The 54682-nt window shown below is 39.7% G+C and overlaps 2 protein-coding genes across 3 annotated transcripts; one reads left to right on the forward strand and one right to left on the reverse strand.

Moving 5' to 3' along the window:
• Positions 1-2680: 2680 nt before the first annotated feature.
• Positions 2681-15909, reverse strand: srd5a1 (steroid-5-alpha-reductase, alpha polypeptide 1 (3-oxo-5 alpha-steroid delta 4-dehydrogenase alpha 1)). Of its 2 annotated transcripts, XM_088090075.1 has the most exons (6): positions 15838-15909; positions 15451-15741; positions 13894-14060; positions 9869-9970; positions 5762-5912; positions 2681-5590 (listed from the first exon to the last, which is right to left on the reverse strand). In XM_088090075.1, the coding sequence occupies exons 2-6, from the start codon at positions 15696-15698 to the stop codon at positions 5524-5526; spliced, it is 735 nt and encodes a 244-aa protein (XP_087946201.1). In that variant the 5' UTR covers positions 15699-15741; positions 15838-15909; the 3' UTR covers positions 2681-5523. The 2 variants fall into 2 exon arrangements, with proteins under 2 accessions (XP_087946201.1, XP_042362445.1); XM_042506511.2 differs by lacking the exon at positions 15838-15909 and having other exon boundaries at positions 15451-15831.
• Positions 15910-16869: 960 nt separating this feature from the next.
• On the forward strand, positions 16870-41552 carry nsun2 (NOP2/Sun RNA methyltransferase 2). Its single transcript, XM_042506293.2, has 19 exons — positions 16870-17136; positions 18643-18800; positions 20407-20511; positions 20618-20723; positions 21751-21822; positions 22032-22116; positions 23620-23812; positions 24406-24480; positions 24703-24833; positions 28866-28939; positions 29128-29258; positions 31017-31113; positions 31323-31537; positions 32566-32658; positions 32746-32881; positions 36533-36613; positions 39045-39183; positions 40735-40774; positions 40894-41552. The coding sequence occupies exons 1-19, from the start codon at positions 17071-17073 to the stop codon at positions 41204-41206; spliced, it is 2310 nt and encodes a 769-aa protein (XP_042362227.1). The 5' UTR covers positions 16870-17070; the 3' UTR covers positions 41207-41552.
• The last annotated feature ends 13130 nt before the right edge of the window (positions 41553-54682 follow it).

The raw sequence follows: 54682 nt of genomic DNA on the forward strand, positions 1-54682 counted from the left end.
AGCCCATAAGGGGTCACCATTACAGAAATGCATTTTGAGACAAGACCTGTATGCGCAGAACATCCTTAAATCACTGAAATGTATAAAAATCTTATGTCCTAACATCCTGGAACATCCTAAAATCCTAGAACATCCTATAATCCTAGAACATCCTAAAATCCTTGAAATGCCCTAAAATCCTATAGAAATGCACTAAGATCAGTACTGGGAACACTTTAACAAAATAAAGCTCATTGGGGAATAAAAAAGAAAACTAACTTTCTGTAGGTTCACAAAATTCGGATCCCATTCCTTGTCTGTGGAGGACCTTCATATGTTGTAGCCTAGTTGATGACATCACAAGTTTGAGACTTCTCTCTCCGGTGCCTGGCCTTGTAGTAGCTCATTGAATATATTATATGATTGATTAAAACATTATTAGACCATGGAAATAACATTGGGATTCTGAATTTAGGCAGTGTTCTCCACTAATAATTTGGGAATGAAAGGGAATATGTCTGTCCTGTTGAGGCTGACAGAGATCCACCACTTCATGCACCTTGCTTCAGGAAAGCTCTAAATGCAAAAAATACCTATTTTAAATCCTTGAAAAATAACTCTTCAACCACATAAAATTAACATAAACATTATGTAGAGAAGGAGACCACATTGTGCTGTCAGCTAGCATCCTTAATACTGCTGGGGCCCATAATGACAACCTATGGCCCTTGAAATGCTGCTCACATCCATACAAACAGCAGAAAGCTCTGCATTCCACAGGGTAACACAATGAGCTCCTTCTTTTTCTGTTTATTATTTCAGATGTACTCTGCAGCCTGTGAATCCAACTGCTCATTTTCAAGGGGCAACACTCAGCAGGTCGTGTTGATCATCCCAGACTGTGCACTACCCAGCCCCAGGAACAGCCATCTCCCAGCCCATTAGGCTCCATGATGGAGTGGAGGCAGCCTGGATAAGGCAGAACCAGCACCTTCTGGGGATGCGTATGCATGTTAAAGAGAGCGAAGGAGAGCGCGTCTTGCATAATGCCCGCCCCCAACCCCTGCTGCTCACGTGCAGCATGTGACAGAGTCAAGGAAAACCCCCCAGAGCAAAATATGTGCCAGCTAGGATATGTAGCCCTCTGTATAACACACTGAGACACACACACACACAGCTGCTCACTCCCACTGTACGCCGGGAGAGATCTATGCTCTTCTGTCTATCTCCCTCTATCTTACACTGCGTGAAACACAGGCATTTGAGTGAAACACCAGATTGAATAGGTTATTCCTCTCATCTCTCATGTCACAGTCTCGACTCAAGCCAAACGCCAACACCGACTGTGTGCCAGTGTGCGTGTGTGTGTGTGTGTGTGTGTGTGTGTGATTTCAAGGCTGGTTTGCCTCATTGTCAGCTTTTATGGGATTACCACATTGGTGACGACTGGACCATAGCTGACAGATGCCTAACACATACACCGACACACACAGAGACTGGAGAAGTCAACAGTATGCTTTCAGGCATAGCAGTAATAGCAGATATTATTGAGGAAGCAGGCGGTAGCCTGAGCCTGCATGTGGCTTGAATGATAATGAGGCCGCAGCACGTTCCAGATATTTAACCTACATTAATGGAAAGCTGCATTTACACTGTAATTCAACAGCTATTTCACATTTCCACACATGAACATATTGCCTGAGGTGTGTCAGCCACACCGGGGGTTTTTATAGAGCAGAACAAGGACAGAGTTACAATGGGCTCAGTAAATATCATCCAACTGCAGAGCAGCAGCTCCTGCAGGTTCAGAACCACAAATATTAGATATTATATATATAATATTAATATAAGAAAATTATCTAAAAAAGGAAAAACATCCAGAAACTACATTTATAATTATTTTAATAATATATTCAAAATAAGTTACTATTTATAAAAGTCTTAGCACTTTTTTCAGGTAATTTCCTTTTTAAAAAAAAAACAAACTTTCTGTTATTTGCTCAATTTTAGGTCATCTTCATGGAAATGTTTAGTTTTTGATAATTTTTTCCCCAAGTTGCTTATTGCCCTTCTCCCATGTTTAAGAAAAAACAGCCGATTTGCTAAGGTTTCAAAGGGTTAAAGGTCTAGTGTGTAGGATTTAAGGGGATATATCAGGAGAAATAGAATACAATCATCATAACTACGTTTTTTTAGTGTATAATCACCTGAAAATAAGAATCACTGTTTCCGTTGCCTTAGAATGAGCCATTTATATCCACATAGGAACCAGGTTCTCGTTCACAGAGTTCCCAAAATTGTTTCTACAGCAGCTCAGAACAGGAGAAGTTTCAGCTGGCTGCAATCTGCAACTTCACCACTAGATGCCAATCCCACATACTCCACCTTTAAAAGCCAGCTCATTGATTTCCATATAAAAAAGAAATCCATTGGTGTCTGCCTTAAGATGAATTGCAGTACAGTCAGATGGCAGGCTCAGTAAATACTGGCTGTGTAATATAGAGATGCAATTATAGGGAGCATGGATGACGAGGATACACTGAGGAAACAGCCTGAAAGACAGACACACAGGCACAGACAGACAGACAGACAGACAGAGAGAGAGAGAGAGAGAGAGAGAGAGAGAGAGAGAGAGAGACAGTGGGGACCTGGGACATGAAGGATGTCACTCTGTATAAGCTTCTGCAACATGCAGCCGTCATTTTTCATCACTCTCAGGCACACAGGTCCTATTATTTATTGATGAAACCATGTGTTAAAAAGATTGTATTTTTTCAAATACAACACATTAATAAAATTCATAATGACCTGACCTTTGCTGTAATTAGTGTTGGAAAATATCCGCTGCTTGTAACGAGGGCACTGATCAGGATGAAACTGCAGCTGGCATTGTGTAGTTTTTGAGTACAATGTGGAACATGTTTCAATGCAAAATCAATGTCATTTTCTTTTGCATACAAATTTAACCTGTGAAAAAATGATGACATAATCTAAACTGATTTTGAGATATGCTGAACATAAAACAGATCACACTATTAATGTCTACAAAATAAGACATGATTCCAGAGAGGTCCTGACTCACACAGCTGGTTCATGGTAAACATGATTATTAAACTATAGGCTTGGGCGATATCATGATATTACAGTATACCAGGGTATTTAAAAAAAAGGTTTGTTTTTCAATACCGTCATGGAGACAGGCGCTCCTATTCCTATTAAACTCACTGTATGTGCACAGCGTGCACCATCAGAGCTCAGCCTCCAGTCTCTATTGGTGAAACAGGCAGCTGAGATGAAAGACACAGTGACACCTAGTGATGGAGGGAGAATTTACAGGACTGTAAACAGCCGGTGGCCAGCAGACATAGAGAGACTGTGGGGAATAACGGCGTGTTTTTTTATATATAACTTTAACTTTGAATTTAGGTTTTGGGGGGGGGTAATGTAGGTAGGTAATGTAAATATTACATACTGCCCAAGCCTATATTAAACATTCCACACACCCCCACCCCTGCCCCCCCTCCTGTGATAAATAAAGTACAGTCTCACAACTTCGGCATGGAAACTAAGCATCGTACTGCTGTGGACAGGGCTGCAGAAAAACATATTTTAGCCACATTAAAAAAAATAAAATAAAAGTAAATCAAAACCAGTTTAAGTGTACACTATATTTGAATATTGTCTCCTCTTTACCTGCAACAACAGCTGATGGAGGCAGCAATAGAGCAGCAGCTCCGCCATTCAGTGGAGTAAAATGACTGATTTTCTCAGTTGAGTCTGGTGTTTTTGATTGAATGGCTTTAAATTTCTATCAGTAAGGGCTGTTTCACAGCAAGGTAAAGCAGTGAAAATATTCCATAAATAGCGTAGGCTACAGTTGAGCTGATATTGATTTTTTTTAGGTGGCTTAAAACTAATCAATGAGGGCAGCGTTTGCCCAGCGCAGTTTGATTATGTGGACCTGTCAGTTTCCTTTCCTGAAGTTAAATAGTTATGACTGTGATATGGTCCATATCACAGACTGTAGAAATAATAAGGGTCTATAGCAACTAGCTGAAAGGGGGCATATCTCCACCTGCCGTGGAGGCCGTACTTCCGTCAATAAATTGATTATTCCCTGGTGTATGTAAACTGGGACAAGGACAGTAGTCCAATTAAAGGGCCAAATCGAGCTATAACCGTAGCTTCACTAAACTGTGCATGTAAACGTACTAAGTATTTATGCTTTCACATATACATTCATTTCTTCACTGGTTCTTCTTTTCTGTCTTTCTCAAAAGCCCTGGCAGGAGTGATGTATTAAGGCGATGCTCTCTTCTTCTCATTTCAGGCATGGGTGAGTTATTGAGGGCCATGTCTGACCTCCATTTTGATGTCCCTGCAACCGAGTAGCTGCAGCCAGTCTATACAGGACAGAGATGCAGCTCCCTGTTGTTCCAAAGTGGCTTTTCCTCCAGGAGTTTGAGATGATGAAGTAGGTTGAAAAGTCTTTCTGATGACACCCTGAGCAAAACGAGGCAGGAAAATGTGTTCAAAGCTCCTCCGTCTTTCATATTTTTTTAACTGGAAAGGATGGTAAAAAGATGCATTTGCAACAGATGACTCTTGAGAATGAATGAAAACTTTAAGTGTCTGCTCTGCATTTGCAAGTTTATGTTCCATCTGGGAGGATATGCAGATCAGTGGAGAGTCTTAAAAGTGTTTATTGCTGCTGCAGAGTGTTATAAATCCAGCGTATTGCTGTTGAGGTATGCTCCATTCGCTGTCTTCTTTCCTCTGGAGGAGTCCTGAATGTTGCCTCTCCAGCAAACACAGCACTTCCATTCCAGTACATTCAGTTCATGGTTGTTGAGGTTATTTGGCTTTATGGATATTATTAACAATATATTGAGCAAAGGTAATGACAAACATCCATTTAAGATAATGGTTTTTAACTGTTGCTTGCTTGCAGCTCAAGTGCGATCATTTACAAGAATGCAGACTTATTTTTAATCCTTGTGCATCCATCAAATAAGTGCGACACCTGTGTTCCTCAGGGCAAAAAATAATTCCCAATAAAGACTGCCATAGAAATATTATGTATTAATGTATCATTAATTTTTTTCTTATGAATACTTTGAGTAACTGCTGTTCTCGCCATACATAAAAAAATCATTCTGTTTCAAAATTTTAACCCCTTAAATGCCAGTTTTTGTGATAAGAACTTGATTTTTTATTTAAAACAAAAATCAGAGTAAAAAATGCTGCAAGGAACACAGGTGTGACTATTTGATTTACACAGTGCATTAAAGACTTCTTTTTTTTCCTGAAATACCAAAATTCACCCCATGGTTATAATGTATGCAATATGCATGACCACAACCAAAGTTATCCACAAGAAACAGTCCAAAAGGTTAAAAAATAACCCGAAGAAGACAGAAGGGTTAATAAAATGAACAAACTGTATGTTTAAGGTTTGTTCTGACAATAGAGCTTTTCCTAGATTTAAAAAAGTATATCTTTGGGTGTTCTTCTGATCCACTGTAAGAACGAGTACCTGTTTTTTTAGAACACAAAGGGAATCAGTGCCTTCCTACTTTTAGGGTAGTCTTCGAACTTAGCGATGTACCATCTGTAGAGAAAAAGCAAAAAGCAGCATTTTCTTCTGTTAATACAAGTATTTGCTTCAAAATGTGCAACACACTCCATGAAAACCTGCTTTCTGTGTGTGTGTGTGTGTGTGTGTGTGTGTGTGTGTGTGTGTGTGTGTGTGTGTGTGTGTGTGTGTGTGTATTATTCATACTTGTGGTGGGCCACAGCCCTGCTGGTGAGAACCACTGTGGTGAAGATGGCAAAGGCTGAACTGTGAACAGAGTGGCCAGCCAGAGCGAAGCCTGCCCACTCTGTTATCTCTCCTAAGAAGTTGGCTCCAGACACGTATTCAAACATTCCGCCTGTGGGTGGAAGACACAGGAATGAGGACAGGTATGCTTCTCCCTTTATACATTCACTGAGGCAAAACAATCCAAATATTCTACTCTGGAGAGAAAGACATAAAATATGATGGATCTTCATTTACTTCAATTCAATACTTAACTGAATGAGCAGTGGTATTTTAAAGAGACAGTTCACCCCAAAGTCAAAAAGACTGTCTTACCTGTACTGCTATTTATCAGTCTACATAGTTTTGGTGTGAGCTGCTGAGTGTTGGAGATATCGCCTTAGAGATGTCTGCCTTCTCTTCAGTATAATGGAACAGGAAGGCACTCGGCTTGTGGTGCTCAAAGAGCCACAAAATTAATTTGAAAAACTCAACAGCAATTCGTCTTTCCAGAAATCAGGACCCGGTTACTCAAGATAATCCTCAGACCTTGTGGTGAGTAGGGCTGTGACGGTAAGATATTACTGTGGTTTTGTGTTTTTTTTTCAAATGTATTTTTTGGCGCTTTGACCACTACAAGCCAAGTGCCATCTAGTTCCATTATATTAGAGAGAAGGCAGACTTCTCTACAGCCGATATCTCCAACATCCGGCAACTCACTCCAAAACTATCTAGACTGATAAATAGCACTACAGCTTAGTGAAAAAATGTTATTCGATTTTGGGGTGACTGTCCCTTTAATGATATCTATATATAAATTTTAGTCTGCACCCTGCCAAAAACTCAAAGGGCATCCACAACCAGCTCCACACTGACCATAGATGGCTTAGCGCTTGCTCTTTGACTCCAGCCATGTGTGGTGTTGCAACCCTCTGTGTGAAAATGGCATTCTTGACTGAGGGAATTCCAAATGTGCCTGGAAGTTCATTTGGAGCAGCACGGCTCACAACTTCCTCCCGCCTCGCCTTCTCTGCTATATTTTTCTTGAGGGTTCGGGCTGGATTGTTTCAACAGGTTCACTGCAAGTTCAGGCTCAAGGTGCTATTGTTGTGACTATGGTTGTAGCCAGGGGAGCCACTCTCGCTGTGAACCTGTTATGACTACTGATTCAGTTAGCAGAGGGAAAAAAATCCAATTCACTGTCTGAATTTGCCAATGATGTGATCTAAAAAGCAGCAATGTGGATTTTGTTTTGCTTTCCCCCATACATAGGGCCCTCGAGTCTGTTTGTCAAAAGGAATTTGGAGATGGGCCAAAATCTTGTTTACCCACCCCTCCCCTGTACTTGTCACTTCAAACAGAGTGTGCATCCATTTTCACACAGTAAAGGTCAAACACTCTGAAAATTATCCAACATCAAAACATCCATTCATCTGTTTTGTCAGTGAATTGTTTCCATTTTCTTGAGACACATAAAATGTATATGGCCTATCAACCCTTGTTTTAAAGGAACGGTTCCAATTTTTTGCTCGTTTTCTTGCTGAGAGCTAGATGAGAAGGTGCATTTCACTCATATCTGTCCATTCAATATGATGCTGGAGCCAGCAGCCACTTAGCTTAGCTTAGCATAAAACTGAGGTACACAGCTACCCTGGCTCTGTTGATTTTACCTTTTGTTTTGTATGGATTAACCCTTTAAAACCTCAGTGAATTGGTTTAATATCTTTCAAAAATGTGGGGAAAAGGCAACAAGCAGCTTGACTTTTGCCCAAAGACTTTGCCCAAAAATTAGCAAAAGAACTGTTAAAAAGTTACAATTAAAAAGTTACAGAAAATTACCTGGAAATAAGTGAGAAAAAAAAGAGTAAAAACAACTAAATTACCTAAAAACGTTCTGATAATGAAAAAATAGACATTTTTAGTATTTTATTATATTTTGTGGCATAACTTTAAATATCAAATTGTTGTATTTATAAATATATATTTTTGAACATTTTTGGAATTATTTTAAAAAATCCTCCCTTCTTCTTAAAAACAATTTTTTTTGGTAATTATAAGTGAAATACCTTTCACTTATTTCTGATTAATTATTTCTGTATTTAATGAGACATTTCTTACCACCTTTATCGTTGCCTTTTGCACCATGTTTTTGATACTAATCTGCTCCAGTTTCAAAGAGTCAAATAGCTTGTGAAAGGTGTCTGGACCGAGCACAGGACAACTGATGCCGATCGCGGTTTTAAAGGGTTAAAAAAAACTACGATACAACACATTAAATTTAACCGGTGTCTTTCAACATTTAACATTTTTTGAAACAATGTCCAAAACAGTAGAAGCAAATTGTGACCAGGATTCAAACATTAAAAAAAAAACATAATAAAAGCACAAAATGTCTCCATACTGCTTGTCTGAAGTAATCCAGGTGTCCTGAAGCCCCGACGTGCCAAGTTGTTTTGAATAACATCACTGGCGTCATGTTTTAAGCCTTGTTGTAGCCTGTAGTCCCTAGTGTGGGAGCCACATTCACTTTCGCACAATCACACAATACCAATGAGAGCTAGAGAGCACAGTAGTTTTAAAACCGACAAAGCTACTTGATGCTTGCTGCTAACTCTATAAGTTTCTCTCTGTGTGTGGGGGAGGCTCCCAGGTAGCATGAGATACCGCAAACGTTTGAACTCTGGTCACAAGTTGCTTCAATTGTTTGGGAGATGAGTGCAACACTTTTTCCCTGTGAACCTCCAGCAGTGATTTGTGGACTATAAAACTTCACCTGACTCTCCACAGGAATGAGGGTGAGTAAATAATGAATGACTTTTCATGTTTTGGGTGAACTATCCCTTTAACAGTGAAGTCCATCTCTGTATTGATCCCTTTCATAATGCTGTCAGATGCTTAAAGTTGTGAGCTGCTCTTTGGTGAAAACTATCACCTTTAGTGGAAGTAAGAGGACAGTGCACAAATGCCCTAAGCGGTTACATTGCAGCCTGTTTTGTCGCTGCCAACTGCAGCCCTCTTGCTCGATACTGGACCAGTTTCAAAAATTGTTGTTCCCATTAGTCACTCAAACACAAAGACATGAGAACATAAGGTTGAAAAACACACAAGTTACGCTTTAAAATAGTGAGCTTTAGCTGGAAGGCAGATTTTGTTACCTTGGTTACTGGACAGAACCAGGCTAGCTGTTTATGCTAAGCTAAGATAACCAGCTGCCAGCTGTAGCTTATATTTACTGTACAAACATGAGCATGGTACTAAGTAAACAAGCAACACTTTATTTAGCATGAATCTGGGATCAGCCTGGTTCAGACATACAGTATAATATCCATGTTCCAGTATGGGGCTGGCCTGCTGTCTGACATGATTACTATCAACACTGTGCGGTTTACAACATTTCTCTTTCTGTGTCAACTAAAGCAAAACTACACACACAAACACTCCGTGTACTGTGAGTCACTGACACACAGCTGAGGCGGACCAGTCACAGCAGCAAGAACCTTTTTAAACACTAATGTGAGGGTTCACAGAGGGCAAGGCTGAGAGGGAAAGATAACTATTGACAACCTGTGATTCTGCTTACACTGTGATCCCGTATAATCATGCGACCACACTGGAAAATTAGCATCTAGCGCTGTGTACGAGGACCGCAGAGCTCTGCGCCATCATGTGATTACTGCTTTCTTGACTTTCTTGTCACCCCACAGCGGCAGTGGAAAAAGGATTCAAACTCTAAACCTAAACAGAAGTATCGTCACAGTGTAAAATGTGCCTATAACAGTAAATGTCCTGTATTGAAAATTAAAAGTACGCCTTCTGAAGAATGGTCCCATTCACTCAGTTAAATATAAGTATTTTTAACTGTATATTGTCAAGGTTGGCTCCTGTAACTACTAACTACAGCTTTCATATACAGCACATAAAACAAAGCTAAAGTACAAAGTATATATAAAAGCAGCTCTTAAATACATGCATGCTCTCATGAAGTCTTCCTCTTTGAAAGTTAAATGTGCTGTAACTGTAGAGGAAGACTTGTTTGCTGTGGTGACAGAAATAATTCGGGCCCGGTGTTTTCTTAACTAAAGACCTTACCTTTGGGAATCTTGTAACCAGTCTCTCCAGGCTTCCTCAGGTTCCTCAGGATGTGGTCAGAGTGCAAATTCACCAGACAGCCGAGCAACCACAGCACAGAGCCTGGACATGAACCAACCAAAAGCTGTTTTAGCACGAAATCACCAAAAAGCCCCTTCAGCCAATTTAGGTTTACAAATCTGATATGTCTTACTTTTATTTCATACCATACAAAGTTATTCATGTTAATATTATTATATTGTAGTAGACCATATTTTATTATATTATATACATACCATACTGTACCATAATATACCATATTACATTTTTTAACATAGTTTATTGTAGTAATTAACATAAATTTACATTGGCTTTTATGATTTCCAAATTTTTCTTTGACATCCCCACATTTTCTTTGTAGTTGGCAAACAGGTGAAAAGTAAACTAAATATCAATAACAGTAATAATAATAATAATAGCTTACATCCTGAAGAAGAAAAAAGAATAAAATTAAGGAAAAAAATAAAGAAAATTAGCAAAGCTGATAAAAAGCTGTGGACTTTTCAATTCTTATTATTGTATTTACTCCATTTTACTCCATGTTTTATGTACTCCTCCTGATTTATAATTCTGTTAGTTTTTCCATCTCTGAGATGCTTTTTATATTTGATTTGCAGCTTTAAATAATGGGGAGGTGTGATTTAACCAGTTCCTTGTTTTCTGTTTCATTTTCCTGATTCTGAATATCCTGTATAAATATTTATTGGTTTCTTGTTCATTTGGTGATATGCCGAGAATTGTACATTTTGGATCATGTAACATTTGATATTCTATTATACTACTGCTTTACTATATTATGTTACACTAGATAATATTATGTCATTATTATTACAACTACAGAAAATGAGTTTTTTATGTGGAATCAAGCAATTTTTTGTTTAGTACCACAACAACTGATATTGTACATATAAATGATGCACTGAGATTGAGGTGGTTGTTTACATAGTATGAAACATTTAAGGCAAGCTTTTTATCAAGATAAACTGTGGATTTATAAAATTCATTTTTAACCGTACAATTCATTTTTCACTGCACCATTCATTTTTGAAGAATATTGGTAACACACTTACATTGTAACTTTGTCTTTAATTGATTTTGTATATATATATTTCTTTATTTCCACTCCTATACCAGCTGTATATACCACTTATTTATTTATTCTTCTAATTATTGTTATTTTATTTTGAATTTGCACATACATTGAGATGAGCAGATCAATACCACTCTCATATCTGTCGAATAGTAAGCTGTTTCCTTCTGGATTCAATCTTTGCGTTAAGCTCAGCTAATCGCCTCCCTGCTTCAGCTCCACACTTGATGCGCAGACATGAGCTCAGACTGAGCTCACTTTTCTCCCCTGACTCTCAGAAAGAGGGCAAATGTGCATAATGGCTCAATGTTGACAGTTCTATAAAAGTTACAGCATGTACAGGCGCCCAGTGGCTCAGTTGGTAGGGTGGGCGCCCCAGGTAGAGAGGCTGAGTTCTCGCTGCAGCAGCTGCAGGTTCAATTCCAGCCTTAGACCATTGCTGCATGTCATCCCCTCTCTCTCTCTCCCTTTTACACTATGGCTGTCCTATCTCAAATAAAGGCAAAAAGCCAAAAAAATCTTTAAAAAAAAAAAGTTACAGCATGTATACACAATACTCATCAATATCGTTACTGCATCAGCGCTTAAAATAACACTGCATAATTACAGTTACATAATGTTTTTGTGAACACATTATTTGTTCAGTAGCTCATATTTGGGCTGTTTCTGAGTTAAAATCTAAATAATAAGAAATGCTCTAATTCACTTTGACAAAGACAAATGTAACTTAACAGTGTAGTTACTGTATATGAACCTGGCTCAGTCCTCTGAATTGCCACCCACACTTCAGATTTTCTCCTGGATTCAAAGCAGCACCCCCGTCAGATTATAAGCCTCATTACATTTATTTAACACGATGTTTTAACTGAAAATTGGGAAATAAAATTGGTGGATAAGAGAGTCATAATAAATACTGAACATACTGTAAATTTAAATGTGATGCAATTTTTTTTTCACAAGTTTTAATAAAAGATGTAAGACTTTTTCAGTCAGTCAGTGTGCTGTGCAGTGTGCCTCTGGGGACGTTTCTTTGCTGGGGAGTGGGTGCTCTTGCCTAGTGTCTGCAAAAAATGTTGTTGCGTATTTACGATCTGTTGTCCGATTCTGTTAGCTTGTTTATTATATCACATGAATGCTGCTGTCACGCTGAACATCGTGCTGAGCCCCATTCAAACTTTAAAACTTTATATGGAAAAACAAAATAAATCGCAGAATATTTGTATTTAACGGCTGAATGTGCCTACACTGACATAATTCTGAGTTGGGTGCAGCCTTCAGGTTCAGGTGACTTTATTTCATACTGTTTAATCACCATCTTGATATGCCACACCTGTGAGGTGGATGGATCATATTGGAAAAGTTGAAGTACTCACTAATTTTATCAAATTTGTGATTAAAATTTGTAAGGAATATATTTATTGAGCGCATAAAAAGTCTTAGATCTTTAACTTAAACCTGTGAAAAGTGGGAGAGAAAACAGGAAAAAGTATTGCATTTACATTTTTGTTCAGTGTATAATACTTGTGCGCTTGTGTAACAGTCTGTTCTACTCTATTTGTCCTGCTTTAATATCCTTGTTCCCAGCTGTAATGTCGAACTTTATCAGAGCAAAGCATAAAAGCAGAGTGGAATTCCTTGTATGTGTACAATAAAACAGATTTTGACTCTGAAAGCTTTAATTCCACCCCAGTATTTTTATATTTTGCGACACTTGTCTGCTGAAAATGCAGGACTGTAAGAGGAAAGGGGGAACAATTACAGAGAAAAAAAACATAGATTTTAAATGGACAGTTTCCTGCATTAGCATGAACAGCACAAGGAGCCAAGAAAAACTGCTGAGCACTCTGAGGTTTTGGAAAGTGTGAGGAGCACCTGCAGGGGAGCAAAAGCCAAAAGAGGAAGATGGACAAAAGAGTTTGAATGACAGCTGAGTTGTGTGTTTAAGCAAAGGCTGCACATTTCATAGAAGTTAAAATGGAAAAGGAGAAGAATCAGACAACAAAGAGGGGTAGAAGGGATGAGATGTGAGAGGGGTAGGGATCCTGTTGTTATCCTGACTGTGCATTTTACTCGGTTCCTATATATTTAATTAAAACGTGCTATTTCTAACACTATTATTTTATGCTAATCTGCACACAAAAAACAATATCAGCCATTTACTTTTTTTAAACTTAGTCTCACCACTGCATCCTACACTGTTTTAATTATTTTAATGTCTGCCAAAGGCATTGATTATAAGCAATTCTTTATTTCTCTTTATTATTATATTTATTTATTTATTTTTCTCTATATTATATTTCTAGGGTTGCAGTGGTATAACATGCACTGTTAAAAAAATACTATTTGTTTGAACTTTTAACCTTCATTTTTCTTAAGTTGACTAAGTTTGAAAAGAAAAGCTGAATAAATAAATAAATAAAAAGAATTGTCTCAACTTGTCTTCTCAAATTCAGTCAACCTTTTTTTTTAGGCAGCATTGCATTGACACTAGCTTAAAATTGACAGGTATCCTACCAGGTACATTTACCTATCTGTGGTACTGGAAAAAAACACAACTTAATGGAGAATCTCAACTTTGTTTTAGCTATTTTTCAAAAGGACACTCTCTTCATTTCCATTTAAAAATATTTTTTTCAACTTTCATTTATAGTCATAAAAGACCCCCCCCCCCCAAAAAAAAACCCTATTTAAATTAATGTAAGGGTCATTGTAACTAATAATAATAATATTGTAATACCATGATATTGCAATATTTTCTGCACCATGAAAATCGCATACCCTTCCGCCCTATATATGAATTTGATTTTTAATTAGTGCTGTTAATCTATTTACATAGTAAAACGTGTGTCATGTTGTGTTACTATTGAAAGAGAAGTAGCAGAGCCAGAACACCAACCTGCGATGAAGCATGGATGTGTAACCCAATCTGCAGGGTACTCAGCATAATGGCTCAGGTACCTGATCTGCATGTAGCCATTATAGATGCAGAAAACAATGGCCAGGACAAATGAGACGAATGGCGTAGGTTTACCTCCTCGGATTAAAAACGGATAAATAAGGGATCTGCAACAAGACACAAATATTATTAACACAGATAAGTCATTTCAAATACTTGCTTTGGCATATTAATGTCACAGACTGTTCTATATTGCTTGTCCCTCTGAGTTGCTGTGGGACAGAGAAAGGTTTTGGGGAACTTCCTCTGGTGGAGGCTTGTGTGGAAATTTTGGTAGAGAAAATAAAATGGTGTCACACCATCTTTTGTGCTGCTTATTGTTTTATTACTTATTCAGTTAGGCAAACACAGGTTTTTGGTGACATTAACACCGATAAGTTAGGGACTGTACTCGATTTATCTTAGTAAGGGAGTGGCTCGGGTGTGACTAAGGTTGTTTTTTTTATTTTATCATTTATTTATTTTTTTTATAAAATCATGTCCCTTCCCAAAACTTGCCCTACTTGAGCCTTCCTGAGTGACTGGGGGAAAATCCTGGATGTATCAAGAAAACGAGATCTGAGAGTTCATTATAAACTATACAGAGTCTATTGTATAGTTTAGTTTAGTTGAGTCTATTAAGTTTATTTGAATCAGGGACAATGTACAAAATAACTTTAGTCTCAGAAGAGAAAAGATGCTTTCTACCAGATTTAGCTTACTAGCTAATTTCCATCTGTAGTCCCTGGGCAGGTAAGGGCAGCAGTAAAATACAGATCCTACCATGTGCAAAACACACACACACACACACACAGGCCACATTTCATTAATAATGTGAGCACATAAAAATATACGGATATTAAAATATTATAACCAATTTTCCCAGAGTTATTTAAAACTAGTACTTTAATTATTTTGAAGCAGAAAGTAAAAGAAGCATTAAGGATTAAGCAGCACAACTTGTCGTCAGTAGTCTCAGTGTGATTTGAGGATTCTTGAAATAACGTCTGTACACATGTGAAGCCCTGACCACTGGCTGTCTGACTGATCTGCTCTTTCTGTTATGAGGGTTTTTAATTTTGTTAATATAGTTGTTTAGGGTGACAGGTGAACTCAGCGGATACAGCGTCCCCGTGACTTCCTGTACAGACTGAAGGCTGCTGGGAGCATGAGTGTATTATAAAGAAGGCTGGAGGAGTCAGAAGACTGTCCCGCCTGGATCGCAGCTTTTGTCACTGTACACCGTGCTTTCGGTCACCCTGCTGCGGCCGCCTGATCTCGTAGTAGTATTTAATATTATCAGACTCTATATATTACATATTTAGTATTTAAAACCGCATTTTCACTTCACGGCCACATTGTTGAACTACATAATTATTAATATATTCATCATGTTATTTGAGGGGAGGAGCCTGGGCCCTCCGTTTAGCCACTCATGACAGTATTCATGCAAGCTGAACATTAGCCAACAGTGCCTCCAGGTTTAAAATCATCATGTAACAGGCTGCAATAACTCACCTCTGAGCATAGTGGCAGACGAACATGGCGATGAGTAGCTGGTTGGGCAGCAGTGATGTTTTTGCAGAGGATGTCCAAACGACCAGACACAAAGGTATCAGGAAGGCAGGGATCTCCTGGACGAACCAAGCAAACCTGGCGTTCACTGGAAACCCATATTTGCTGCTAGCATACCGCCCATATGGGACATTTTCAAAAAGCAAAGAGACGAAAGTGCCGAATGCCATAATAATCATTAGGTAAGCCATGCAGTCCAGAATGTACAGCTCCTCTTCCTCCGAGGAGAAGAGCCTGGAGAGCAGAGCGTCCATGTCGTCAACCAACCAGAAACAAACAATACCTGTTAGACAATGAATTGTATCATAATTACTGAAAAATGCTACGTACTACACGCGTGCGACTGCAATGGCAAACCAGGACCAATCACAGCTCCTGAACAGATGTGACAGTTGAACTTATCAGCCAATCAAAACGCTGGTTTTTGCACGTTCTTCAACGGCATGTAGGCGGTGTCTGATGTCATGAATAAATATTAATGAGGAATTCATTGGCAAAAAAACAAGTATTTTACCTAATAAAGTTTGTATTCCTAGCAAAAGATAAATTCATTTCGAGTATACTGAGTATAATCGAGAGACCTTTAAGGGATGACGTTTATTCTAGTGCACTAGTATAATCTATCCAGTAAATTACATAATTTTCAGATATGCAGATGCTTAAAACGCTCTCTGTGGGCAGGCAGATGAAACTCAAATCCATGTAATTTTTAAGTGCAAAATAACAATGAATTTTTGGTCTAATTTAAGTTCTCGTGTTTTCAGTAATTGTAATATCACTCATTATTTTATCCTTAAAGATACAATGTTATGATGACGATACAAGTAATAAATATCTGAAATATGTTGTTAATTTTTTTTTTTTATGGGGGATGTGTTTACCCATGAACAAAATGTTAAGGTTAGTAATCCACTTGCCATTTTGATGGCAAGTGGTTTAACGATTTTTATTGATTGATGTTTTGGTAGTATTATTATTTATTACAGTTTAAAATGATCTGTGCTCTCGTGTATTTTTATGTTCTTGATTATGTGACGTATTGTTAACATGTTTTTGTTAGATAAAGCAGTGGGAAAAAAAATCTAGGAATAAATAAAATAAAAATAATCTGCAGAAACCTCCTGCTGCAAACAATGGTGGCGCACAACACTATGTTATATTAGAAAAATGTACATTTGAGTGTTGTCATAATTTGAATGTTTGTTAGTTTTGTTTATATTGTAAACACACACACACACACACACACACACACACACACACACACACACACACACACAGATATATCACACTAATTCAATTAAACTAGAAATCAAAAACTAGTATCAAAAATCGCACGAATGCCCGAATGTTATTTATTTATATTCAGGCAGAGTTGGTGGCCACCCTGAGAGGTCCTGATTCACGTGCGTCAGAGGCAACACGTTTCGAGGATACACAGCATAGCAGTTCATCCTAAAACTCTCTACAGACTTACATTTTACTCGAGTAGCAGGTGACATTTTTCTGCTTCCAGCAACCACATCGTCCCGCAGGCTTTTCTCCCGAGTTGTGTGTTTTTCCAACATGGGGAAAAGAAGCAGACAGCGGCAGAAAAACCAGACTGCTGGCAGGGACGACAGAGACAACGCTGTAAGAGTCCCTCTCCTGCTGCAGTAACTCTTGCTAATGTTTGGTGTAAAGTGCTCAGGCGGGCTACATATTACCTTTAATAACTAAATGCTAAGACAGCTAGGACGGACGGGGTTATAATAAAACGTTTGCGAGTCATGCTGCTATAAAACTGCTAACAGCTTTAGCACCAGAGAGCTTTACAGCTGTTAGCTACCATTAACTGAGCTAGTTTCAGAGTGTGTACTCATCATTTGTCACGTTAGTCTGGACATGTGTCTTTTTATTTTTGCTTGAAGGGATTATACAGCTTCAAACTTCCCTCAGAAATGTGTTATTTTTTTGTGGTTATGTGTACATGCACAGTCGAATAGTCTTTGGGGAAAATACCTTGAAGGGAGGAAGCATGCAGAGTTGAAAACGAATTGAAATAAGCACGTAGCAAGCAGTTTGTGAATTGACTATTAAAGTATACTAAAGTGTAACAGGTTTTATGAAAAGTTTTACAAGTGATTTAACCTTTGACCAAAAGCATGAAAACACTATATGGACATGTTTTGAGTGATGGCTAAAGGGATAGTTCAGTTTTTTTTAAAATGGGGTTGTATGTGGTACTTAGACTGGTATCCATAGACTTTGTATTACAAACTGTAGATGTCAGTCAGCACGTCCCCAGTTTAAAGACACAGGCTGGAGTCAGACGTAGAAGTTAAGCAATGTACTGCTGTGGATTGGGGCCAGCAATAAAACGTATTTTAACTAACTTAAAAAAAAAAGAAAAACACTTCCGAATCTCAATTAGTTGAAGTGTGTGCTATCTTGAGAGTATTTTCACCACTTTACTGTGCTGTCAAACTGTGAGTTCCATCAGGAAAGTAAAAACCGTTATATTGCTCGCTTAAAAGCCTAACTCCATTTGAAAAACAGAGATTTAGCATTGTTTACCAGAGGAGCTATTGGGTTACTGCTGCCCCAATCAGTTAGTTTGTGTTATTGTGTGACTTTTGCATTTAAAAGCGTTAGTTTGGATTCACCAAAGTCACACAAGAACACAAACTAACTAACTGATTCAGGCAACAGCAGACCTACAGCTCCTGTGTTCAGTGAGCTAAAATTACTGTCTGTCAATGGAGTCTGGTGGCTTTCTTTAAAGCTAAGCAAAAGCAGTGGAAAATTCTCACAATGCACTCAAAATGATGCTGATTTATTTTTAGCTATGACTTTTTTTATGTAGCTAAAATGCATTTTGTTGCTGCCCCTCCACAGCAGTACATTGCTTAGTTTCAGTGATTTTCAGCTCTCCAGACTGGGGACGGACTAACTGAATTCTACTGTATGTCATACACCGACAATGAATTAGTACCACATATAACCCCCACTTCAAAAAAATCCTTACTGTACCTTTAATATCACCTTTTTTCTCCTACAAAGATCAATGTAGTAGGTGCTTTTATCTGTACACAAAAGCAGTTATGAATTATTCAGTGCAAATGACCCATACTAATAACCACACATCCATGTGTTCAGGGCTGGGGAGCTGGCTATGCTGACATTGTCAAGGAGAATAAGCTGTTTGAGCACTACTACAAAGAGCAAGGCCTGGTGCCCGGGGGAGAGTTCGAACAGTTTATGGATGCAATGAGGGAACCGCTGCCAGCAACCATCCGCATCACTGGATACAAGAGGTGAGCTGGACATGCTTACAATCTCAGACTCTTTGTCTTATTTGTAGAAGGTGTCAAAGCCATATAAGGTGCTGTAACATTAAAACACCTTTTCTTTGTGGCAAGCTAAAGATATACATTTGTCACCATGGAGGTCACATTTTTCAGGGAAGATACTGTCAACTTCTTCCTCAAACAAGCATGGATAAAGTCCAGCTGCAGGATACCTCATTATTTAGCTGTTTTTGATAAAAGTGCCTCAAAACTAAATTTGTATGATGACATATGTCAAAGAGTAACTCCTAAATTCCACTGGGTCCGTCAGTGTCGTGTTACGGCTGCGGCCTCCGGAGCTGACTGTGAACATTCTAGACAATGCTCGTGATTTCACCGGTTTCTTGGAGCGTCTCAGCAGTGTCCAAGATGCAGCTCCCTGCTTTGCTCCTTGTAAAGTAGGTGCTGGGTCTATTATTGCCAGAGGTGGACAGTAGCCGCATCAAGCCAAACCAATCAGATTGTACCAGGCAGGAAGTCAAGCAGTGGTGCATCCAGTCATTTTTGCATGGGTTCGGGATCATGTTTCACTTAACTAAAATATCACATCAACAGTATCTGCTCCTTCTTCTTCATCCAGCCCTCTGTATTCTGTCCAGCTGGAGAATTACTGCTCCTGCTAACAGCCACTGTACATGAAATAGATGGGAAGAATGTAATAATTAAGGATGGAACTGTATTTTTAACAGAAACATAGTTAAAATGTCTTGCATGTCTGTTTTGTTCATAATTATATTATTAATTTTTATCTGTATAATTATTAAGATGGATATTTTTTAACTAAAACACAGCCACAAATCTTCAGTTTATTCCATATTTTACTGGATTTATCTTCATACTGATCTGTATAATTATCCATATGAGCATGTTTTTTGACTGAAATATGGCCAAAATTCTTAGATGGATATACGTCATTCATCTTTTTTTAAAAGATCTTTTCGGGGGCTTTTGCCCTTAATGGACAGGACAGTTTAAGTGTGAAAGGGCGAGAGAGAGAGGGGCTGACATGCAGCAAAGGATCGAAGCCAGAAATGAACCCGCGGCCGCTGCGGCGAGAGTAAAACCTCTGCATATGAGGTACCGCTCTATCCACTGAGCCACCAGGCACCCCAGATACCAGATTGAGATACCTCATTCATGGCTGGACTGTTTGCTGCAGCACAAAAAAGTGGGTAAAAACATCAAGACACAGAGTATACATAAAAGGAAAGCATTTATATGTAGCCTGCTCAGCCATGGTAAAATCACAAAAATCAAGAGACGATGACGAAAAAAGCACAATCAAGTCTACAGTATCACCTGGTGGGACGCTCCACTTCTAGGATGCTCCCGGTGGAATATAGAGTCGATATGGAGGGCAGAGCAAAACGGCACTGCAGACGTAATCTCATTGACACGCTGCTGGTGTAATCGAGGCGTGAGGCATGAATGTAAACCCACAACTTTGTGCACATGTGCATCATCTTCATCTAAGCTGCAGTGTTTGGGAGGACAGTGGTTTGAACAAATTGCATTCATAATGTTGGACGACTGCTTCCTGATGCATTTTTGCTGTTACTTATTGTTGTTCCAGCCATGCCAAGGAAATCCTCCACTGCCTCAAGGACAAATATTTTAAGGATATTCAGGATGTGGAGATTGATGGTCAGAAGATTGAGGCTCCACAGCCTCTGAGCTGGTAAGATTAGTTTAAGAAGAACACTTTACCCAAAACTAAAACAACTAACTACTAACACACAGATTCAGACCACAAACTCAGCGCACACCGTGTCTGTCCTCTCCAGGTATCCCGACGAGCAGGCCTGGCACACCAACATGAGCAGGAAGATCATCAGGAAGTCTCCCCTTCTGGAGAAGTTCCACCAGTTTCTGGTCAGCGAGACCGAGTCGGTGAGTCAGCACAAACCAGACAAAAGATTTACTTCAAACACCATGTTGGGGTGTCCAGTGGCTCAGTGGATAGAGCAGGCAATGTCCTGCCGCAGTGGCTGTGGGTTTGACTCTGACTCACGGCCCCCTTTTACACTGCGACTTGTTTCTATCCAATGAAGGTAAAAATGTCAGATCCCCGACCCCCAAAAAAACCCCACCCTGTTAAAGAAGTAAACTTTTATATTGGCCATGTTCATAAAATGCACCTGTGGACAGATTGTGAGACCACAGGCCCCTGGGCACAGACATGTAGAAGCCCCCCCGCCTCTCCTGCAGGACAGGAAACACAAAGAATTTGTGGTGATTTTGCCTCCTATTGTGTCTTAGTCATTTTTTTTGTCTCTTCAGTCACTAGTGTCTTTTTTTGTCCATTTTGTGTTTCTTTGTGTTTGTTTTATCCATTTTGTAGTGTTTTTTTGTATGTCATCATAGTTCAGTTGCATCTATTACTTGTCTTTTAGTGCCTGTTTGAGGTATTTTTGTCTTCTTTTGGCCATTTTGTAGTTATTTTGTCTCTTTTTAATTCATATGCATCTCTTGGATGTCTTTTTGTGTCTGAGGTTGTTCTGTATCTTTTTGGCCACGTAGTGTCTGTTTGAGGTAATTTTGTGTCTATTAAGTGAATTTGCATCTCTTAGATGTCTTTTTGTGACTTTTTTAGGTCATTTTGTGTCTTTTTTTTCTCCCTCTGTTTTTGTTTCCCATTTAGTAGTCATTTTGTGTCTCTGTAGTTCTTTTGCATTTCACAGTTGTCTTTCTGTGCCTTTTTCTAAACATTATGTGTTAATTTGAATGGCATTTGGCAGGTAAAGGCCAGTGGTGCCCCTGACACTTTGGGCCCTGAGCCTGTGCCTGATAGGCCCCTTTAGTAATCCATCCATGAATTTAGCCTCGATTAGGAGTTGGAAAAAATAAAGAAAAGGAAATGTCAGAAGTTGTCAGAGGAATGAAAAGGTGAGCATCAGTCTTGTGTTTGTCCTTGCAGGGTAACATCAGCAGACAGGAGGCTGTCAGTATGATCCCTCCTCTCCTCCTCAAGATTGAGCCACACCACAAGGTAAGAGCACCGCTCTCTGTGAGGGTTTGATAGTAGGTCTGTCACTGCTTAATGCATTTTCTTTTTCCCCGTTTCTCACAAGTGCACCTTTGTAAAATGCCTTCCATGATGCTTGAAAACAGCTGTCTTTAAGAAAAGAGATGTTTTTGAAATGTTGACCTGTGTGTGTGTGTGTGTGTGCGTGCGTGTGCGTGTGCGTGTGCGTGCAGATCCTGGACATGTGTGCAGCTCCAGGCTCCAAGACAGCCCAGCTGATTGAGATGCTCCATTCTGACATGGATGTGCCATTTCCAGGTAGGACACAAATATCCAAAACCTGAGAGGATAATTCAGTGACTGATACCTTTATGCTGGACTAAAGAAAAGAAAACCAATTAGCCCATCCTTAGTCCCGCCCCTTTTCACTCTGTGCTCCAATAACAGTTGAGCAAGCTTGTAACCCAGCAGAACATTGGTCAACTTTACGCTTTTCCTTTTATTCTGAGATATTTGCTGGTTCAAAATGCTTAAAAGGAAACCAAATTTAGGAGATGGTCCCAAGATGTGGTTGAGGGACTGTCATAATCTTCACAGACAAATTACATTAAATATGTCTTTAGTGGAATGATAACAATTAGTCGCTGATTGATGACTCGGTCTTTAAGAATTTAATTGAAAGTGAAATTTAATTGAATTATCAATAGGTTATGAAATGCCGTCAAATATCTACAATATGTTGATGTAAGCTTTGATTGAGGAAAAAACACACTTGATCATTAATCATAAAAGATCGGGATTCCTTTATTTATATTATGCAATGGATAATTTTATCTTATGAGCTAACCTTTTGAACTCTGCGTCTTAGACATGGCCTCAGCACTCTGTACACTTCGTCTTGACAGCAGCATGTCATGCAGAGATGTGATCTGCGATTAAGAACTTGTAAATGTTGCGGTGTGACAGCAGGATGACTCATAAGTAAGACGGGAAGCACCCTTTGTTTCACCCCCTCAGCCCTTGTTTAACCTTTCTCCAACCACATGTTGTACAGAAAACTATTTTCTTTTCTTTCTTTGCTTATGATCAGACCTCTGATTGTGTGTATCGTAAAAAAAAAAAAATCACTGTGTCCCCTCTGTAAAAGGTCTGTGAACGCAGCACAGGCAGAACTCCTTAAGAGTTATTTTTTCCTCAGCAGCAGTTTTAGTTGTGGGGTGGATAATTGATCTGTCGATCTGATCAGAGCTGATCAGATTGATGGATGAGGAAGGAGAGTGAATGCAAACTTTGAGACCGAGCAGAATGAAAAGTTAAGTTTCGCTTTCACTGCGCCTGACATCCTTCTTCTCCGTTTGTGCCCAGAGCTCACTCTGTGTGCCCAGTGCAATATCGAGCTGAATATTTTAGGCTTGGGCGGTATGCAATATTCCCACCACTACCACCATCTCGCCCCCCTATGTAAATAAGTAGATAAATAAAAATAAATGAATAAATAAACTTGTTCGCGATGCTAACCGTATATGACAACTGCAGGGTATTTTGAATTTGGCAAACAATGTTTTTTGTACATTGGTATCAGAAATGATATTTTTCCCCTCCCTATGCCATTCTAAGTTGTATGTTAACTTAAAAACCCAAATAAAAAAAAGAGTTGGAAAAAAAAATGCAATGATATGAAATGAAGGAGGAGAGCCCATATTTATGACTTTATTGAAAACATATTTTCCCACTATGCAATATGAATTAACCAAGGGAGTCATTGAGCAGTCGCCGCCTCTTTAACAGCAGTTTACTGTTATCCACTCTTCTACCCTCCAGAGGGCTTTGTCATCGCCAACGACGTGGACAACAAGCGCTGCTACCTGCTCGTGCACCAAGCCAAGCGTCTCAACAGCCCCTGCATCATGGTGGTCAACCACGACGCCTCCTGCATCCCCACGCTCCAGATCGAAGTAGACGGCAAGAGGGACATCCTCTTCTACGACCGCATCCTGTGTGATGTGCCCTGCAGGTCAGCACAGGGCTGCAGGACTTATGTTACAGTCCTGACACACGTTACAGTCCTGCAGGACAGTTAGGCTTTGGAAGTGCATAAAGAAAGAAATATAGCTGATAATCTGCTTTGTGTGTGGGAGATTTTGTGTGACAGATAGATGTGAGGCTTCACCCTGTCTGTCAAATGCAGGGTATGTACATGTCCTTATAAATGGCTGCTAATAATGTTTTGTCTGTAATGTTTCAGTATGGGATTAGTGGTAAAACATCCTCCTTCTCCTGAAGTTTAGCGTCATTTTACGGCCAAAACAGAACTGCATTTGTTTGCAAATGCTGCCTGAGTTTGGCCAGCTGTGGTGCTGAAGCCAGGAGTGTGTGCCAAACACAACAGAGGGAGAGGGAGGGGAGGAAAAGAGCTAATGAAGACAGAGAGAGGCGGGCAGGCAGCAGTGATGTGAACAGTCAGCTAAAGCCCGCCGTTTAGACAGTTTGTGCTTGGCAGACATTTTTGCCCTATGAGAAGCGCCGGGGATCTCCGGTGGTTTCTGCGCCTCGGGCCAAACTGGGAATGTGTCTGACTGGTGCTGCTGTGTGCTCTGTGTTGTGCAGCGGCGACGGCACCATGAGGAAGAACATAGACGTGTGGAAGAAATGGACGACCAGCAACAGCCTGCACCTCCACGGGTGAGTGGGGGAGAGTGTGTTTGTGCTTTGGTGACAACGCAGGAATTCACGCACTTGTGTGGTAGGCCAAATTGACTAAAGGACAGGGGAATGGAGTGTGTTCTCTTCTTGCTAATTAAATTGTTGGCAGCTTTACAGTGTGTGTGTGTGTGTGTGTGTGTGTGTGTGTGTGTGTGTGTGTCTGTGTGTCTGTGTGTGTCTGTGTGTTTGTGTGTGCTCCAGGCTCCAGCTGCGTATCGCAGTGCGCGGGGTGGAACAGCTGGCTGTGGGAGGGAGGATGGTCTACTCCACCTGTTCACTCAACCCTATAGAGGACGAAGCTGTCATCGCAGCCCTGCTGGAGAAGAGCGAAGGTAACACACGCAGCTATAAATATGTGTTCAACTTTTTATTTAAATCAAAGTTCCACTATAGTTTTCTGTCTTGCACTTTAGTTTTTACTGTAGTCCCTGTTACTGAATGTTTCTTCATGAGTTTTTTGTTGAGCTCTTGAGGTATTTGCTCCATTTCTGGTTTGTCTCTTAACTTCCAGTTGTTGTTGCTGGCTACAGTTAACTCAAGTCAAAAGTCTGGGTCCTGAATGGCTCACACCACCCCTTATATAACCTAGATTCCAAAAAAGTTTGCATGATGTGTATAAAGTAAATAAAAACAGAATGCAATTATTTGCAAATTGTTTTTTTTAACATTAATCAAATGAATACAGTCCAAAGACAAGATATTCAGTGTTCAAACTGATAAACCTTGTTTTTTTAAATGTAAATATACACTCATTCTGAATTTGATGCCTGCAACATATTTCAAAAAAGTTGGGACAGGGGCATGTAAAGCACTGTGTGACATCATCTTGTCTTTTAACACACAGTAAGTGTTTGGGAACTGAGGACACTAACTATTGAAGTTTTGAAAATGAAATTCTTTCCCTTTCTTGCTTGATAGATGACTTCAGTTCAACCCAACAGTCCGAGGTCTCTATTGTTGTGTTTTGCACTTCACAATGTGCTAAAAATGTTCAAAGGGAGCCAGGTCTGGACTGCAGTGCAGAATGTGTCTCATAGTCTTGCTGGAATAAGCAGGGACGTCCCTGTAAAAGATGTCATCTGGATGACAACATATGTTGCTCCAAAACTTGTGCACACCTTTCAGCACTAATGGTGCCTTCAGATGTGAAGTTACCCATGATGCCATAGGTAACTTACCCACTCTCATAGCATCAGCACTGCTGGCTTTGAGCTTTGAGCTGCTAACAATCTGGATGGTCCTTTTCCTCTTTAGCCTGGAGGACACCATGTCCATGATTACCAAGAAAACATTTAGAATGTGGACTTGTCAGACCACAGCACACTTTTCTACTTTGTGTCAGTCCGTCTCAGATGAGCTTGGGTCCAGAGAAGTCTGCAGTGTTTCTAGATGTTGTTGATATCTGGCTTTCACTTTGCATGGTAGAGTCTGAACTTGAGTTTGTAGATGCAGAGATGAACTGAGTTTACTTACAATGGTTTTCCAAAATGTTCCTAAGCCCATGAAGTAAAATCCTTTATTCAGTCATGTTGGTTTTTAATTTTTTTTTTTTTTAGATGGTAATTTTTTGGCTTTTTGCCTTTATTGGATAGGACAGCTTTAGAATGGAAGAGGGAGAGAGAGGGGATGACATGCAGCAAAGGGCTCTGGGTTGGAATCAAACTTATGGCTGCTGCAGCGGGCGCCCACTCTACCAGGTGAGCTACTGGGTGCCCGCTCATGTTGTCTTTAAATGCAGTACAGAATGAGGGGTCAAAGGTCACAGGCATTCAGTATTGGCTTTCAGAGTAATAATAGCTTGTTTTTTTGGTGATGAGACATTTCAAAAGCACTGGTACCTAAATTGTAAGTACAATGAGGGCCAATGATTGTTTTAATCTTCCAATCCGTCAGTCACATAATCATTTAGTGTTGATCTAAAATGGTAGAAAACATTTACAAACACCATTCACAATTTCCTATAGTCTAAAATGACATTTAAATCGGTTATTTTGTCTAAAACCCATCAATATTCAGCTTATTATCACAAGGAAAAGCACCAAATCTTTCCCGCTAAGATCATGAAACCAGAGAATTTGTTGTCCAACTTTTTGCAGTGATGCACCTCCTTTTTTTTCAAATATTTGTTTTTATTAACAGATGTTCAAATAGTGCAATTACAGTTCCAAAAATATGTAAGGTTTCCATTTATGCATTTGAAAATATCATTTTAAAAAGGATGTATAAAAGTACAAAGACACAAAAATCCCACTAACTATAGGGATACTGTTACTTAAATATATTTGAAAAGATGTACTAATCCTAAATCTAAGGTACATTTGCAGGTACTAACTTTTGTGTATAGACTCACAAATGGATCAAAAATGATCAGAGTTGGGAAAAAGAAAAACAAGACATCCAGCATCCCCTCCCCATCCCTGTATGACTCTCCAGATCTGTCATTTATCTGAATATGTAGTCTGTACTTGCATCCATACATACACACACAGACACACACATATCCCCATATACCCATGCATATTATACACGTATCAGTGAAGACAATATACCGAAAGACGATTTAAGAACACCAACACCAAAGTTTAAGTTAAGGTTGGTCCAGGAAGAGTCACATCTCTGTGGTCGGTTAAATCCAGAGAAGGCAGAATGATAATTGAGGGACCCCAAAATTTCTGAAAGGTTTAACTTTTTTTCCCCCTTACATTAAATAATATTTTTTCCGGTTTACAGTGAGAGGCAAGCTCATTAACCTGGCGTTTTGGGGATGCTGCATCTTTTGATTTCCAATTAATTAGTATGCATTTTTTCACTGGCAGGTACAGTGAAGTGTTTGTTGTGATGCATATTTTTAAGTCATTAACATTATCTGCATTTTTCACAAGCACCCACTAAACCTTGCTGACTTTAAATTGATTGATCTGGAAGCTGATTATCACAAACTGGACTGATGTTTCAGATTCATTGAACCTCATATAGACGAGGATGTGATGAGAAAACAAGCGTTCCCTTAAAGGACCATGGAAATAATTTAATATGATCACACAATTAACTGTACATCCACAACAGATCCATCAGAAAATCCTTTGTAGTGTAATAAAGCAGTTAAAACCAAATGAGTCTCCACTGTGGCTCTTAGTTTTTCATTCAGAACTCAGTACGTTTACATGCACAGTTTAGTGGAGCGATGGCTATAGAACATTTCACTGGACTACTGTCCTTGTCCCAGAATACAAGCAGCGGGGGAGAATCCATTTATTGACTGAAGTATGTCTGACTCCACCACAGCAGCTGGAGATATGCTCCCTTTCAGTTAGTTGCTGTAAGCCTATATTATTTATACAGTCTCTGCTATTGACAAAATTACAATTATTACTGTTTATATACAATAACTTTGGGGTAGAAAACTGCCTTCGTCACATACATATAATCAGATTTATCAAACTCTGCCCTCACTGATTAGTTTTTTGCCACCTAAAAAAAAAAAAATTATATTAGTTTAAGTGCGTGCTATATTTAGAATATTTTCACTGCTTTACCTTAGCAGTTATATAAAACACCAGACTCCATTGAGACATTGCTTAGCCTCTGTGCCGGTGTTGTGGGACTGTACTTAATTTATCAGAGGAGGGTGGTGGTGGGGGTGTGACTTTGTATTAAGGTAAATATAAAATACGACCTTTTCATGTCGTTGTCCCTTACCTAAGCCAAAAATTAAAAACACAAGTCCCTCTTCAGTGCTTAAATTTTTCTTTAAATGCCTGACCTGTTTTGCAGCACCACTTCCCCCTTGTAAATGTCCCTAACTACTGAGAGAGAAACGGGAAGCACGTGCAGAATGAGTCCAGTGAAAGTCCTACTAAGATTTTACTTGACAGAATAGCTCGACTTCTAATCAAATTATCTGAGTGTGTTAGTCTAATTTCAAGAGATTTGATTTCGATAACATGTTTACATGTATTTTGAAAGTCCAGTTTTAGTCGGACTAACACAATAATCTGACTCTTTCTAACATCATGTAAACATAGTGATTGTGTTAACACACTTATTGTGTTAACACACGTTTGACTGCCCACACAGAACATCTTGGTTGTGTTGTGATATACTGTTACAGACTTCAGCTACCGTGGTCTTGAACACTGTATGTTTTATACATTGCTATATATACACCGCTGTAGCCTGTAAAACTGGTCATATCATACAGAACAGAGGAGCTGGAGCACATAAGGTCAACCGCTGTTGAGCCAACAGCACAATTTAATTCACTTTGAGCTGCTAAATGGATCCAAATATACTGTATGAAAATTAAATCTAAATATAACCAGTCTTTTTCTGCCAAGTAATGTCTTTCCTTTCCCCACTGCCAGGAGCGTTGGAGCTGGCCGACAGCTCAGCCAATCTGCCAGGGCTCAAGTGGATGCCTGGGGTCACTTCCTGGAAGGTACTGGAACATTTAGGCCGTGGTGGCCATTACAACAAACCAACCGTTACAACAAACCATAAAGGAAAACAGTGTTTAGGTCGTTTGAGTGTTTCAGCTTCAGAGTCAGGCAGGATTTTGTAGGTCTGTATTCTGACTGTGGATGACTGTGTTTGGCTCACACACTGAAACGCTCGCTGTCACCGTAGCTGATGACCAAAGAAGGCACGTGGTACTCGGACTGGTCCGAGGTTCCAAGCAGTCGGCACACACAGATCCGGCCCACCATGTTCCCACCAAAAGACCCGGAAAAACTCGCCAACATGCATCTGGAGAGATGGTATGTTCACAGCCACACATTAAAGGTCCCATATTTAAAAAGTCACATTTCCATGTCTTTATACTGTAAAGCAGGAATAAGTGCTGTATAAATACAACAAAAGTGTCAAAGCGCTCATCCACAAAGACATGCACACAGTCCATATTCAGAAACGGATCTCTGCTTCTGTCTTCATTTCATGCTGCTCCTACTTACTGAAACAAATCTTTGCATGGAGTCAGACTTAAAATAAGGTTCTTAACTAGAATTTGGTGCCTCTCCTATGGACATCCACTGCTGACGTTTTTAGAAATTTTTATTTTACAGCAGGCATGGATATTTTGGTTGACAGTGGACAAAGATGAGGATGAATGGTAATGATTCGGTAACGTTAGTGATGTTATTCTTCTCAGCCTTTACGGATTAATTGCACTGCAGATTGTTGAGTTTTTTTAGGTGTTAATAAGTAAGTCTCTTTGCACATAACTTGTTGTCTCCTAAATCTGATGTTTTTCCTAACAATGGATGATGATGGTTGATGTTGGATAATTTTTGTCTGGCAGTCACTACATACAGGAAGGTTTTTGGCGGGCTGCTGCTGCAGAGAGCACACGCAGCAGCATGACAGCTCTCCTACAGTGGAGGCTGCTGTTAGTTTACTTCTATGTATAATTCTGGTTTTCGACGGGCAGAGCGCCCTTTTTAAATGTCAACATCACAGTTGATCATTGAGTCTTTAAAAGCTAAAATCGTGATTTAAATTAATTTTTGATTAACTGTGCAGCCCTAGTATGTGAATGACATCAGCTGACAAGAAGTAAACATGGACCCAAACTGTCTTGCTTGGCGTGAAGAGACAGACGCTAAAACTGAGCGTGTCAGACAGAGAGGGTGTACACAGGTACAGTATATTCATGCAGACAGCATGAGAAAAATCCTGTTTTTTTAAAAAATTAATACATGTAAACATATTCTAGCAGAAACCCGAAGTAAAGGTTTTAAACTTAAAAATCAGCAGAATATGGGAGCATTAAAGGTTTGTGCTTTTATATAATGTGAAGGTGTATGACTTGTCAGTTCCTAAGCTTTTCCTATAACTCCGACCCACAAACTTTTAAGTCCATGTATGGCCCAGCTCTAATAGCTCCGGCTAAAGGCTCTATAGCCAAAGTAAACAGGAACAGCAGGAGCATGAAACCTTGTTTAACGCCCCTTTGAGTGCCAAAACAAATACAGCATATTCTTTAGGTAAGTTCAGGAAGAAAAAATGCATCCCTCTGATAAAATGTTCCCCTAGGTGTGAGTGTGATAGTATCTAAAAAATGAGGAGAGGCCCCCCAAACCTTGCTCTTAATTTAGCTCATTTTTTCTCATCTTTTCATCTTCCTGAGATTGTGTTTGTTTTGATGATAACAGAGAAACACAAGCACGCACTCTTCAGTCTTTTCTTTTTTTAATGATGCCAAATTCATTAGTAAGGTATCTGATTCATTTTCTGAGCACGGCTTTGCACACACACTCATACACACATTCTGCGCTGATGCACATAGATGTCCATACCTGCACTCATTTCATTGGGGATGATGTCATTTCGGCTCTGCAGCGCTCACATTAACGCTCAGACTGGCTCCATGCTGCCAGCAGAGGGAGCTGCTGTCTAACGGTGTACAAGCACCATTTTTATTTAATGTGGAAAAATCCTTGACTGTCTTTGCAGTAGGTGGCACCATAAAACTCAAAGACATGATTTATGTTTTTTTGTGTGTATGTGAATGTCAGCATGAGGATTCTGCCACATCACCAGAACACTGGAGGCTTCTTTGTGGCGGTGCTGGAGAAGAAAGCCCCGATGCCTTGGAACAAAAGATATCCCAAGGTATTTTGTCACAAACACACACACTTAACGGATGATTACATTGTCAGTCTCACTTGAGAAGCAGAATTCCCCCAGTATGGGGGGTATGGAGTATGTCTGTTGAAGCAGCAGCACCCCCCACACTGCATCACTCACCTGTTACTAACCACAGCTGGGACTTGTTGTTTCTTTTCCCTTTGTCTGTTCATGTCCCTCACCGTGGTCTCCAGCTAAGGAAGGACGTCTCGTCCAGCTCAGCGGCCCAGACTGAAGGCTCCCCTGCGGCCTCGACCCCTGCCGACACTGCCCTCCTCCCACAGAGTGCTGCGGAGGAGGTGGAGGGGGGAGGCCCACAGGGAAAAGTAGGCAAGGAGGCAGAAGAGGAGGCACCCAAAGGAGCGTCCTTGGCACAGGAGACCACTGCTAAACAAGATGGAGTGTGTGGGTGAGTCATGTTGGTGTGGTGAGCAGACAAAGAACCCTGCAGGGTCCTCCACCATGATTAGAGCATGATGACACAGCTCTGAATTAGAACTTAATGTGTGGATTAACAAAACAACAACATTTAAAGCATTTACAAAATGTTTCTTCTCAATAAAATCTTCATGGAAACTATAGACGTGATATTTTTTAATCCCAACTAAGGATTTAATTGGTTAATTGTTAATCAGGAGCTACCTAGCAGCACACCTCGTGTGCGGCAGTTGCCGTGTTGCTGTGGAAACATGGTGCCCACCCTCCAGTCTCCTCCCAGGTTGCCGTGGTGATCAAGTGGCTTAGCTTTGAACCCTGAACTCCCTTTAACATCATTGTTAGCTCTTTTAGCACCGTTAGCAGTGTCAACACTTCTAGTCAGTCCCTGTTTGGGATTGTTGCAGCCGTGGATTTTCACGGCAGGCTTTCTGAAAACAAAATAAATGTTGCAAAGTTTAAAGGCTTGTTTTGCAATGAAATTGCGAGGGCGTGTGACCTATGAAAGCGAAAAAAGTGTTTCCATTCCAGTTTTGTGAAATATGTCTTTTTTGAATCACTTGAAATACTACTTCATGTGAGTGTAAAAACTTTTTGCGGATAAATGTTGTTTTTTCGAAATTGACATGTTTCCTTGTTTTTTTTTTTATACTCACAATTTCAATTTGCACAATTTAAGGGGTTAATGGAAACCCACCTAGAGAAGACAATAAAAGGTAAAGCATTTTCATCGCAAAACAAACCACCACTTCTAAATGGATAGCACTTTGAAATGCAATGATGGAGTCAGTGGAACAAAAGACCAAAAGGAAAGGCCTTGTGTATTTTACAGCATTTTGTGTTTTCTTCCTAAAAATGTATCACTTTGTTACAGGTTCATAGGTGCCAGGCTATTGAAAGCAGAATTAGACTTTTTTAACAACAGCCATAGAAAACCATGTACTTGGAATGTAAAAAGCATAAGTAAATAACTTGATTTCTAAGTGAATATCTGTCTCCCAGGCCTCCAGCCTCTAAGAAGATGAGGCTGTTTGGTTATAAAGAAGACCCCTTTGTGTTCCTCACTGAAGATGACCCTGTCTTCAGCACCATACAGTAAGTGTCTCTCTGTGTTTTACATGGGAAAGATGTAAAGTTGCCAGCATTTTGGTGTAGTAAACCCTTTCTTTTCTGTATTCCTAGATCTTTTTACGATCTGTCACCAGACTTCCCTAAGCTCAACGTCCTGACCAGGACCCACGAGGGCAAGAAGAGACACCTGTACATGGTGTCCAAAGAGCTCCGCAACGTGCTGCTCAACAACAGTGAGCGCATGAAGGTGTGTGAGTTTGTTTTCAAATAACATTTAGATCATTGCACACGATAACTAAGTTTATGTGCACAATATTATTTCACTATTATTTCCTTATATGATACAGGTCATGTAAACAGCGTCTTTTGGGGTTTACCAAATTAGGTCTTTGCCGAATGTAGCATTAGATTAGATTAAGACATGGTTTATGCTGGTTATTATTTGGGTTTTAGGGGCATTTTTTTGGGCATGTGTAAAGTGCATTTAGAATCTTTAGGGTTTTTACTGCAGTTTGCCACACACAGGGGCTCATCCCTATTGTTAGCTAATGTACCTGACCCGTTTTGACCACAGTCCCTTAAATGTCTCTGTTAGCATTTTTGATAGAAAATATTAGCCTCTCCATCATAAATTTCATGAAAAATCCTCTAATGTCAGAGCATCTGGTTAAAACCACCTCCTAGGTCAGGGCTTTCTCCCCTCTGACAAGCAATATTCTCAGTAAGCTTTTGTCTGGTGTAGATTAAATATTAAGTTCTGAATATAAAGCACCCATATGTGTTGTGAGAACATCAAATGGATTAGAGATTTGAAATACAGTTGGAAAAGTTTTGAAATTTTATCTATGAAAATGTCTGATTCAATATAAACCAAGATTCTGTTACTGAGTTGCACATTTCTCACCTCAAATGTTTCACTGTAATACCACCACATTGCGTCAATATCATAGCATTCTGGTAGTTGTAGTATTTCTACCTCTTGAGAAAAAGCGTCCTTTTTCTCTGTTTTCTCTGGTCATGCAGCATCAGTTTCAAAAGTATTTGTGTCTTTCTGCTGCAGAAACAGCCCAGTTTAATGTGTGAACTCTCTTTTAAATATCTGAAATACTTATCAAGGCATTTTTGGATAGGCAGAAATATTGCAACGCCGACCTTTTCAAGAAGGCAGTTACAGGAATGAAAGAAGGAAGCTGTGTTCATAGTCCACCACTGGGGGAATACTTTGAAAAAATGGTATATTTATATAAAGAAGCAAAATGGCACAAGCAACTTCAGATGTTCCACTTTTCCGTACGCTACATGATAAACACTCTGTTAGGGCACATTAATCAGAGTACACATGGCTGCATGTAAACAGGAATATTAGTGGAGCATTCATTTTCATACGCCATGTAAACAGCTTAGTAGGAATATTGTGTTTTTCGTAATAAGGGCAAAAAAACAAATATTTTGCGCTCGTAAAAGAGTCTTTGAAAGCCAGGTTAGATAATGATGACGATGATGATGATGATGATGATGATGATGATGATGATGATGATGATGATGACAAAGCAGTTCCTTTTATGGAATTACGATAAAAATAGACACAACAAATCAATAATCAATTCTTTCCTGGAGGTAATGCATCTGGTATTGATCTGACAATACAAACAAACTGCGTGAAGTTTATTACAGCAGTGCTCAGGCCCAGTGTTTGGATACAGACATGCTGGCTTTACATTGCAGCATCAGTTTTATTTTCACTGTGTGTGTGTGTGTGTGTGTGTGTGTGTGTGTGTGTGTGTGTGTGTGTGTGTGTGTGTGTGTGTGTGTGTGTGTACACATGAAGCAGCCTAACAGATGGGACCCTCTCCTAACACAAATCCCTCTGGTCCTCCACCCTGTAGCACCTGCACAGGTGGCACTCTGTGTGTGTGTGTGTGTGTGTGTGTGTGTGTGTGTGTGTGTGTGTTTGTGTGTGTGTTTGTGTTTGTGTCAGTCTCTTTGTTCTCCCCATAGTGTTTGATGCTTCTCACTTTTTAGTCACTTTCTATTGTGCTAAACCACAGTGGGTTGTGTGTATCCACATAATTATAGATGTAGTGACTGAAAACAGAGCCTATTTTGCCTCTTAAAAAAAAAAAAAAAATCATACATTTCATAGAGAAAATCTATGCAATCAGATTTTTCAGAAAGTTAATAGTTTAATATTAAGAGACCTACTTCCCACTTCACAGATTCTCATTAAATTATCATGCATCACGTTTATTGTCTTGCTTTGCTTCCCTGAGGTTGGTTGAGACTTAAATGTGCATATTTATTTCCGAAGTGTTGTTTTATTTTACTCTGCAATCACCGACAGTTTCTTCCCACTTGTCCCAGAACACCGGCCGAGCTCTGTTTACTCACACTTTTGCAATATCTCGATCAGTAAATGCCTTAAGCAGGGTAGTTTGTGTGTCAGTAAGTACTGAACACCAGTAATACTACATGACCACACATGATATAATTAGTCCTTTGTTCCAATTTCCTTGCTTGTGTTTTCTGTAGAGAGATTAATTAGTGATGTTTAAGTCACGAGAATCTGGCATCATTGTGTTGTTTTTGTACAGAGCAATATGTCAACATGCTGTTTATGCCCCCGCAGCAGCCGAGGCATTATGATGTCTGTCCGTCCGTCTGTCCCATTCCTGTGAGCACAATATCGTTGGAATGCTTCGAGGGGATTTTTTCAAATTTGGCCTAAATGTCCACGTGGACTCAGCAACAAACTGATCACAATTTGGTGATCAAAGGTCACTGTGACCTCACAAAACATATTTTTGGCCATAACTCAATAATTAATGTGCTAATTATGACAAAATTTCACACAAATGTCTAAATGGACACAAAGATAAAATTATGAAATTTTACATCCAAAAGGTCAACTTCACTGTGACATTGTAATGTTTTCTGGGGTTTTTTCAACACCGTAACAGAGGGGGAGACATTTAGTGGAATATTGAGTAGTGATGGAAATCCTGCGTGCTCACGTAGAGGCTGTCCTAACTGTATAGACCTTCTGTGCTGACCACAGACTGTATAAAATAATGGACTTAGCCACGGTGACAAAGCCAGAGGCTTGTGGAATACCGTTTTGAAGCCTTCAGCTTGGTGTTTTGGCTGTCACCATCTTGGATTTTCAGAGCCAGAAGTGACCACATTTGGACAGAAGGGAGGCTATAACCCTAAAGCTAGCTGCTAGTTTGGTGAGCAAGGTGGTTACTTCTTCCCATAAATATTGTGCAGCTGTCATGGATGTTGAAATTAGCTAAAAACCAAAACTGTTTTTGTACCAGGCTGTAAACATGTTTTGACTCTGTTTGGGAGCCAGCCTCAAGTGGCCATTAGAGGAACTGCAGTTTTTTGCACTTCCACATTGGCTTGATTAGTATACCACCACACTGGCAACAGCCGGAGGCTTAAAAATTTGGCACAAACATTCACTTGTACTCAAAACTGAGGTGATTAGAATTGGTGATCAAAGGTCAAGGTCACAGTGAGCTCATATAACATGTTTTTGGCCATAAGTCAGGAACCCTCAAGAACCACCTTGAAACTGTGCTGACTTTTCACAGGAGTTTATGTAAACTTTAAGTGCAACTTGACTGGTGCACGGAGGCATACAACCATATTACAGTATTTCCACTTCAACCCTGGAGGCTGTCATTTGGTGCAGTAGTGCATACTATCATATAATTATTAAAAAAATAATGCTATCAATTGTTCGATAATTATTAAACTCTGTAAAAGTCTTCACTCCATACAGTATATTATGAGTCTGGACAGACTTGGATGTAAACTGTTACTTGACTGGTTGGTGGAGAGATGCAGCAGCAAGCTGGTAACTGTAGTTTATTGTTGTTGTTTTTTTTCTCAGGTCATTAACACGGGGGTGAAGGTGTGGTCTCGCAACAGTGATGGAGAGGAGTTTGGCTGTGCCTTTAGACTGGCTCAGGAGGTAACACACACACACACACACACACACACACACACACACACACACACACACACACACACACAGTAAAAGTAATTTTATGTAAACCAATTTATTCTTTGTGAAGCAGTGCCTTATTAATGCAAAGCTGTATCATTGTGAAAGCTCTTACATTTCTCTTACAATCTTCTCACCTTAGCTGCGCATTTTCACACAATTCCCATAATCCTCTTTTATATGCAAATCAACCTCAAGATTTGAAGTGATACACCAGGTGATGCATGGTGATGTCTATATTTCTAGGACTTTAACAGCCCAAATATTGTTTGTTATACTCAATTTCATTGTAAAAGCAGCTCGTCCATATGTGTTCAGACATGCAGCAAGTTACTCCTGCTATTCAGGTGACAGGCATTAGTACTCCAGAACTCATTTGAATGCCAGTATTCGATCAATGTGTAGAGTACTAATCTTCTCCCCTACCACATGTGAACTTGACTTTATTCTTCCAGTTGGAAAATGAATGAAATACTTATTTAAGTGGTTCGGTGTCAGATGTAAGCTGCTGCTGTTGTGTTACACTGTGCATACGTGAAAGCGGAGCTGAGACGATGTTTAAGTCCTGGGTCTTAACTATGTAATGTTACATTAACTGCAGCAACAGAATGATGGTCGATTTTTATGTTAACTTTCAATTTATGGTATATAAAGCCTGTTGAGGCCAGTAGGCTGAATAAAAGAATATCAAATAAGCACATTTTTTTTCCATTGTTGGCCAATTTACATTTCTGTTCTGAAATTTTTCTTTAGTTCTGCAAGCACTCTATGATAATATGAGCCCTTGAATATGGAAGTTATATGAACGCCCATCCCAACTATCATTACTGTATTCACCACAAAATAGCTGAATAATAACGGAACCAGACAGCCTAGTTTTGACTTTATATAAACTTTTAAAGCCTCTGGGAACCCATAATACCACAAACTTTGTTAATGTGTAATTTGGGGTCTTACATGTATAATAAAAAGCATAAAAATGATCAGACATCAGCCTCAATCCAAATTGGAAATATTGTGATTTTAGTTTTTTCACAGTTTCCTGAAGCTGAGTTGATTTGGGCGTAGTTATCCCCGATCCATATCACGTAATATCAAAAAAGCCAATCAAAACCTAAAACTCAGATGTCAGTTGATACTAATTTAGTATGCCAGACTTAACTCCCTCAACGCTCCTTTCAATACTGCAGATGTAACGTTAAAGACGTGACCGTGTCACTCTGTCTTCAGCTAATGTAACGTTACACAGATGAACACCAGTGAGTATATGGCAAAAGGGAAATCAGCAAAATGATTAGAATAAATTAATAATATGGCACTAGTGTTAGCTCACCCTTCAGTGCCATCATTTATTACTGCAGTCATAGTTGTGATAACAAAATTGTGCATCTTAGCTCATGTCACATGTGCTACGTTATGCTAACTGTATGCTAAATTAATATCAATGACAGAGCACTTAGTAAACTCAGCATTCAGCGACAGAGTGAAATGTATTATTTTGAGAATCTTCTGATTCTTAAAGTTCAGAGGGTGCGTTCAGAAACACTCACTCTGAGTGTCGGACCGCACTCTGACACAAACTGAACCGTTGGTAAATTCGCAGCGCTGTTGGAATGTACTGCGTGATTAGGCCTGGTATACACTGTGTGGTTTTGGGCTGTCTCTGACAAAAGATGATCATCGTGACAGAAACGTGGCGATATCTGTGGTCGTGGCTCTAAAACGGAGGTCCTACGTCACAGAGACAGTTTCAAGAATGAGATAAAATTCTGACAGTGTCAGAAATTTGGGAGGACAGTCTCACTGTGTGGCTGCTGTTATGACCTACACTACTAACCAACCAATAGAAATGCAGCATGACACTGATCAGCGCCACACTGCTAAATGCTAGTAGATACTTACTCTGAGGTCTTGTTGCAAAATTGGCATACCAAGTTAGCCTCTCATGGAGTAACAAAACGCTCCGTGGCTTCTTCGATCAGCAGCTCTCTCATGTTAGTGCAGAGCGTCAGATTGGATTTAGGAATGCAGCCAGAGTCAGAGGGCTGGAACAGATAAAGCTGTACCACGCCGACTCTGCTTTGCTCCATGGCTGTCGTCATGGAGACAACAGACAATTGACAAAGGTGGGATCCAAGGAGGTGTCTATCAAAATGTGATCAGCCACACCCACACTGTCTGGAGAAATGCTATCATCCTCAAAATGAGCTGTTTGGAACTCAGTTTCCTAACAGTTGTACACATTTATTTTAATTCAGATTTTTGCAGATACTTAATGAGACTCTCAGCTTTGATATAATATGTGCAGTCTTACTATTACAAGCCACATTTCCAGAGGCTCTAATGAATTCACTTGAAACTGTAAAGAGTTAACCTCCCCTCCTCTCTGTCCTGCCAGGGCATCTACACTCTGCAGCCGTACATCCGCTCCAGGATAATCACAGTGAGTGTGGAGGACATCAAAGTGCTGCTGACCCAGGAGAACCCCTTCCTCAGCAAGCTGCAGGACGACGCTCACGCTCAGGCCAAGAAGATGGGTACGCACGGCAAAAGATCCTCATTTCTAAATTTTAGATGTGCTCTGGCCTTAATAACCTCTCTGAGAAAAGTAAAGCTCTGTAATGATTATCACTACATATTTTACCACCACGGGTTTCTCTCTGATGCTGAAACAAAATAAGAGTTTGGGAAGCAGCCTGGAGGTTAGAGCAGTGGATTAGTGACTGGAAGGTCTGTGGCTCGGCTGGCATAAAATGAAATGTGAATGAGTAATTTTCTGTCTTCCTCAACAACTGTCGTTGAGCTGCCCTTGAGCAAGGCACTGACCCAAAAACACACAAGACAAGCTGACCAGCTCCGGCACAACAAAACTGTTGTTTCACTCAGATATTAATGTAAGAAAGGGTACATGGTGAGCGTGTGCAACTAAAGCTGCAGCATTTTGTGGCCAAAATGCTAATCAGGGTTATGAGTTACTGAGATCACAATTATCCATTGTTTTAGGGACAAAATATTTGTTGAAATATATAAAACTCTGCTTTCACTAATAATTTGATACTCTCTAGCTAATTAACAAATACTTGCATGAAATTATGGCTTAATCCCCTACAACCTGAGTGAATTGGCTTAATTTCTTTCAAATATTTGAAAAAGGCATTGACTAACTTGACAAGAAATTACCCCAAATTAGCAAGAAATAAGAAAAAAGTTACAAGAAAATTAACAGAAAATAAGCACAACAAAACACCCCAAACCAAAACAAAAAAGAAAAAAAGAAGAGTGCTAAAATGTAAAAGTGGTTAACTGTAAATATATAATTGTAGTTAGTTTCTTGGACATTTTACCATTTTACCCCCCCCCCCCCTTTTTTTTTTTTTTTTTTTTTTTAATGTTCTCCTCTCTCTCTTTTCTGCCTTTTTTCCTCCAGTTCATTTTCCTTGCAGCTTTTCCTAATTTCTTGCAGTTGGTGGGACATTTCTTGCCAAGATGGGCATTGCATTTTTAGCTGTTTTCAAAAGAAATCAAACTAAAAAATGTTTTTTTCAAATTTTTGATGCTGGAAAAACCTGGCCCAAAAATTAGGAAAAAAAAGTCATAAAGTCTAAAGAAAAATTACTTGAAAATTAGCACCAAAAAAAAAAATTTACATAGAAAAATAAATGCTGAAAAAAAATTAGATTTGTTTTGTATACTTTCTATTTTTTCCTGTAACATACTTTAAAATACATAATTATTCTAATTATGAATGTAGTTTTATGGACTTCTTATTTTAAAAAAATAGCATTCTAATAATCATCCCCTCTTTTTTAAAACAAATTCTTAGATAAAGTTTCTTGCAATATGTAGGAAATTTCTTGCCAAGTTAGTCATTGCCTTTATTCCTTGTGTTTTCAAAAAGAAATAAAACCAATCTGCTCATTTTTTTAAGGGTCATACAGCTTTTCAAAGGCGTCTGAATGCAGCACAAGATATCTAATATAGATCTGGTATTCTAAGGGTTAATTGTACAGCTCTATGTGTAACATTAAAATGGATTTCAGAATAATGCGTTATTGCTTTCCAGTTCTGAATCTATTTTCTCTCCACAGTAATGGGCAGCATTGTGTTGAAGTATATTCCTAACCCAAAGTAAGTTGTTTTTTTATATCTGAAGTTAATTTTCATGGATATGTTGTCATTATCCTGTCTTCAGCGATGTCTTAGTTTTTGATCATTTCTGACACCCACTATAACCCTCTGTTTGCCAGTAACCCAGCAGAGCCTCAGTGTCCCATCCAGCTGTGTGGCTGGAGGGGAAAGACATCCATCCGAGCCTTTGTCCCCCGCAACGAACGCTTTCATTACCTCCGAATGTTAGGCGTGGAGGTCTTCAGAGACAAACAGGGCCTTGGGCAGAAAGGGAGAGATGGAGAAAAGGAGGAGGTAGAGGATGAGGCGGAAAAGGAGGCAGAGGAAGAAGGAGCAGCGGAGAATGAGGCAGAGCTGGACTTTGAAAATGGGGATGAAAGCAGATCATCAGAACCAAAGAAGCAACCAGAGGAGGAGCAGCTGAGAGTGTAGAGGGACAGGAGGACTGACTGAAGACGTGTTAGGTCTCTCAGAGCCATACTGAGGAAGGTGCTGTGCCTCGACAGGTGTCTCTGTTCACCACACTGCCACTGCAGGATTCCCTCCCTCAGACGGACTCCACTGGGATCTTTCATTTTTAGATCCCCTCTAAGAGTCAGCTTATTAGTTATTGTCTTATTTTATTGAACTGTTGTGTTTTTTAAATATATCTTAACACTTATTCCATCAATTTTCTTCTGTTGCCCATGTTCAGAGAGGTTTATATTAATTGCCATCTCATTTTCTACACCTGTAATTAAGCAGAAATATGGAGTTGATTAAAAGTGTTAAAGGTTAACTGTGTTACCGCCTGTTCAAATGATTTGAGGTTGTGTTCAGTCTTTGCCTACTGAAGTATTAAAAATATGATAAAAAGAGGTTTATTGCTTCATCAAATTATAGACATAATAAGAAAGTGATGAGAAATTGAATTATGAACCCTTATAAGAGTTGTAAAAAAAAAAAACAACTTTCAGCCACCTTACCAACTTTCTTTACCAGACATTTTTATTAAGGTTTCACCACATTAAAACAAGGTGACATTAATACATGTTTAGTTTCAGTTTGTAACTATAGAATAATAAAAGACAAAAAGACAAATCAGCCTGTTTACACTTGGTATTAGCATGTTCCAGTGACCTGAATGTAAGTGGACAGATGAGGCACATTGTGTTCTCACCTGTGTTTATTATGTGTTTCCAGGTGACCACTTGTGTGCAGATTTCATCACTGCTTGTGTCACTTACCTTAGAAGGTCCGAGGGCCCAGTGCACTGTTATGACGTCCGCATAAGCATGCTCACAGGCAAGGAAGTATAGGCAGTGCAGTCATTGCGACCTGTCCTGGACCACTGGGTCCAGGACTGTATAAGAGCCTCTAGTGCGTGTGGGTCCCATCAGATGAATAGAGGACCCTCAGCAGAGCTGTTGCTATGGGCACAATCACACTGAAATGCATCGCGCTAGGTGAGACCATCCCAAAAACACCTCGGAAGTGCATCTGGAAAAATGGCTGGGGAGCACCTGTGGAGCGAGGCTGTATGTGCGTGGCCAAAGGTGACACTGACGAGTGGTGACTCTGTGCTTCCTGTGGAGAAATTGAAAATATTTTATCTTTTATGCATGTGAAAAAACAGTCAGAAAAAAGCATAATACAAGTATAATTAAAAAGTACTAGGGTCTAGATTACTTAAAATTCAACTTGCAGTCAATTTAATGCACTCACCAAGTATTGCAATTACTAGTTGTATATTTGAGCATATATGCTCAAAAATACAACTCATTTTTTCGTTGTTAAAATTAAATAACTATAACAAAATTATAGGCTTATTCTACATATACTAAAAAACTAACACTGTAATACATTTCCTTTGGTACTTATACCAGACAGAGCGCTTGAATCGATACAGATGCAGTGATGATTGCTGGGTAATGTGTGTATGTTGCTGTCCAATAACACCCTGGCTAGGTGTAGTGCAAAATCTGTCACCCCTGAGGAGCTGAGCACACCTAGGTAGGCCCCGCGAGCACTGCGGCCATTTAAACACACACACACACACACACACACACACACACACACACACACACACACACACACACAAAAAAAAAAAAAAACAGAGGAGAGATAAAAAGAGGAGGAGAAGGCTTGAAAGCTCCCGAAATAAAATTTTAGTTTCACAAACAGTCGCCAGTTCATGGACAAGCCCCTCGAACTGCCCTCAGTGCCTCAACAAACATTTAGCAGGTAAGCTAACGTTAGCGGCAAGCTAGAGGGTCTAAATGAGCATAACGTTTTGCTGCTGTGTTACATATCAACTCTTAGACATGTATTATTACATGTTATTAGATTATATTGTAGGCTAAGTGTAACATGTATTATGTAGGCTAAGTTATAGGCTGCTAGTACATTAATATCTCTACCAGGTGGATAGCCAGCCTATGAACTGATATGGAAAGCTAACTAATAGCCTAGGAGATGCTAGCTGTTTCTAGCATTAGATAATCCTTATATTTACATATTTTCGGTTGCAGGTCTAACCAGTCAGAGACAGAAGCATTCATATAGGTGAGTACAAGTGTCTTTTTTTAATGGGATTTGGGGTATCTGTTGGGCTGCCATGCCCCCGTATCAAAGCTTATTATTTGGGAGTCAGGTTGCTGCTGAGAACCTGTTTCATTGTGTGTGTGGACTTGTGGGTAAACTGTGTGCATCCACTGTAGCAGGCCAGTTTTTGGGACATGGCGTCGTTTGTTGATAAGTATTTTAGCTCTCTTCTCTCTTATTTACTATCATCTCTTGCCTTTAAGTGGAGGAGTGCAGTTGTAAGGTTGTTGGACTGAAAAAGTCTGTGGTCATCTCAGCAGGCAGTGAAATGGACAGCTGCTCTGCGCTCAGCTGCTTGTTGTCACGTTTGTGAATTTTGTGACTGTAAATAAAATTCAGATAATTAAATACAGTCACCTGCATGGGTGAAAATATGTTTTTTTAACATGTATCTAGGGAATGATTGAATGTCCAAACAGTGAAGTATCTTTTGGAGATGTTCCTGTCTGTTGCAGAATGATGATTGTGGTTTGCTTTGTGATGTGATTTTGAAGTGATCCAGTTGACCTTTGCTGCCTTTTTGCTTTGCTATGATTAAGGTAAGAATCATATGTGCCTGCACCTATGCTCCATTGTGATTTTATCCCTCCACCATGACTTTAAAATACCTATGTCTCACACCCAATATGACGTCATAGACTATAAGACCTACACTTCCATCTAGTGGTCAAATATTGTAGTCTTTGAAGATTAAACTACACTATAAAACAATACAAAATAAACACACGTACTTTTATAACAGCGCTGTCCACGCTTCTGAACACTTCCTATGTGACCTCTGTACTCTGCAAATGTAATAGCCGAGGTAACACTCTTAGTATTGTATAGCCTATATATGCTAATTGTGTGTACATATCTAAGTGTGTATGCGTGTGTGTGTGTGTGCATTTGCGCATGTGCTTTGTAACTAACAAGCCCAAGGGCCCGTCGTAATAGCCTGCACTGGGGCCTCTCGTTACTGACTTGTGCCACTGCATGCTCTCTAGCCATGTTAGCATTTGTGTTGGTACAACTGGAAAACGATGGACAGTCACTCAACAGTTCGTCCAATTCCTCATAAAATGGGCTACTTAAAGACCTTCAGCCTGCTGTCACCACAACAACCACCACCACCTGCGCTGATGATTGTCATTGTCAAGGACACATCAGGATGCCTTAGTGATTGATCTACAATACATGGGGTCAAATGTGTCCCAGAACACCTCAGCAAGTGGTTTCAGTGATTGCATAACAATACATCTTGATGATAGTTTATACCTGTAGCACTGTCCACTGTGATGGGATCTCTCAAGATTCATGTTTTTGTTTGTTTGCTTTTTTTTAAAAAAAAAAATTTGCTTTAGGCTTTTGCCTTTATTTTATTTGACAGATTAAGTGTGAGAGGGTGGACTGCACCTGTAGGGCAATTTTTGAGAACTTTTACGGGGATGAAACAAGTCCCTGCTTCGGGGTTGGTACTTCCAGTGGGGCCGCAAAAAACTGCAAGCACAATTTTTAATGCTACGTTCATGTGGTGTCAGAATAATGAGAATGATGAATGGCCTCTCAAGTCAGAGCAAAAACTCTGAGATATTTTTATAACATGAATTGCTGATTTGACGTCATAAACGCATAAACATAGCGGGCAATAATAATCAGTATTTGGTCAATGGTAAAAAACTTTGTACATTTTTTTAAAAATTATTTTACGTGTTAAATTATTATCAAATTTAAAAGCTAGCATCCCCCCTCATATTGCCCACTGCTTTTTATAAGCAGACATTTTCATGAATAACATACATAACTTTGAAATTATTGCTCTTTGTTGTCATGAAAAAACTGGATTACTAACGATATTTTTATATATTTTATTTTTCATATATTATATTTTATATGTATTTAGATTTTATCTAGATCACCCTACATACACAGCAGTTAATACCATATTACCCTTGACATGTGATCCAAAATTTATATTTAATATGTGAATTAACTAAAAAGTTACTAATCATTGACAAACATTAACTTTTGCTCGCCATGCATTTACAATGTCAATTTGGCAACTCGTGTTCTAAAATAATGTTGTTATCAGTGTAAGTATACTCGCCTGGCATGCTTTATAGTTCAAAGTTTGCCTGCTTGCTGCAGCTAATAGATACAGATACTAAAATGTGCAACTACTAAAAGTAAATGATAGCTACTAGGAAGAAAATAACGACATATATAATTTTTTACCATCAGTTGTTGTTGTTTCCATACTTTCCGCTGTTTCTGCTGCCCTGAAACGTCACAATTCAGCAACTTGGATATCATTGAAATTGACCAATTTCCCACTCGTAATTACGACTTTGGGGGGCCGTTAAAGTGCTAACTTCTAAATACGATATTTCCGAGGAGCACATGAAGGCAGCAGCACTACTGACCTGAAATGCTTGAATAAGTGATTTATATAAAAATCAGTCTTAAATTTGGTGAAAATGATCTTGAATCATTGACTTCCAGTGTGTGACACCTGACCTCGCTAGTGATGATCAAAGTGATTGCAAAAACAAAGTTAAACTTCCCCTGAAAGCAGCATATTTGCTGCATCTTGTCAGCGGTTGCCACGGCAGCATCCATTCACTGGATGGACGGATGGACAGACATCTCTGCTCCTGTTTATTACCCAAGTCCAGCTGCCATGACAACAGGCGCCATGACAACCAGCCCCCTCACCTCTCTGTGGTGACGGAAGGGAACAGAGGGACCACAGAGAGCATCATCTTGCACTCCTCCGCTCTCCTCTTCGTTTTCTTCTCCTGACTCCCTCCTCACTTCTCCTCTGTATCCTCTGCTGTCCTTCATTCCCTTCTTTTTTAACATTTGATCTGTGGGCTCTGAAGTGCATGGCGGTGTGTGTTACTGTGCGGGAGAACTGCTGTCATGTCAGTTCCCTCGGCCGTGGATGTGACGGTGACAGTGCTGGCTGCAGAGGCACAAGTCTGGGATGAGAGGAGTCAGTGTTTGGGTTCCATGTTAGCATCGAGTGGAGGAGAAACCCACTTGTAACCTGTTTTCCCTACTTCATTTGTTGACAGACTGTTTCCAAGGAACATTAGGAGACATTTCGACAAAATTGGGATGATTTCCAACCTTCATCACTGCTAATATGACTGAGATAGATGGAAATTTAAAACTAATAGGTTTATTATCAAGCAGAATGGCCGAGGGAGGTGTTGGAAAGAATGAACAAAAGCAGGGAGACAGGGAAAAAAAGAGTTTTTAAAAATGTGTGGAAGGTATTTCAGAGCAAAGGTTGTGCTGCTTGTGGAGTCAGTCAAGGATGAACGAGGAGAGAGAAATGCTCCATTTTTTTCTGAGCTGAGTAGAGGATGGCACATGAAAATGGAAGGAGCTGAAAATAATAAAAGCCTTGAAAGGATGAAGAGAGATGAGTGAATGGAGGGTTACAGAGAGGCTGGAGTGGGGAGGGGGATAAATTGAATTGGACAGATAGAGAAAGGGTTGGAGAGGAGGAAAAAGTTGGTACTGAGTCATCGGCCTGTCTGTGTGCGTGGGAGTGTGTGTTTGAGTTAAGCCTGCGCATGAATATGTGTGTACACTTCAGCTAAGCCTGTCTTTGTGTGTTTTAGGCAGTGATACTCAACTCATGGCCCGCAGGCCACATCTGGCCCCCGATAGGGTGGTTGTTGGCCCCCCAGCCATTTCCTAATTCACAAAAAAAGAAGTGATTCACACTGGGAATTGTTTTTGTACTTTTACTATACATAAGGTGCCAGAGTGCATAAAATGGCATTAAAATAGAGCTTGTTCATCAAAAATAGTGCCAGAGGAGGATCCCCTGCAACCCCCCACAGAGGTGCCAGTGGATCTAGAGGTCCTAAAATCCTAGAGTTGTCCTTAAACCTTAGCTAAAATCCTAGAAATGGCCCAAAATCCTAGAAACATCCTATAGTCCTAGAATTGTCCCCAAATCTTAGACACATCCTAAAATCAGAAATGTCCTAAAATCCAAAGAGCATCCTAAAATCCTAAAAGCATCCTAAAATCTTAGAAATGTCCTAAAATCCTAAATGCATTGTAAAATCTTAGAAATGTCCTAAACTCTTAGAAACATCCTAAAGTCCGAGAAACATCCTAAAATCCCAGGAATGTCCCCAAATCCTAGAAATGTCCTAAAACCATCCCAAAATCTTAGAAATGCTCTAAAATCCTAAACACCCTAAGACCATAGAAATGTCCTCAAATCCTAGAAACATCCTAAAACTGTAAACATCCTAAAATTTTAGAAATGTCCTAAAATCCCAGAAATAGCCTTAAGTCCGACAATCGTCCTCAAACCCTAGAATCATCTTAAGAATCCGCACTGAAACGCACTGAATACTAAATGTCTTAAAATACTGAAAACATCCAAAAATCTTAGAAATGTCCTAAAATCCTAGAAACATGTATGGGCCTGCTGCGACTGGCCCCTGGTCTCCTGTCATTTTTCAAAAGTGGCCCCTAAGCAAAGCCAGTTGAATGTCCCTGGTTTGAAGTTTGTGTGCTGCTCTGTCAGAGCGATGCCTTGTGTGTTTCGGCCTCAGCGTTTACTGCCGTCCTGCTATCACCTGCACACAGTGAAACACACACGGATTTTTCTTTCTCCTTCATCCTCGCTCCCACTCTCCTCTCCTCTCCCTGTCCTTTACTTGCCATTTAGATTTCCATCCAGTCCTTGTCTCTAACTCTTTTCACACCACTCACTTCCTTTTTTCATTTTGATTATCTTTCTCCCTGGAAGAGCTCTCTGAAAGCACTCACGGCTTCCCAATGCTCACACTGTAAAATGTTCCCAAACTGTCATCTCAGTTTAAGTCTCTGCTTTTTGTTCTCCTGCAATACACCATTTTTCATTGGAGCACTATTATTCTTCTTATCCTCCGTGTTTGTTTGTTGTGAGATATTTTTCATATCTTCACATTATAATTGAGTATTAAACAAAGCTGCACTACTTCAGTTTTGTTTTTTAAATTTTTTTTTTTTGGCCTTTGCCTATGTTTGAGACAGGGCAGATATAGCATGCAAGGGGGAGAGAGAGTGGGGATGACATGCAGCAAAGAGCCAAGGCCAGAATCGAACCTGCGGCAAGCACTAACATGCATCTTGAATCCATCCTGTTGGTCAAGCCTGTTCTCATTCTGAACTTATTAAATACGTCTGCTCTGTCCGTGCTTTTGGTATCCAAGTGTGACACGTCAGCTGAGAGCGCCACTGGACAGAAATAGTGGCATCGTTATTTCATGCCACCGGACAGCCGGACGGCACCAGGTGTGTCCACATGATATGCACACAGGCAGCTTCACTAAAAAAAGTGCCCGAGTGGGTATGAAACATGGAAGGCCGGCGTCAAGTTGAAACGCTGCCAGTGATGTGGGGAGGTGGATGGCTGCCACAAACAGCCGACATTAATGCAGGAGTCCGGAGTTTGCTTCCTGTGTGGATGTGTGTTTTTTTCTAAACCTTAGCATGTGCCTCTTTTGGTTAAACCTAACCAGCCATGACGGTCCAGAACATACATGCTAGCTGTCTGTTGGCTGTGGACTTTGCAGTGTGTTCAAGTGTTCAACCTTTTGGCAATACATGCAAAATGATGTGCGCAACATTAGGACTTTGTCGCCACTAGTTCTTTGAAGTCTCTTTGGTGTGTTTGGGCCTTTCTCCTTTGCTTTTTACATAATTACTACTAGAGGCCACTAGAGGTCACCACCCAGGAGGCAGAGTACCTTAAATCTATGCTCCCGATAACAACGGATAATGCCTGCTAATATTATTTAGCATTTCATCCATTCACAGCCTGTTGTGTTCTCAACCCAGTTTGAGGAACATTGTGTGATATCATAACTTATTACATCATTTGACATTTATTACATCATCCTGTACTTGCTACCTTGGATTATTTAGGGTTTCGGGGAAAGGAATAGTATAAAACATGCCGCCTCCTCTGCTCACCTGTAGATGAGCTTACATCATGAATGGATTCATAGGGGGAAATGTGTGATGTCTTTCGAGCTGTAATCCAGGCATGAAATGTACCCACAGTATCCCCGCGCTGTGAATTTTGTCCCCTCTTCACCTCTTTCTTTGCTTTTCCTTCCTCCTCCTCCTCATCCCCCGCTTCAGTTCGATGCTCTTGCATGCTTCATGCACTCTAGCGCTCAGCCTCGTGAACATGCATATATGTTTGGGATTATATAATCAAGCTGTTACGCAACACTAAAAGAGACTGAGGGAGGCAAATTCACACACACACACACACACACACACACACACACACACACACACACACACACTAAGAGGGAGAGAGAGTGACAGAGGGGAGGGGTGGTGTGTGTATGTGTGTGTGGATGTGGTTGTAAGAATCTTGTGTTTCATGTTTGGATTAAACCAAAGCCCACTCAGCTCTACGTGCACACACACACACACACACACACACACACACACACACACACACACACACACACACACACACACACTGCTCGCCCTTTTAAAATCCGCTGGTAAATCTCTGGTTATGGATGTTGGCTCTGTCTGATAGTGTTATTGTGCAAAGCCTGTGTGTGTTTCTGTCCATGTGTGCACACGCACCCTCAAAATATAAAAATTTTAAGGCAGCTGCCTTCCCACTCCACACAGACAGAGCTCGTCCTGTGCCGTTTTATTTCTCTGATACACACTCTGCTCTCTAGTGTATGATGCTGCAGCTTTCACAGGCCTTAATCCTGTTTTTCCTCTCTGTCCCTGTCTCATGCTAAATGTGTGCTTGTGTGTGCGTGTTTCTGTGCACACTCCTCTCACGGCACCATTCAGACTGAAAGTGTCCCAGGACTGCATCTCGGGGTTTCATACCTGAAATGACCTCTAATGTGTTATAAAACTCATCTCTGGCAGGTGAGCGATCACCCACTCCTGCGTCAGGCTGAATCAAAGCCAAGAGGTACACTTTAGTCCTCTTCACACTTGTTGTAATCACCGGCTGCACAGCACCCACATCATGATGAATCTCTGCTTACACATCACTGCATCATGTGAAATAAGGTCAAACATGAACTGATAGTACCGACATCAGTGTTTTGTTTTTTTTTTTTCAAATGTATACTAAGCAGGAGGTGTCAGATTCTGTTTGTAAACACAACACTCAAATTTGGCCCCTCCTCCTTACATTGCAAGCTACCATACTGTCATAGGAACGTTACATTAATTGTAATGGAAACGCTGATACTTAACCCTATGAAACCTGGAACGACATCACTTTACTTGTGCTACTGTCAGACGCCTTTCACAAGAATTTAAACCTTTAAACCCAAGCTAATTGGCACAGTTTCTTTCAACAGGCAGTTTAGTGTCCTCAAATTGCACGAAATTGGTGGATTTAGATTATTATATTTGTCTCTCAAAAAGCTAGAGAAAAATATCTTGGGGAAAATATATTTAGAATGAACATAATTGCATATTTAAAATGATTTTGCAGAGTTATATATATTTTCAGACCAACTTTTGCAAGTCTTGCTGGTCTTGTTTGCTCTGATTTTTTTTTCTTTTTAATTTTTGTATTGTTTTGATTTTAAAAAATCTGGTAATTTTCTTGAACTTTTGATAATTTCTTGCTGATTTTTGGATAATTTCTTCTTCCATTGCTCATTGCCTTTTTCCCATGTTTTTTGAAAGAAATCAAACCAAATTTCATAATACAAAACCAGCAATCTGTAGACAAATTTGGCCTCATGGAGTATGTGAGGGGCATTTTTCACTCTGATGACACTACATGATTATCTTCTTGTAAACACAGAACACACAAACATGACTTTATATTATACATAAAATACATTTAACTTGTCTTGTTTTATTTTGCTAGAACCCTACTGTAAATCTAGAAAAATAAATAGATACTGAATGCCAAGATAGTGCCTATTCATTCCAATGGAGTTGGAGAGAAAAAAAAAGCCAATTTGTCCAGGGTTCAAAGGGTTAAGCAAGCTAACTAAGCTAACAGCTAGCATCTACCAGTCCAACAGAAAGCATGCCAGCTTTACGTCACTCTTTCAAAATTCAACAGTAAACATTCATAACAAATGCACAGGGTTGAAATTTTTTGTAACTTAGCCGTTAACATTTTATTAAGGCTTAAAGTTGTACATGTTTAAGGGGTGGGGTTGCTTGAGTGACAGGCTGTCTGCCGATGGTGTTTTTGGCTTCCAGTCAGATCCACCTCTCGCTCCTCTGCAGCATTAAGCTCTCACTCAAATATGGTCACTTCTGGCTCCAAAAAACCCCAAGACTGAACAGAAATGCAGAACTCGAGGCTTGAAAACTGCAGTCAACACACCAGTGAGTGATGTCATGGTAGCTACTTTCATTATTTATACAGTCTATGGTCAGACCGTAAGCAGCATCCAAGAGGAGGCTACGAACATCCTGGACACTGTGCCAAACAATAATAAATATACTGAGGATAAATGCCACGCGGACAAAGGTGGGGGTTAGCTTTCACTTTTGCTGGAGTTTTTTTTTTGTGAACAGTAATCGACAATTCCTGAGAGGTACACCGTAGACCCTTCCCATCTTAACGAGACGTCGCCCAAAATTTGCAGACGATTAGTCATAGTTACAGGAGAATTTACTAAAAATAAGCAAAAATAAAAAACAAAGGTTGGCCCTGCAATAGTCTGGCGACCTGTCCAGGGTGTACCCCGCCCTCCGCCCGATGACAGCTGGGATTGGCTCCAGCCTCCCCCTGCAACCATTACGAGGACAAGCGGTTACGGACAATGACTGAATGAATAAAAAACAAAGAAACATTAAATAACAAGAAAATCACATAAAATTGATGGAAATTCAATTTAAATTTGTATATTTTATTATATTTTTGAGAAAGCACACTGAGCCTGAGGAATAACCCTGGTTAACAAAGCAAGCTGATAAATATAGTCATGTACCTGTTATCTCTGAGTGAGGTTTAAGGCTTTGTCAGCTCTCTGGCAGTTGCTTATATTTAGTGACAAGAAGTAGCTTGTATGGTGCAAGCCCTTTTAATGTAGTGATGGATAATCTACACTTAGTCAACACTTGTGTTATAAATAGACTGAGCTTGAAGTCAGGAGGAGCTGATGCAACCGGCTGCTGCTCTATAGAGGTTATTATCAGTTCTGATAATAACCTAAGCATCTCAGACATGGCACTCCCACAAGGACTTAATGAAAATCCTACAGTCTCTGACTCACATAAGCACATTTAGATTGCCTCTGGGAAGCCGCAATAAGTGCTTGAAGGCACTTTTAAAAGCAAAAGCCATAAAATGCTTTATTGAATGGCTAATACAAAGGAAAAGTAAGAGTGATCTTCATCATGAACCAATGAAAAGAAGATATGCAGGGGTGAGTTTCTTTCAAATAAAAGTCCAAGAGCTGGTCTTTTGTAATTAGAACATGTAATGGAGGCTTTTTATCCTGCTTGTTAAATGTTCTTCTTTTATATTATTTTTATATATATATGTATACTTTTTTTTTTATTACTTTTCATGCAAAGTGCCTCAGAACTCCTTCAGAGCACAAACTCGCATCAACAAACTGCCTCCACAGACATCACCAGAAACACTCTCCATCCTTTTAATCCATCTGCTGTGTGCAGAGCGTTTCATGCATTCTTAAAGGCCTCTGTGATGGTAAAAGCCTCCAGAACTATTCTCTGGTGCTGAACTTGTGGAAGATTGTATTCGCCACTTTTTGAGCAGTTAAGTGCAGAAAAGTTGATTGACTCATTGCTTATAGCTTCATCTTTTGAGAGAAATGGACCTGAATGAAGACACTGGGGAGTCCCATGAGCACACAGTTCTAATGTGCAGAGTGAACAGGTAACCCGGCCCTCACCTGGATTCTGCCCTGAACCCTCAGCTCATTTACACTGACAATATTAGGAATTCTGTTTAGGTGATTTGTCAGCGGCGACGGGATGAGGGCCGGGGTTACAGACACACAGAGACAGAGATGGATAGGAAGAGAGAAGCAGTAGTTAAAGACAGCACACATGGGGGAACAGGCAGGTAAAACTAACCCCAAACTGTCATCCAGACATACTACCCCATTGCTTTCTGCGAGCTGCTGAGCAGGATAAATCTCTGGACCTTATTTGAGATCAGTCAAGCTGACAGGCAGCGAGTAAGTGCAGTTTGTAAGCAGTAAGCCTGGACTGAGCCGTGATCTTGGGATGGACCAATACGAAAGGATTTTGTGCTCTAAGACTTAACCCTTTGAAACCTGGATCGACATCAGTTTACTTGTGTTGCGTTCAGACGCCTTTCACAAGCTGTTTAACCCTTTTTAAAACCTGAAAAAAATTGGTTTGATTTCTTTTAAAAACATGCTGAAAAATGAACTTGGCAAGAAATGTCACGCAAATTGCAAGAAATAAGTGACGATGACAAGAAAATGACAAAAAAAAATAGTTTTATTACAAAATTATCTTTAAAAGTATCCAGAAAAACTATATTTATTGTCAGAATTATATTTAAAATGAAATTTGACTTTTCTACTACACAAAATGGATCAATCGTGCGTCGTTCACTTCCGCTGATGAAATCTATGAAAAAAATAGTACAACGAAAAAACATAAAGTGCATATGGACGTCGTAATGTAACCCTTTGGTTTTTGGCAGCCTCAGGTGGGTATTAGAGGAACTGCATTGTTTGGCACTCCTGCATTGGTGTCAGTATTGTTTTTTGAGCTTGGCAAAAAAGCAACACTGCTGCTGTAAATAAGGCATAGAAGGAATGCTGACAGAAAATTGCTAATTGGGAAAATTCATCAGATAATGTATTTATTTTACCATTCTGTTAATTTCTAACCTAACATTGGCACATTCAACAGCTATCTGACTTTAAACTGGCAAGACTTACAGCTACTGCATTTAGGTCTGATGCTGTCCCATTATGAAGGATACATGAAATTCATATTTCAAAGTGAAATTAATTCAACTGAATGAGCAATTTTTGTGATTAATACCAATCGACTATTCAATTGTCTAATTGTTAATAATATACCACCAGAGTAAAATGCACCTCAGTAGAAAAACGTAATCACAATTCACAAAATGTTTTGCACCATTCTTCTATGGTTTCTGAATTGGATGACATGTTTCCTGAAAAGGTGTGCGAAAGGTGTGTGCTTTCTCTCGTTTGGTGGGTGTGTCAGAGATGTGCCCAGTTAGTAGTGACTTGTATATAAGCTAAAGCTGGTAGATTTTTAATTATTGTAATTAAAACTTTTGCTTTTATTTCACACTTGCTTTTGCAATGTAGACACTAGTTTTCT

This window comes from Plectropomus leopardus, chromosome 17, assembly GCF_026936395.1.
Source record: "Plectropomus leopardus strain MGB_pleo_1.0 chromosome 17, ASM2693639v1, whole genome shotgun sequence".
NCBI classification, from domain to species: domain Eukaryota; kingdom Metazoa; phylum Chordata; class Actinopteri; order Perciformes; family Serranidae; genus Plectropomus; species Plectropomus leopardus.

Coding starts and splice junctions, on each gene's coding strand:
- srd5a1 (XM_042506511.2), bottom strand. CDS start 15,761: ATGGACGCTCTGCTCTCCAGGCTCTTCTCCTCGGAGGAAGAGGAGCTG. Junction 14,061..15,450: donor GTCTGCCACTATGCTCAGAG/GTGAGTTATTGC, acceptor GTCTTGTTGCAG/ATCCCTTATTTATCCGTTTT. Junction 5,913..9,868: donor TGGTTACAAGATTCCCAAAG/GTAAGGTCTTTA, acceptor TTCCACCCACAG/GCGGAATGTTTGAATACGTG.
- nsun2 (XM_042506293.2), top strand. CDS start 17,071: ATGGGGAAAAGAAGCAGACAGCGGCAGAAAAACCAGACTGCTGGCAGG. Junction 20,512..20,617: donor GCTCCACAGCCTCTGAGCTG/GTAAGATTAGTT, acceptor TGTCCTCTCCAG/GTATCCCGACGAGCAGGCCT. Junction 32,659..32,745: donor CCTGTCTTCAGCACCATACA/GTAAGTGTCTCT, acceptor CTGTATTCCTAG/ATCTTTTTACGATCTGTCAC.